The sequence below is a fragment of the Lactuca serriola genome, chromosome 6 (genome assembly GCF_051521515.1).
Source record: "Lactuca serriola cultivar US96UC23 chromosome 6, Lser_US96UC23_V15, whole genome shotgun sequence".
NCBI lineage: Eukaryota > Viridiplantae > Streptophyta > Magnoliopsida > Asterales > Asteraceae > Lactuca > Lactuca serriola.
The window spans coordinates 9,470,845-9,542,550 of NC_136413.1; the positions used below are offsets into that span (position 1 = coordinate 9,470,845).

Sequence of the window (71,706 nt, forward strand, 5' to 3'; positions counted from 1 at the left end):
AAAAAAAAAAAAAACCTTGAAATTTAAAGAACAAAATCTTCTTACGTATACGATAATAAAGTATTTATGTATAATCATTAATAACTTTTCAGAAATTAAAAAATATATATATACAAAAGGGTAATTAAGGAAATTCATACTGAAAAGGTCGATAGAAGAAAAGAAAATCATACCCCCATATTAGAATATATTCAGCTTTAAAATTTGGAGTTTTCCTCTTTGTTTCTTCCTCTTCTCTCTCTCTCTCTCTCTCTCTCTCTCTCTCTCTCTCCTGAGTCATAAATTTCTTCCATCTTCTATGGCTCAGCCTCAGCAACAGGGTCATTGAACAAGAGCGCCTCTCTATCTTCATCATTAGCACCACCCCAATTACTCTTAAAAGGTAACCATCGACTCTTCCACTTCCATGAACCGATTCTTACAGGGGTAATTAAGATTTTTCTATCATTTTGCGCACAGTTGAAACTTTTCGATTCTCATTCAATCCAATTCAAGTTTCCGAAGCATGCGTTTGGCTGTAATTAGCTCTAGCGCTTTTACTTATTTAATCAGAATTTCCATTTAACTTTGCTGAAGCAACTGGGTTCATACAGTTATGGTGAAAGAAGTGTGTTTTCCCCATCTTTTATTACAAGTCAACCCCAATTACAGTTTCTTATCATGTGTTCTTTTAGTATCAACGAAATTCTTCACTCTAATTAGTTCTGAAGTTAATTTTGTTTAATCAATTGGACTCTTACAAATCCTGAAGTTGATTTTGTTTAATCTGTTTTTAATCGACACCTCAATAAAACAGGAGCAGTCTCTCAGGTTATATGTTTCTTTAGAATCGACAAAAATCAAAAAATTTCACTCTAATTAACTTGTTCTGTAAGATTTTCGAATTAAATATGCAAATCAAGTCAGTTTTTTCTTCCTAATATTTTATTATTTTTGTGAGAAAATGTGTGTTCTTCCCTCTTTCCTTTATCATCACTCAATCCCAATTACAATTTATCAGATCATGGATTTTTTTAATCAACTAAAAATCAAGATCTTATTACTCCAATTGGTTCTAAATACTGTTGAACTTCAATTTCCTGGAATCTTTATTCATACAATGATATGGGTTTGATTACAACTTACAAAATCAAGATCTTTTAACTCAAATTGGTATGAATTCTACTCAAAACTTATAGTTTCTTAACTGGTTTAAAACTCAATGTTGCAGGGTGAATGTATCTAGTTTCCATTTCAATCAAGTGAGTATCTCATATATAATTTGAGTTTCTTGATTGATATCATAAATCCATTTTCATCATCAATGGCACGAAAATCTCCAAAATGCCCTCCAACAGTTGAACCAAATCAATCCGGTTGTATCTGGAGTTTTAATGGTATGTTTGACCACCACCACCACCACCATGGCCGCCCCCACCGGAAACTGCTCAGCTTTGATGAACAACTCAGAAGCATCAATGTGAGTACACATCTTCTTACCTTTATTCTTGATATCAAACAACTTATCGATATTTGATTCCGAAAACAAATTTTTTTTATCTTCAGATTGAATCAAAGAAGAAACAATCTCTAAAAGAAGAAACAAGTTCCTCAAATCACACAACAACCATAGAGAAATCTTTTTGGAAAAAGATAAAATCCCGATATGAAAACCCAAACAAGAAGAAAGAAAACCCCATTTACAACAGCATTGTGGTTTTAAAGCCGCCTAGTCAGCGTGTCATAGAATCTCCAGTTGATGTAGGATGCGTGTGCTCATATCTACACTCTCATCACAAGTCAACAAGCAACCAACAAATAGTCAAACACAAACGTGTCTCCTTCAATGATGTTAGAAAAAAGCTAAAGGACACAAAGAAGGTGAAGAAGAAGAAGAAGAACATCCGAAAAGGTAGTGAACCTGGTCAAAATGACGAAAATGCCCCTAGACCCGAGAAATTACAATTGGTACCCTTTTTGAAGCAAGGAGAACCGGATGTGTTTGTGGAGGCAAGAAGACATCTTGCTGAGAGGTTAAGGCAAGTTGTAAAGGGTGAATGTGAGGGTGAGGCTTCTTCAAGTAAAAGAGTATCAAGAACATTGGAAAGGGTACTTTTGTCATCTCCTATACACATGTCAATTGCTAATTTTTATCGTCGAATTGACGACATTTGTGTTGAAAAAAGTTTATTGACAATGGATTCGGATCCTAACAGCATTGGTGCAATGGAAGTATCACAAATGGTAAATTTAACATCTTTTTTCCTTGAATATGAACCAAAATTGTGTAATAAACACTTTAATTTTTTTTTCCTCTACATCCGATTTGCATCAACTTACATATGCATATTTTGTTACAGGAGATGACATTGGATGTTTCTTCACCAAAAGTTAATTTCAAATTGGAAAACATGGAAAATGATCAATTCAGAGAGAATCCAAGTCCAGTATCTGTTCTTGAATCGATTTTTGCAGACAATAGCAGCAGTCCTACAAGCACCATTGAATCATCAGTCGAACATCATATTCAACCACGTTGTCTGGATTTTGAAGAACATTCACAAACTTCATCTCCATCGCATCAGAAAACAAGTTTAAGTTCATTCATGGAGGATCGAGGGTTGATTTCTGCATATGTTAATGAAATCTATGAAGCTTCTGAGTCAAACTGGGAGGATTTTTTAGCGACGGATTACCCTTCAGAATTGTCGTGTGATCATAAACTAGTCCATGATTGTGTGAAGGAAGTGTTGATTGGTTTAAATATGCGGATAATGTTTGTTAGCTCAAAGATTCGTGCTTTTTCATTGGAAGAAGATGTGGTTAATGAGGTTATGGAGCAAGTTGAGTGGCATAATGGTCGATTCATGATTCCACGTACTCTAGATAATCTTGTGAGGAGAGATATAGCGAAAGGTGGAGAATGGGTACACGTGGCAGATGGAAATGATGTTGTGTTTGAAGTCGTGGATGAAACTCTACAAGTATTGATCATGGAAGCCATATCCGACATTTCTGTTTGAAGTATTTTGTTACTAGATATTAATTAATAATTATCGTATAGAAGAAATTTCTAGTTATTATATAGTAGTTTTTTTTTTGGCAGATTTTTTGTGGGATATCATATGACTTATGAGACTTAATTGTATGTGTAAAAAGATGATAGGGTTGCGATATTCATTGAATAAATGCATTCAAAGGTTGTACGTTATTATTTGATTTGGTGTCCATTTTTGTCAAGATTGTATCTTGTCTTCTTGATCGATTGATTCTGTTTAAAAAGATAAAAGACAAATGGAAATGATTGCTTGCAAGAAATATTTCTATGGTCGTATCCAAAGAGTTGAAAGAAAAGGATTTGATTTAAATTGAAATAAAATTTTATCCTAAAATAAAATATAAAGGTATTGTCATTTATTTTTTAATTTAAGAAATGTTTAAGAAATTAGAACATATTTTATTGACAAAAATAACAATCAAGAATTAAGTAATTATTCAAAATGTCCAATTATTCATAGATTTGGGAAAATCATCACATTCCCGACTGGCAATTAAGATGTACATTATGGACTCAAGAAAGAGTCGGGTATGTAATAAACATGTACACTTTCTCTCATTAGAGATGAAATAAAAGCTAAAACGAGTAACATATACTAATAAAAAAAATTAAAGTGGCAAAAAAGTGGATTAGTAGTTTGGATAGAAAGATTTACATGTTTATGTCTGAACAGAACACATGGGACATTCTTGAGCATGTTATTCAAATTAGACGATATTTATTAATCCCAAAAAAAAATGTGTTTGTTGCATTTTTTGACGTGTGTACAAAATTTTAGTAATTTTATTTTAAAAGTTTTTATTGTATCCTATAAATTTCTTACATTGTAAAATAAAAGGAGCACATTTTGGACCGACCATATGTCAATTAACAAGACATTATGGATTTTGGAATGTCTATTCTAGTTGCACATTCTCTTGAAGTGACAAAAACCCATATAGTTGTTAGTTGTTATTTCGGTTGCCCGTATTTTTTCAATAAGTATGAAGAATTGAAGATTATAGGTATTTTAAGTGATATGATAAGAACTGCCTAACAATTAGTACATAGAAAATATCATTGAAATGCAAACAGTTAATCAAGGTGACCGAGTAGCATCCGCATTAATCCAATGTGTAAATGTCATTTGAAGCACACAATAACAATATGATGTTTATAACCAAGATTTTGATTTTTGGTTATTATGACACTATTTAAGATTAATCATGTCATGATGTTACCATATGTAAGTTTAATGTTATCGTAGTAGGTTTTTAAGGTTTTTATATTATTTAGGTATAAAATGAAAACTATTGACGTTCGTGAAAATCATAAAAAGTATATATTAGCAAGGTTGTAAAACTCGTTACTCGGTACCTGTTCGGCCAACTACCGAGTAGCGAGTACTCGGGAGTACTCTGATTCGGTAATTCATATAGAAATATTTTTAGAGAAATTATATATGTCAAAATCATAAGTTAAAATCATAAATTGATTGAAATATATAACAAAATTAAATACATGTGAATACACGAAAGCTAAAAAACATATAATGGTCTCACTTCATTAATATTTACTGAAAATCTAAGATATATATGTAGTAATAATTACATGTGTGTGTTAAATAATAAATCATTAAGTATATTATATATATTATTCACCGAGTTGACCATGTTTTACAACACTATTCAGTTCAATAAAGGGGCGAATCAGGGAGTACTCGGGATTTTGTAACTCGCCTCGGTAAGGGGCCGAATAGCGAGTACTCGGAGATGTAATCGGTCAACTCGACGAGTTTTACAACACTAAATATTAGTGATCAAAATACTACATATCAATGAGTATAACATAAAATTTTGTGTTTGGGACTACTGTAACTTCCAACTGAACGCTTTCTATGTGAACTTTAAACAGTTTTATCCAACCTTCAGTTAACTATATGACAATAACAATCACTACAATTATGTGTGTTGTTATTTTCTCATATGTAAAACCCTTTTTTTAGCAACAATCGTGTAAATTAACTGGATACACCTTTCAGACTGATTTGAAATATTACTTTTTATTTTGGATTGGTTCTGCAAAAATGGTTTTTTGAAAATCACTCATACTTATATAAAAATAATAGAACACTTAATGTAAAATAAACAACAATCAATAAAACCTAACTATACATACTGAATAGTTAATTACATAGTATTGTTTGGATTCCAAACTAAGGATTTTGTTTCATGAATGATTTTTTGGTTACGTTTAGTTATTTAAGTTATTTACAGGTTGTCATAAGACCTGCTAATGAACATAACAATATAAATAAAGGAAAATATTCGAGCCTTTAAATATGAAACATCCTAGAAGTTTTCATCATATTTCGAGATCATTTTATCATATCTAGACAGTCGTTTTTAACATATTAAGATTATAGCGTACAAAAAACATGAAACTAATATGGGTCACCAAATCCTACGCTTCTTCTATTCAAAAACAAATTGAAACCTTGTCTTTCATATTTTTTTAGGGTTTTCGGAAAGAAATAACATTTCGATTGATGGTAGACCGCCCTTTATACAAAGGATCACATAAATGAGTAGGGATCTAATTTTCTTCGTATTTGCAACGGAAAGGTGGGTCAATTAGAGCATTGGGTGTGGGCAACAAGGTGCAACACCAAGTTGTGCCACCTCACATGCCACCTAAGTTAATGGTGTTATGACACTAAGTGGAGAAATGGGCAACAAGATGCAACACCAACTTTTTGAAAATAAATATTTTTTTTTCTTTTTTTTTTTACTATTTCGTTTTTTTTTGTTACTTTTTTTTCTATTTTATAATTTATTTTTTATTTATTTCGATTTTTTTTTAAATTGATACAAATATTTTTTAAATATAAATAATAAATAAAACATAATGTTTAAAAATTATAAAAAAAAATTAAAAAATTTTAAAGATTAAAATTAACATAAAGGCTAAATTACACATAATATCCAAAAACAAAAAAAGAAATAACATCCAAATTCAAAAAAAAAAAAAAAAAAAAAAAACAACAACGCTATTCGTTATCGTTATTTGCGTCCTGAATGTCAACAACGCGATGCAAATAATCTGTTGTTCCTGGTTGAAACTGAACGTGTCTAGACTCTGTTGGGATATACTGTGTAATATTTATCCCTTTATCTTCTACTACCATGTTATGCAATATGATACATGCATACATGATATATCGTAAAGTTTCTAAATCCAATGGTCGTGTTGCATGTTCGACTATATGCCACTTCGCCTTCAGCACTCCAAAAGCACGTTCCACATCATTACGTGCTCCTTCTTGTCTTCTCTTAAAAAATTTGTCTCGTTCTTCAACCGGGTGGCGGAATGCCTTCACGAATGTGGAATATCGAGGATATATTTCATCTGTAAGGTAATACTCATATTTGTATTCGTTTCCATTCACCGTGAAAGGAGCATCCGGGGCTTTTCCATTCAAAAGATCGTCGAATATTGGCAACTGATCAAGAACGTTGACGTCATTGTTGGAACCCGCAACCCCAAAAAATGCATGTCGAATCCATAAATCTTGAGAAGCGACAGCCTCTAACACCAATGAAGGTGATCCGTGATGATCACTTGCGTATTGCCCTTTCCATGCTACCGGACAATTTTTCCATTTCCAGTGTGTGCAATCAATGCTTCCGATCATTCCGGGAAACCCATGACGTTCTTCATGCGCCGCATACAATTCTTGCAAATCATGCAACGAAGGTTTCCACAAATACACGTCTCCAAAAGTTTCAACAACACCCCTTGACAATCTATAAAACCCTCTATTGCGGTTCTTTCGGACATTCTCATATAGTCGTCCATGGTGTCGGGTGACTCCCCCATAGCCATCAAACGAATGGCCGCAGCACATTTCGGCAACGTTGTAAACCCCTGTCTACCTCTAGCATCATATCTTAATTGAAAAAAATTCGTACCTAAACATAAATTAACTACAGTTTAAAAATATATTGCAAATGTTGTAAAATTAAAGAAACATGTAGTGCATTTTTATTTATTTGGTATAAAAATATAGTAAACAAATGATACCGGCTTTCCAAGGCGTTGACGATTCGTAAGAACACATCCCTACTCAAACGAAATCTTCTTTTGAAGTCTTTCGTCCCGTATACACAATTATCCGCAAAGTAATCGCGATATAGATGTTCGTGTCCTTCCTCGCGATTTCTGTTTAACATCGCACGTCTTGTTAGTAGCGGGGCTGAGTCTGGTTGTAGCAGGTCGGTAGTGTAATAATGATACATCATCCTAAAGAAAATATCGTCATCTGAATCATCGGACGAGTCGAAAGGATCCATATTTTTTTTGAAGATAATTGAAAGTATGTAGAGAGGATAAGAGAAAGTGTGTGAAAATTTTAATAAAATGAGAGTGTTTATAGGATAAAATGTTTTTTTTTAATAATTAACTTTTTTTTTAAACCGTTGCAAAGTGTAACGGTCATTTTCTTCCGTTTCTTTCCGTCGCCACGCCAACGAGAATCACCTCGACGAGAAGCAACGAGCAGGGGGGCGGTGTTCCCCGTGTCATAACGCCGTCGAGGGGTGCCACCTCACCCCCCGTTGCTTCTCGTTGGACCAGTACCGTGTGTCGTCTTATAGAGCCTAGGGTAGTACAAGTTATTCCTTCAATTTTCTAGGACAATGTAATTCTTTTTTTTTTTTTAAATTCGGCATAGTGTAAATTTTGTTCAATGCAACCTCTAAAAAATTGTGTATAACCCTTAAATCCGCATTTGATTAAGTGATTATTTTTTAAACACCTAAAACGCTTGGTCTTTTTTGTTGATATAAAGAAGAAAATTGTCATTTTTATAAGCAAGAGTTTTTAGCCACATATTGCGGTGTGGATTTGAGTAATATTTTTTGTTAAAAGTACATTGCTATAAACATAATATTTTCTCCTTTTACTGATATCTTTGACACCGGTTGGTAGAACGATGATAAAGAAAGAAAGGGTAAACCTTGGATCGAAAACCAAAGAGCCCAAATAATAATATTTATCAAGACAGTCAAGAAAAATAAGAGTCGATAACATAGCAACTCGTATGACAATTAAGTATTTAAGTAGAAATATCATGTATGGAGAGATAGAGAAGAAGGGATGAAGCATGCCTTTTTCAACCCCATTTCATCTCCATAGGAGAGAAGGGATGAAGCTTGCCTTTTCAACCCCATACAAATGTGCTTTGTGAAGTAACCTGATCAACATTGATAATGTTATAGTTTATCTAATCTCCAGAAAAATACATGAATTATTTATAATTATTTCAAATAAATAAATGGCAAAAAAGGTTGAAGGGTGTAAAGTGCAATTTTCGCTAATATGGAAACGCCACTACATCTGTTATTAGGGCATTCGCTTCCCGCCAACTATCAAAAACCCTAGCCTACTTCCTTTAAACCCTCGTCCCCCTTTTCTCAATTGCCTCTATCTTATCAAAGAAATTTCCCATCAATGGAGGCCCAAGCTGTGAAATCAAACCTGGTTCTTATCCTAGATTATGGTTCTCAGTACACCCACCTAATCACTCGTCGAATCCGAAGCCTATCCGTGTTCTCCCTCTGTATTTCCGGCACTTCCTCACTCAAATCCATCACTGATTTAAACCCATCTGTAATCATCCTCTCCGGCGGCCCCCATTCCGTCCATGCACAGGACGCCCCTTGTTTCCCCGATGGCTTTGTAGAGTATGTTGAAAAAACGGGCATCTTTGTGTTGGGGATTTGTTACGGGTTACAGTTGATTGTGCAGAAATTGGGTGGGCAAGTAGCTATTGGGGAAAAGCAGGAGTATGGGAGGATGATGATTGAGGTCGTGAAAGATTATGGTGGATTGTTCAAGGGTAAAAACATCGGTGATAAGCAGGTGGTTTGGATGAGCCATGGCGATGAGGCTGTGAAGCTTCCTGCTGGATTCGAAGTGGTCGCCAGGAGCGAACAAGGCGGTGTAGCGGCGGTCGCGAATCCCGGCAGGCGGTTTTATGGGCTGCAGTACCACCCCGAGGTAGATTAAATCACTCGTTAATCCTTCCGAACGTTCTTTTTTTTTGTCTAAAACTGTTCATTCTCATATCGATTTAGGTGACACATTCACCGGAGGGAATGGAGTTGTTGCGCCATTTCCTTTTCGATATCTGTGATGTCTCCGCCGGATGGAAAATGGAAGATGTAATGGAGGAAGAAATAAAAGTAATCAAAGGCATGGTCGGACCTGATGACCATGTAATCTGTGCATTATCCGGTGGTGTCGACTCTACAGTTGCAGCTACTCTTGTTCACAAAGCCATCGGCGATAGACTCCACTGTATCTTCGTTGACAATGGTCTATTAAGGTAAGATTTTTGATTTTTTGACCAAAATTTCATGATCCATGTCATCATGATATTCTGTGGCTTTTTTATATAGATACAAGGAGCAAGAGAGAGTGATGGGAACCTTCCAAAGAGATCTTCATCTTCCTGTCACTTGCGTTGATGCTTCAGTGCAGTTTTTAAGCGAATTGAAAGGCGTTACAGATCCTGAAAAGAAAAGAAAGATCATCGGGAAAGAGTTCATCTCAATCTTCGATGCTTTTGCTCATGATTTAGAGAAAAAACTAGGAACAAAACCTAGTTATTTGGTTCAAGGAACTTTATATCCAGATGTAATCGAATCATGTCCACCACCCGGAAGTGGAAGAACTCATTCTCACACAATCAAGAGCCATCATAACGTGGGTGGGCTTCCAAAAGACATGAAGCTAAAGCTCATTGAACCCCTTAAGCTTCTCTTCAAGGACGAGGTTTGTAATTTACTGATTGTATATCTTCTACAATTTCGAAGGACCTGTTATGTAATTTTGCTTGATTCTTTTTTTTTTTTTTATTGTTGTGAAAATGTGAAAAGGTTCGGGAGTTGGGTCGGATCTTGGATGTTCCAGTTGCGTTCTTGAAGAGACACCCGTTTCCTGGACCGGGTCTTGCTGTACGGATACCGGGTGATGTGACCCAAGGAAATGCACTGGAGATTCTTCGACAGGTGGATGAGATATTTATCCAAGCGATTAAAGATGGTGGGATTTACGATGAAATATGGCAGGCTTTTGCTGTGTTTTTACCCATTAAAACGACAGGTGTTCAAGGAGATCAGAGGACTCATTCTAATGCTGTTGCACTTCGAGCTGTTACAAGTCAAGATGGCATGACTGCTGATTGGTGAGACATATCACTTTATCTCTATATAATCTTTTGCCACGTGTCTTGTTAAAACATGGAGTATATAATAAGCTTTATTATTATGAAAATTTTGTTTCAGGTATTATTTTGAGCATAAGTTTTTGGATGATGTGGCGAGAAAGATATGTAATAGTGTTCGTGGGGTCAACCGGGTTTGTTTGGATATTACATCGAAGCCTCCATCCACAATTGAATGGGAATGAATTTGTGGGGGTTGACTTTGTTTGGGTCAACGTGTTGGGGATTTAATTTAATTATGTGAAATTGGTAAAGGTTTTTGGAGGGGAGGGTGGCAACTATGTAAGTGGTGAATTTTAAATATGACAATTTGTTTGACATTTTGTGGTTGTCTTTGTGTTTTATAAGTTATAATCCTTTTTTTTAAATGTTCTTTCTTTTGAGATATGCTTACTTTTATGTGAGATGATTAGCAATGACTCTTTTATAATATCACATCAAAAAACATATTCTTGATATTTTAAAACCAAATTAGTATGATATTTTAACAGAGTATATAACAATTAATATTAATTGGCAAAATGTATTCAAATCAATTAAAACCTCAGTTAAATAATAATAATACATCAAGGAAAACGAACAAGGGTGTTCACAGCAGTATCCAAAGCATCAACGTTTCTACGCAACACCTTTCTTTTCAATTGTTAAGAAAACCTTCTTAATTGTTATACCTTCATAATCACATTTGAGCAAATCATGAAACTTAAAAACACAAAAATCATGAGAATAAAGGATACAGTTGCATTGCTAGGGTGTCAATGCCTCTCATTTCCTCATTCAATCTGCAAAATATAAAAGTTAAGTGGTTTCATCAACCATATAAAGTTATAAACATCCTTTATTTGTGAATAATAACAAAACCATGAAAATGGATTTATATACCTGAGACATGAGTTTATGTACAGATTCCCCTTTGTTGCAGTATCCAATGCTGCAATGTATACAATTTTGAACAAAATTCTTGTTAAACTTTACTGGAGACTGAAGAAAAAGTAAAACTTGTGTTTATCTGTCAAAAGACTGGATATAGCTATGCAAGAATCATTAAGGGTCTTTTGAGGTTATTTAAGAGCTCTGTGAAAAATATGTATTCTACCATTAAGATTGCTAGATTGCTTTATCAAATAGCACATTGTGCATACGAAGAACAATGGAAGATTTTGGTATGTACCAGATTCTTGAAGACGCCCAGCAGCATCACTGAAGCATTGTACATGATCAACAGAACGGCTGCTAACCTACAATATACACAAACAATTTCGATGGATGAACTTATATCATCTATATCTACAATGCAATGAAGAGCACATATCAAAGTTTGTGATCTTTTTAAAATCTGCTGGAGTGAGTTTATCATTGCAATTTCCCATGGAAAAACTACACATCCCCTCCAGACTCGCATTGATAGATGCAATGTAAACAGATTTGTGACTTTTTCCATCGTTGTTGTCATAAGCTTTGAAAATTTGCTAGATACGAATAACAATCCATAAAAGTATGTATAGGAAATCGATTCCGGTTACACTAAATTGATTGAACTTTAGGGTTTATATGCTGATATGTAGCTTCAGCTCAATTTGATTACTATGGTTAAGCTTCAAAATATGAAATTCGATTACCTCGGAGAGAGCAATTCGGAGAGATGCGAATAGAGATGAAAAGCTATCAGCTATGGCGAGGGAATCCCTCTCTACCACTTCTACTGCTCTTACAATCTCCTTTTGACTGATCGGCGAAGAAGTCGATGAGAAAAACGTATCCTCCGTTTCTCTTGTACTTGTATCGATGTTACCATCAAGGTCGTGGTGAGGGTCTTCGTTGTGTTCTTGAGAAATCTGATGATTGTGATCTAGGGTTTCTGAAGTCGTTGCTTCTTTTGGTTCCATTGTCTATGTGTCTTCGGTTGCTGCCTTCGCTGGTGAATGTGCCAACAAGAGCATCAAAAAAATTATAAAAATACATCAAATAAAAAAGTAAATTTTCAAAGAGAAATTAAATTATTCCTACTTTTTTTTATATTGACAAATGTTTCTACCTAATAAAATTATGATAAGTGCCATATTTCCATATTTTTTTAACTAAATCATTAAGGCTATATTAAGAATATATCAAATAAAATTAAATTGAATGGTGATTTGTCATAATTTTAATGGGTAAGAATAAAAAGTAGGAGGTAATTTAATTTCTCAATTTTCAAAAATCAAAAGAAACGATCCAAAAAAATTAAATTTTCAAAAATCGCTATCTATTTAAAACCTCTTATATTATCGATTTTTTTGTCGGAAAAATAGTAAGCAGATGTTACTTCGAAGCTATCTAATTTACAACCAAAAGACTTATATCCTATCAAAAGTTGGAAAAACTCAGAAAAAGAAAAGTATATCTCTCTCATCCAAGGGATTAGAGGTTCAAGTCTTGCTTAAAAATTAAAATATTGACTTAGTTTAGGTTTAGACCACGAGTCCGTTAGATTGCTTAAACTTTTTATATTATTCGACATAGTAATCAATTGTAGTGGCATACATCCGATCACTGATTATTGAATGTTATCGACTTCTGGTGTCGATAAAAGGATATTTAAGTTGTGCAATAGGTATCGCAATTCTTTAAACCATGAAATAGAGTACAACAGAGCGTTGTGATCAATATTGTGTTGCCTGACCTTTATACATACTTACCACTTTAGATTTTATCGCCGATAGAGACAAAGTTAACAGAGTAGCCTAATGTGACTATGAAAAAACAAATACAATTTAATAAATATAGAAGTAAAAGATCTTTGATAGATCATGCATAGCTCACAGAGTTCTAAAAATAATAAAATATTAGAGATCAAACAAATCATTAATCTAAAATAATAATCATCTTAGGCTTGACTAGACCCATATTTAGGAGTTATGTCTGAGTTTTAGCATATTTTCTAACCAACTTAATTTTACAAGTAAATTACACGAATGGTCCCTATGGTTAGGGGTAATTTGCGCGTTTGATCAATAACTTATTTTTTTCACTCGGAAGGTCCTTATTATTTGTTTATGTTATGCGATTGTTCCTTATTATTTGTTTTTGTTACGCGCTTGGTCTCTGTGTTATCTAAAAAGAATATTATTTAAATAGCAAAAAATGGTATGTAAGATAAGGTGAAGGGGGTAGCGTTGGGGGTGTGTTTATTTAAATAAATTAAAAAATCAATGGCAGAATAGTCTTTTTAGGTAAGACAGGGACCAAGCGTGTAACAAAAACAAATAGTAGGGACCTTCCGAGTTAAAAAAAATTAAGTTAGGGACGAAACGCGCAAATTACTCTAAACCATATGGACCATTCGCGTAATTTACTCTAATTTTATTTTGGTGGTTAGGAATTTTATTGTATTTCATCAACACTTTCATATAAAGATTTTTCGACACGATTTCCAAATTGTGAACTCCATCAAACGTGAAACATGGTGTAGAGTTTCTTTGCACATGTGGGTTTTTACCACCGTTTTAATAAAGATTTTTCGAAAATTACGTCATTTGACTCAATTATTTTTAAAAAGTCTAACTTTGGTTTTTCAAATGATTGTTTAAATACTTTTAAATTGTTAAAAGAAAAGTTAATCACCGCCCTAGCATGATTGTCCAAAATTGGATCTTGTCATTTGAGTTGATGTTTAACACGAGTGACTATGATTTAGGAGTCGTCTTAGGATAAAAGGTTGAAAACCGTTTTCAACCAATCTTTTAAACTAGCGAAACATTCAATCATGTTCAAGAGAATTACACAACGACAAAAATAAAATAAAAATATAAATTATTAGCCACCGTATATGCTTTTGATAAGTTCTACCGTTATCTAATATTGTCCAAAACTATCGTTTTCACCGACCATTCTACTTTGAAATATTTGTTTAGTAAAACAGATACGAAGCCGAGTTAGTTCGATGGATGCTACTACTGAAAGATCATATATGCCCAATAGTCATTATAGAATGATATTGTAAATGACATATGATCATATTGGGTTACACCATATACCAAGATACTACTAATTGATTATTTATTAGTATAATTTAATTATTAATAAATATTATCAACACTTGTATTTATTTGGAAAAACATTATTTTATGAAAATAGTATTTTACCAACATATTGGAAATTATTGTTTCTAGAACATAATAATAAAAAAGAACAAAACTAGTTATAATTCATATAGTATGAATTTAGAAGTTTTGTATAAATGTTTGGCCACTTTGAATAATCATGTACTTGAAATATAACTAACTAGTTAAATATAAAGTAATGAACACTTCAACCTTGTCTCCTCGCCACAAAGAACCACAGTGTAACATCCCAAAATTTACGACCAAAAATTTTATTTTTAATTTAATAATTCATAAAACAAATTATTGAAAACATCATGAGGTTATTTCATATCATAAAAAATCATAAGTCATATGTCTCAAAACATGTCATAATATAATAATGTCAGAGTACAAATCCCAAGAACATCATAGTGTGGGAAATCGTGGTGTGATGCGTTGCTATCGTGTCGGCTCCTTTCCCTTCGAAGAAGAAGGACTTGAAACAAAAACTGAAAATCGTAAGCATAAAGCTTAGTGAGTTCCCCCATCATACCACATGTCATACAATAAACATATTGTCTAACATGTCCAGATACTTGCCTACCCTTTCGGTCTCTTTCAACCGGTAACTTTCCAAGCATATCAGGGTGCTGGCTTATCCCTTCGGTCTCTTTCAACCGGTAACTTGCCTAGCATATCAGGGTGTTGGCCTACCCCTTCAGTCCTTTCGACCGGTATCGGGGACTATTTCACCCCCTACTCCTACCATGTAATCGCCTAGTACATAAACATATAAGTCACATACTCCCTAGCATATCAGGGTCCTGGCCTACCCCTTCAGTCCTTTCGACCGATATTGGGGCCTATCTTACCCTTCCTACTACTTTAACATAATATCATAGCATAGTAGCACATAAAGCGTAACAGATAGTGGCATACCAAATAATTATCACAAAGACATCATATTTACTATAACACTTACTAGTGGGTCGACATTGGTGCCTTCGACCCACTTCTACTAGAAGGTAACTCACTTCCTAAAGTTGAGTGTCGAATATCACGGAAAGGAATCTCTAACAACTGCTCTGATGACTCCTCGGCTATCATTATCATAACAACACTTAGTCAAAATCCATAATACTTCTTAGGGTAAAATGACCATTTTACCCCTTGGTCTAATTTGGACCATACCCAAGGCTTAATTCCATCTTATCTTTCCCAGTCCACTAGTGGCCCACTAAAGGCCCAATTTTCTAAAATAGGCCCAACTCCTCAAATGGGCCTTATCACAAGCCCAATAAACCCTTAGCCCAAAATAAATAATTTCGAGTGGCCAAAAGGCCCAATACTCTAAGTCCCAGTTCTAGGCCCAAAAACTCTACTCCACAGTGGGCCATGGGGGCCATGTGTAACATCCCAAAATTCAAGGTCAAAAATTTCATTTTTAATTAAGTTATTACATAAAACCAAAGTGTGAATAATCAAAATATAATATTATGAAACCATATTAGAGAATAATCCCAAGGATCTCGTGTGCGGAAAACATAGTGTGATGCGCTGCGACCAAGCCGACTCCTTTCCTTTGAAACAAAGTACCTGAAACCAAAATTGTAAACCGTAAGCACGAAGCTTGGTGAGTTCCCCTATCATACCACATACCACATAACATCATCGGTATCTCTCAACCGGTAACTGCCATCGGTATCTTTCAACCGGTAACCGGAGCCTATTTCACCCCTACCACTATCACATAATAATATGTCATAAATATACTGATCACATACTAACATCATAAACATGCCGATCACATACTCACATATCATAAACATACTGATCACATACTAACATATCATAAACATACAGATAAGCATGGCATGGGTTATGTATACCCCTTCGGTATCTTTCAACCGGTATCTGCCATCGGTATCTTTCAACCGGTATCCGCCATCAGTATCTTTCAACCGGTAACTGTCATCGGTATCTTTCAACCGGTAACCGGTGACTATTTCACCCCCTGCCACTATCATATAATATCATGATATAATCATACAGTCAAGCATTTGTGGGGTACTGACCTACCCTTCGATCCTAACGACCGAGTCAGTCAAAAACTATTCCCTGCTACTACCACTAACACACATAGCATGTCACATAAGCATATCACATAAACATACCAAGATAATTATCACAAAGACAGTTATCTACCAACTACCCCTGTTGGTGGGCCGGTATTGTGGCCTTATACCCACCCCTACTGGAAGGTAACTCAGCTCATACTGTTGAAGTCCCGAAGACTCAATCCCACATTGCCGAAGTCACGCAGACTAAACCCCAGCTGTTGGATGATAGATTCCCGATCTGTCAATATCAAAACATCACCCAATTAGTGATTGGGTTCCACTACATAACCAAATACATACTTTGGGTAATTACTATATTACCCCCAGCTTCGCTTATTTAAGCCCAAGGCCCAATTCATAGGCCCAAAGTCGAATACGACTCAAAGTCCAACATATGGCCCAATTTTCCAAATTGGGCCCAAACCCCTTACGTGACTTTATTCTAAGGCCCAACATCACATATAATCATTAAGGCCCAAACTATAGCCCACATATGGCCCAATTTTCCAAAGTGGGCCTAACTCCTCAAAGCCCATTAATTATTCTTGTCCAATTGCTTGACTTTGGATGGTCCAATAATCCAATCATCAAGGCCCGAAAGAAAGGCCCAACAATAAACCCAAGTGAAATTAGGGTTTCACGTAAAATGATGAAACACTTAACCCATTAGGGACTTAGTCCACTAAGGACTTAATCCATTAAGTCCGATATTGCTTATATTAATTTTTGCCAATGATTATTATATAATATTCCAAATTATTAAAAAAATTCCCGAATGTTCCGATTAGTTCCCCCAAATTAGGGTTTCATTGCATTAGGGTTTTCCAAACCCTAATTAGGGTTTCCAACCCAAAGATTAGCCCATTTATTAACTTGTTGGGCTTATATGCCATTTAGGGCTTTATTAGGCCTATCAAGCCCATTAGGGTTTTATTGGGTCCAATAGAGTCCATTAAGCTTCATTAGGCCCATATGAGCTTCTTTGGGCCCATTAGGGTTTCAAGCACCCTAAAGAAATCAACTCAACAAGACAAACACATTGTCACCCGACCCGACGGCAGGAGGCGGCAGCCACCACCTCACGGTGGTGTTTTGATTTTTCCTTTCATTATTCCAATTGTAAATTACACATTACAATGATAATACTCAAAATAAACACACACACACATACTAAACAAATATCACACACCACCACCTTATGGTAGCTGGCAGCGGCAGATGGTGGCAGCCACCATGGCGGGCGACCATGGTGGGTATCTCTTCCATTTTCCGACCATCAACAACCCCACACGACACCCACTCCATTGCAACAATAAACAATACACACACAAGGACCCGAAACAGATACACCACCACCCACCTAGAGGTTCACGGTGGTAGCAGGAGCACGAGCGAATCAACACCAAACTGGTCGCCAGCATAGGCAGCGACTTCGCCTTCAACAATTGGGAACAACGGCGGCAACCCTTCAATCTCTTGGGGCGGCGGTGGTTGACACGAAAAGGTGGCAGTAGCACACCCGGCTTGCTAGAAGTGAACCCAACCACCCCATATGATGGCATCCGAAGGCTGGAGAGTAACCGGAGTGCTGAATCGCTTGGAGCTACGGCGACAGAAGAAGGAGGCGTCGTACGAGCCCCCGACGGCGACTGAAGAAGCAACAACTCCGGACAGCAGCATGGACGTCGGTTGTCGTCCAAAACCTCACCATATCGGAGAAAGATAGGGGAGGGGTCAAGTGGCAATGGCGCCGGAGACGAAGAACGAGGATGGTGGCGGTTGGAGAACTCCAGCGATGGCGGCTGTCTTCATATATACTCGACTTAAGCAAAAGTGACGGGAGTTGTCCCGTGTTCATATTTAACTTTTCCCTTTAAACCATTCTAGTCCCTCCCCATAAGATCTTATCAAATGTAATCTAAATTTTACCCTTTCTACCCTGACTTTGGAAATCATCTTCAAATTAAATCTAATAATTACCATTTAAACCCTTCGCATTAAATCCTTTACATCTTAGGTACAAAATTTACCAGACAGCACCCAATATCTTAGTTATGACATATTCAGCCCTTCCACATCATTTCGTTTTAAATTAATTCCAAATAATTACCACGGAGTCCATGCCTTCATAAATATTTATAAACGGGGTCCAGAGCTTACACTTTTAACCCCTCAACTTCCAAATTATGACAAATAACTCCTCGTAACCAACACCCTGCTACAAAATTATTGATTTTAGGGCTACTATATCTTCATAAATTTATTTATTTATTTAATAAATAAACAGGGTGTTACACCACCTATCCAAGCCCAAACTTTTAATGTAACGACGTAAATTTTCAAACCAAATTTTCCAATTTAAAAACACATTTATCACAATAATAAAATCCCATAATGTCACAAAGTCAAATCATCAATTCTCATTAGGGATGAAAGTGGGTCCAAACCCAGACCGGATGGACCCAGACCTGGAAAACCCCAAACAGATTAACGGAATTTTATAGAACCAGAAATCAGACCGGTATATAGGAACCGGTTCCGGTTCGGTTCTGGGTACGGTACCGGATAAAATGGGTCTAGAACCGGAAAACCCGAAAACATTAAAGTGAGAAAGGTAGAACCGGATAAAATGAGTTTATAACTGAAAAACCCAGAACAGAATTCTTTTATAATTACCTCTATCACGAGGTTTCCAAAAAACTCATTGACACATCAAAGATGCAATCATATCCAACTTATATTATTTTAAATTTAATTATAGTAATTTGTTTAATTGAGTTTTAGCATTCCAGTTTTCAAATATTTAGTTATTTATGTGATTGAGATAAACAGGTGGCCCCATGCGATACATACAAGGATTTCACTTTTGGAAGTCATGGTGAGTTTGGTGGTATTTCCTTTAGGATTGTCCATTTCAGATATGTTAAGCCTATGATGGTATTTCTAGATTTGTCCTTTAATCTTGAAACTGGAAATCCATGCAAGAACACATTTGCCACGATCTAATTTACACATTTGTCACGCTTTAGTTTTTTGTTTGTTGTAAAAACTAAAATGTTACCACATAATCTAATTTACACATTTGACACTAAAACGATTCCTTAGCCCACTAAAATCGGTTCCGATTTTTTAAACATATCCAGTTCAAAAACTCGGATTACCCGGACCCGTTGGACCCGTACCCGAAATACCCGGAACCTGGATAAGAGTACTTTTGGAACCCATTACCTAGACCGTTTAAGCATTTTCCGGTTATACCAGTTCCAGTTTCGGTCCGATTCCGGTTCCGGTTCCGGTTTTCCGGTTTTATAACTCATTTCTAATTCTCATGATAAAAAACAGCACGCATCAACTCCAATATCCTCTAAAATATAACTCAATCTCTGAGGTGTGTACAACCAAGTCAGCGCCCTCCCGCGATCCAAATAAGAACCTGAAACACATAACACATAACACGGTAAGCACGAAGCTTAGTAAGTTCCCCAAAATACCACATCCCATTAGCCACCCGAGGCCATAACACTGTAAGACTCTCCGGTCTGTGTGTCTCAGTGGGACCCTCCGGTCCTATAGCTCGTTGGACCCTTTGGTCCGGTCTAGCTCGTTGGACCCTTCGGTCCGGTCTGTAAAGCTCTGCATGGCATAAATCACAAAGAAATAATGCACAACATAACACATAAGGCAGGATAACATAATACTCAATATAAGCACATAAGACCTTCTGGTCACACATAACTACCACTCAAGGTAAAGTATAGTGAGAGGACTCACATCGGATGATGAACAACCCTTATAAACGTTGTTGCTACGCACCGACCACTAACTCTGTGCCAAACCCACAATTATCTCAATTAGAAATTAAGTCCAAACTCTCATTTATTGGGTCTAGAGGTTAATCTATAACCAGCTCATCAATGACTTAAAACCCATTGGGCCCACCAAGGCTCATTAATAAACGGACTCTCACAAGGCTCAATTCTCAATCTCAATGACAAGCCCAACACAAGGGCCCAATGCATACTTATAATATTTCTCTGCTCATAGTCTCTAATACACAAGCCCAAAGATTTAGTCCCAACCCTTAAGGCCCATTAATAAATTCTAGCCCAAAAGCCCACAGTGAGATTACGCGGGGGGTACCTCCTCTAGTACGCTCAGCGTACTCAAGCATGCACGAGTCTGATCAGGGGCCTTAAATCGGTACGCGGGGCGTACGGGAATTACGTTGGGCGTACGCTCAGCTTTGTTTAGTCTGTTTTCCTGGTCTTAACCCGTTAAGACCTTAGCTCATTTCTCATATCTGGACTTCCTAATAGCTCTTACTCCATAAAGTCAGGGACTTTAAGCCTTTGCATGGCTGATGTGGTCACAAACACACAAAACACACATTCTCTTTTCTCATTAAGCTCATATCTCATGCACGAATTGATTCTAACATCCAAGATCCCATTTTTATGAAACTACTCCATCAAATACACTCAAAAGGGAAAATAATGGGCTTTGGAGTTTAACAACTCATAAAGCTTCAAGCTTTGGGACCAAAAACCCTAAATGAGCCATACTAAGCACAACTCAAAAAGGGATATGAAAGATTTGAGCTTTATACCTTCAAATGATGCTCCATCCCCATGAAAGCTCAGATCCAAAGCCTGGACTCCAACTCCTTTTCCCCTTCAATGCTCCTTCTTCACTTCCAAGGACTCACAAGGTCACTCCAAGGGCTCTCACGCACTTACAAGCTCTTATGGACGAAGGTTAGGGTTTTGGGGGGTTTGTTCTCTGAGAAAGGTGGCCAGGAATGAGGCCATCTCATTCCTTATATAGGGTCACTTAAAATATTAGGGTTTCCACGCTGTGCCTAGTACACCCAGCGTATCATACGGTACGCCCAGTGTACTAGGTGGCTCTTGCTTAAGGATCACGTGCATTCGTACGCTAAGCGTACACATATGTACGCCTAGCGTACTCCGCTGCCACATTTCTCAACTTAGGGGCTTATCTTTCCATATCTCCAAACTTCCATAGCTTCTTTGATACAACTTTGATTCCAAAGGTCCTCATGTCTATGGAAAGGTGACGAGATGCCCTATGCTTCTAGCAACTCGTCGCACCCCCGAGGCTCCCTCTTGCCCGGTTTGCAGCCCATGAACTCTGATCACAGACGATCTAAAACAGGATGTTACATTTATGGCCCAAAAGCCCAAGTTCGCCACTCTGCATGCGTACGCGCGATGTACCTGACACGTACGCTGGCCTTGACTAAAAGCGGGAAGTTGACCTAGTACGCGCAGCGTGCCAGGGTGTACGCCCAACGTACCGGCCAACTTCCTTGGGGATCCATTTGTAACTTAATCCATTAAGTCCTCACGTACAGAATGTAGATCCAGGTCCTTTAGGACTTCCTAGTCCATAAAGTCACAAACTTTATGTGCTTGCATGCATGGTTGGGGTCAAAACATGATTTTGGTCCTTAACCAAACTTTATGACCATCAAACACTTGCATGGTTGTGGCTTAACCATCAAGGTCTGATTTTTATGACTCTAAGTGCTTCTAAGAGCTCAAAAGGACAGCTCGTATGGTCTAAAACTATCAAGATTCAAGTAACCTCAACAATAGAGTCCAAAAGTGACATAAAACACCCCAAAATCAAATCTAAGCATGCAATGATCAAGTTTGAAGCTTGATACCTTAAATGAGTCAGAAATGGTGCTAATCTCTTGGATCTACAAGCTCCTTTTGAATCCTTGTTCCTTCTTCAAACTTCTTTATCTTCCAAAACACTAAAACAACACTAAAATGCTCTCAAGTGGCTACCAAATCACAAGAACATACAAATATGGGTTAGGGTTTTCGTGGTGGTTGTCTAAGGGTGAGAGGGAGGTTGGACCAAAGGCATAAGGTCCTTTATATAGGGATCAAAGCCTAAAATTAAGGGTTTTATAATCAACATATGTATATTGCGCGTATCTTTTAATACGTTGGGCGTACGTGCATGGCATGTGCGTCTTCGTCTCATGAGTATGTTTAGCGTACTTGACATAGTACGCCCCGCGTACGACACTTCTCATCCCAATCATAAGGATCCAATGGTCTAAGCTCAACCCAATTCTATTCATTAAGTTATTAATAATATAATTAGTACCTTATTAATCCTGGATGTTACACATGGGTTCTTACATGACGAAGAACACTTGCTTTTGATTTGTTTATTGCCTTAATCCATGCACGTAAGAAAGCCTCATGCTTTCATTCCTTTATGTCTTGCTTTTGTATTGGGATAAAAAGTAAGGTATAAGGGATGAGAGAAGTAACTTTTTCACTCACTGTTTTCTCTCATTTTGGGCTGCCAATTTCATGGTTCTCCATCCTCTCATCTTCTCCTTTGTTCTTACAAAAAGTGTTAGAATAAAGGGTTCATATGTTGCTTCTATTTAAGCATATTTTGGTATATGTCTTAAAGCTTAAGAACAACATTTATATAAGTGAAATACTAACATCAAATGATGGTTTACTCTTGCTTGGTGGACACATTATAGAGAGTTTCTATGATAAGGTTTCATGTCACACTTCATCAACTTTCTATCTCACATGAGAATCAAAGTCTTCAAAGGTTGTAACACTTAACTTTTTTATGGTTGTTTTATCTTTCTAAGTCTTGTTTTTTCTCATAGTTTTGACTATTTATTTTAGACTTTTTTGAATAAAAACCCAACAACTACTTCAAGAATTCTAGATCGAGATCAAGGAAAATATGGGATTGTAAAATCTAGAACTTGAAGAATTGAAAGAGACCGAGATTGACAATAATTTTCCCGAGGAATACTTGATGGTGATTACGAGTGAAGCATCATGGTTTATGAATATTGTCAACTATATGGCAAGCGGGTATCTAGTCAAGAATCAAACCAACCAACAAAAGAAGAAGTTTTTCGCCAACATTAAGTACTAGTTTTGGGACGAGCCATACATATTATGGAGTTGTGCTGACAACATCATAATAAGATGTGTGTTTGGGAAGGAAGCAAGGGACATGATATGTCATTGTCATAATGTACCGACCGATGGACATCATGGAGCACATTACACAGAGAAGACAGTATTTGATGCAGGGTTCTGTTAGTCTACAATTTTCAAGGAAATGATATTATTGATCGTTAGATCCTGCTCCCAGGGCACAGTCCCTGGGGCGGTTCTAACGACCTTGCTCTGTATTCTGAGATCTCCGATTTTCAAGGGAGGAGCCAGTATTTTTAAATAATGGGCACTTACATTGTAATCAAAGGTGAAACACAAGGACAAGAACTAGGAGACCAAAACTAAAGCATCAAAACAATCCCAAAGAAAATACCCGATGTTTTCTTTTCTAGGATTGGTTCTTGGTAACCAGAACACTATATGTAGGGGCATTTTCATCGAAAACAATCTAGCAGGCTAGTAGCTCATCATGATCTTGAAAGAACTTGCATGTTTAACAAACTAAAATAACAAAGGACAAATATGTTTTTTCAAACAACTTATTATTTTGAGATGTTATTATCTAAAAAACAAAATAAAAATAACAACATAAGATAGAAAATTAACAATCAAGTGTATTTTTATCTAATTCTAATAGACACGGTGATAATTATCTCTTGCTTTAATTATTTTACAGCTTGAAATTGTTTCTTGCTTATCTCAACCAATTAAATTTTAAGATTTACTTTACAAATGATAAAAAAAACAATAAAAAAAACAAATTGCAAGTAAAAACAATTAAAACTAGATGGTAACCCCCGCTCCGCAGGGGGGGGGGGGCGTTACTGTTGTTTATTTGCCACATAGAATCTTTTAGAAGCTGGTAAACATATTACAATCTCCTGGATTAATTGCTCCCATGTGTAAATAAAATTTATTTGCAAAATGCCCATGAAATTGTAACAAATGTCTATATTACCATTGATAGTGATAAGCGATTCTTTTTTCTTGCTACAGTTTCAATTATTTCCTCAAAGTTCTACTCTCTTGGGTTGGCCCACTTATAAATGAGAAGAAAATGTGGTACATACTTTCATCCATTCCAGTTTTGATGAACAATAATCTAAATAGTAAAACTATATATAATATACACACAAACAGGGGGGGGTCATCTTCTACCTCATTCTTTTTGCAGTGTTCCACTGTTACTTCTTCCATTGCAGCTGACAGCATGTCATTAACCTTCCAATTCCCTTTATTACTGCATGCAGATTCATCAAAGAGAACTTAGATAAACTCACCAATTTCTACATCAATCCCCAAAAAACAGATGATCATTAAGTAAAGGCGCACCCTCAGCTCCATCTGCAGTATGCTAATAAAATTAACAAAAAGAAAACCAATATGTAATCTACTTTTGACAAGTGAATAAAGGTAGAAAACAAATACACATTTTATCAAATAGTTGGCATGCATTTTAAGTTTCTTCAAATTTTTGTGATAAAAATCCTACAAATTGAAACTCATTTCGACTTATAATGAAGACCATTTAAAATCAAGCAACTGAAAAAACAAAACAAACTTAGTCTAACAAAAAAAAAATACACAAATTACCCACCCTGTCTCCGAGAAAGAAAAATCCTTCAGTTTTTTTGCTAATTCAATTTTAGTGGTTGCAGCTCCAGGCACAATTCTACTGTCCTTGCATAACGGCTAAAATAAAATATGAGAGAACTTTTTTTTTTTTGTAAAAAGTTGGCATTTTATCTTGGAATAAAGAAGGTGGTGTTTCTTTTTAACATGTTCAGACTTCTGTTAAGCTGTCTGCTTCTTTTTTATTTAACAACTTAAAAGAGAAAACAATCCTCACATAGGTCCTAAAATTTTACCAAATAAGTTTTAATCATCATTTATCCAAACGGACAACACTTAATTTGTTTTTGAGTTAATGAACTCTATATATACTATACTTGTTCTATTTGTTAATGAAAAAAGAAAAAAGATGGAAGATTACTTTATAAGTATTTACAGTTTTACACCATCATCAACAACCCTTTCAAGATCATCCATTATACTATACATCTAGATCATATTGTTCCTAAACAATACAACAAACAACATACTTACCTTTTAAATTATAAATATTATAAAAGGATGTTTAAAAGAAAAAAAATGCCTTCGTTGTGTATATCCTAAATTGCAGCAGGTTGTTATTTTAGTTTATAAATATATAACTATGTTGGATTTGATGGTTAATACAAGTTTTATTGTTAAAAAAAATATAGGCTAAGCTCCAATTAGAAAAACAAAATAAAGCTACAGTGCATGCTTAGTTCTAGGAATTCTTTGTGGTTTCAAGTGATTCAAGCCAACTAATTGAAATAATTCATGATAAATTCTCCAAATTATCCATAGCCTCCCAACCCCTAACCCTAATTTACCAGTGTTGGTTGTGCCAGAGGGGCGCAAGTTACGTGAAGCAGAAAAACGAAATCAATTAACCTTAATAATTTCAACACAAATTCAATAACGGTTAAAAAAATCCCAAAATCGAATTAGTTTTTCCAAAGAAAATGAATTGAAAGCCTAGAACATAAATCATACTTAAATTCCAAGGAGCAATAGTGGGAAAATAATAAAATGCAAGAAACAAATTTTAAGGACTATACCTTTCCAACAGCTTCAACAGAGTAAGTTTCAGCTTCATCTTAAATGAATAATAAAAAATATGAGAAGCGGGATTTGTTAACCTTAGAAACCATGAGTTGAAAAGTGATATCTTCATCATCTATTATATCTTTTCCCCTTTCCCAATTTCTGAACATTTTATCTGCGATTTGGGACTCCATTTTTGTTAGAAAAAAAACATCACCATTAAACTAAAACACAGATAAATTGAAGGTGCAGGGGAAGTATTATCGTACCTGAAACAACCACGATCGAACTATATCGAACCGACGAACGCCTGTTTGTTTCAATCGAAATAGAATATCGTCAGATTGAAATTGAATAGAAGAAGGTAGAGGAGAGGGATGATCGAGATAAAGCAGTGATTCTTGGAAGAGGCGATCACACCAATCGTATTGTAATTGGCTTACCTAGTCGGGGAAACGGTGGGAGAGGCGACGGCTCCGGTTAGAATACCTTCAAACGAACGAAGGTAAAGCGTTGGTGGATCCGCCATGCCGACCGGTTCCCAAAGAATGAGATTTTTTGGATTGAAGACCGAATAAACCGCATGAGTAGATAGAAAGAGGGGGGTTGTAGAAGGAGAGTGAAACCGTCGGTGATCTGAAGCAGTGGAAGCGGTAACAAATCGATGAAGTGAATGGATGAACGGACCGATTTAAAGTAACCCCGGTGGGTACACCGAAATTGGGCGCAGGCGGAAGTAAAAGGAAGCAAAAAGAGAGAAGTCGATTGAGAAATGTATGGAGGTGATCGGTGGACCTGTGTAAATCTGTTATTGGAGAAGAAAACGGTGGAGAATCTGAAAGTGACATGTATATGTACGCGTACTCAAGCAAACGGTGATGAAGCAAAAAAAAACCCACCAACAATATAAACAATGAAATAAAATGACCCACTGCACAACTATAAACAAAGGATCAGTTTTGTTATTTCCTAGCACATATCCCAAACTGCAAAAAAAAATACTTAAAGGACCATTTTTGCCATCCTTTAGCCACTTTACTGTAGCTAAGGATGATAACAATTTTAATATATAGTATAATGATAACAAAAAAAATGAAAGTAGTACCAGGAGTTTACCTTTTGTTTCTAGTGAGTATCATAAACAACTTCTTGGCTTTTTTTTTCTTCTTAACCATATGCCAACAAAACCAATATTATTACCATAATAGAAAAGGTTGAAATAACCTAGAATGACAGATATTGATCTCTTTTTCTTTGTCGTAAGAAGAAAACCTTATTTCCTCCTTTTCTCTTATATGCAAAAATAAGCAAAAATACCAAACATTTATAACAAACTTGAAAAGAATTGATTTATTGATAAACACGGCAGACAGTGTGTAGCGGCTGCAACATGTCTGGTAATTTTTTAGGGTTTTAATTTTTATAGAATTGAGTTATGACAAAACTTTAGGGTTTTAATTTTTATAGAATTGAGTTATGACAAAACTATAAGAATGGTCCTTATGGTTAGGTGAAAATTGTTGCTTTGGGCCAAAAATGGTTGGACTAGCACTCATTGTCCAAAGATTTTTATTTTCTTGCTACTTTTGTCCAATTTACTTTGAAATTTTTGGTAATGACGATTTTGCTCTTGGTTTTTTTTTTCTTTTTCAGTTGTTTTATTTATTTAAATACATTTATAATTAAAAGAAAAAAAATATTCTCTCTCTCTCTCATATTGCGAATAACGGAGGTTGTTAATCCTCCGATTCGTTTTCAACCCATATTTCTTTCATATTTTAGATTTAACCTTCTTCTTAATTGTTAAAAAAGCATTTCGATTTACGGTTCCAGGCTACCATCATCACCTACTAGAGAATGGTGAATCAAGTTTCGATTTTGAAACAACTGGCAATGGGATTCTCACTACAGGTCATGGGTTCGAGCCATGTATCGATTGTCTCACTCCTCCTCATACTTGAGGGTTTCGAGCTCTACCGATGCGATTGTAACCTCTTAATGCGGAATGAATATCAGTAACATGGAAAAAATGCTCAAATGCACCGACAATGACTACATTGTCAGCATTAAGGCTGACGACGACAACGATTGTGTTACCTTCATGTTCGGAATCCCTGGTAATACATATGTTCTCTATTCTCTACCTTTCATTAATGCAGTCTTAGGGTTTTTGTAAGGCGATATTAGGGTTTTTATAAGGCAATTTGTAACGACCAAAAAATCAAGGGTAAAAATTTCAATTTTAATATAATCAAACATTGATACCATTTATTTCAAACATTTCAAATCATCATTAAGTATAACATTTATCAGAGTTCATCCCAAAATCATTCATTGCGGAAATCATAGGTGTGTGCACTGCAATCAATCCGAGCTCTTCTTTTCCAAACCGAACCTGAAACCAAAACTGTGAACCGTAAGCAAAAAGCTTAGTGAGTCCTCCAGAGCATACCCCACACACAATCCACAATCCACATATTATATCAGCTATAGAAGTTATATATACTATATAACATTAGCTATAGAAGTTATCTCTACCACATATCCCTGCATAAGGACGTCATGGGCTCCCCCACATGGTCTTACACCTAAGTGTCATGGGGTCCCCCTATGGTCTTTCCCTCCCGGACAGCCATGGGGTTCCCCACATGGTCTTACATCCAAGTGTCATGGGCTCCCCCCATGGTCTTTCCCTGCTAATATCATATATAATCAAATAGCATATCATGTATCACAAAAGTATCTACATATAACACGTACATAAACATGTAAGGATGTTGTGAGCCCCTCAGGGTCTTATACAAGTGTGCCATGGGCTACCCCACATGGTCTTCCATGCAAGTATCACAAAGACAACTAGCATATCACATATCATATAATCACTAACATACCACTTAACATAAAGCTAACTATCATAGCACATATCTCTACTACAGGTAGTGTACCACACAACATAAAATGGGCCGACCTTGGTGCCTTAGACCCATTGGTATGGTGAGAAGACTCACCGTGCACTGCAGAAGCTTCACGTATAAATTCCTTAGTTGCTGCCCCGACAACTTCTTGAGTTGTCACTTCTAATCAATATACCCAATTAGCAATTGGGTCCCATACCATAATCCTTAATCCATGCATGGGGTAAAATTACCATGCTATCCCTGGTCCAGTATGATCCAAAACTAAGGCTCAAACCCAAAACAATAGCCCAACACTATAATGTCCATAAAACCATCAATGGCCCAATTTTCCAAATTGGGGTCAGACCTTTCTAATAGACCTTATACAAAAGCCCAATAATATCCTTAGTCAATAATCATGTTTCCAATTGGCCCACGAAGGCCCACATCAACCTAGTCCAGGAATTAGCCCAAACCGAGTCCCATAACGCTAAGTCCATTTCTATATTGGGCCATAAGGCCCAATAGGCCAAACTATTCCATTATTGGCCCAAATATACATTCAGGCCCAACTATCAGCAAACACAGTCCTACAACCATTAGGGCCCAAAGGTCCAAAGTCCACAAAGGCCCAAGTCTTCCTGAGAGTGTACGCCCAACGTACCTCTTCTGTACGCTTAGCGTACTGGGCAAAAGGGTTGTACGCGCAACGTACTACATTGTACGCCCAACGTACAAACGGTTGATGCACAAAATCTAATAAGTGCTTAATGCTTCAAACCAAGGGACCAAATTGCAGATCCAAGCTCTACCTAACGTCTTAATCCGTAAAGTCACTGACTTTGTGACTTTGCATGCTCCAAACAAACCCAAAACTCCGAAAATGGCATTCTACTATCATAAAAGAGACCCTAACTCATGAAACAACCCATTAAGACCTTCGAGATGGCAATTTTCTGCCGTAGGGACTCATTTAACACTGAGAGTGGCAACTCTAAGCCTAGGAATCAGATTTGAACCATAAAGCTCCATCCTTGGGACCAAAAAGGTCCAAAAACCCATCATAATAGATCTAAGCATTTAAGGGGAAAGTTTAAGACTTTATACCTCAATATGATATGAAATGAAGCAACAATCTCGGATCTACAACTTCTCTTTTGAACCACCACCTTGTTTTGCTCTTCTCTTGCTTGGAAAATGGATTTACAACACCATAATGCTCTCTAATGTCCACCAAAGCTCCAAGAACACTCATGTGAGGATTAGGGTTTCATGGTGGTTGTCTAAAGATGAAATGGAGCTTGACCAGTGAGGCATATTATTCCTTTTATAGTGGCATAGTCCTAAAATTAGGGTTTAGAAACTTTGAGCGTACGTTGGGGCTGGACGTACGCCTCCAACACCCGCGTCCACTTTGCACCCCTACGTTGGGCGTACTTCTCGTATGCTGGGCGTACTTCCGCGCCTACCACCTTTCATTCATGGTTCCTTCTTGCCACTTTTCTCCATTAAGGACCAATATTGCCAATAACTTCAAAGTGCTATAACGTCTTCGTCCCAAGTCCGTTTCCGACGAACTTTATATCCACGAAAAGGTGGCGAGAAGCCCTACGCTCCCAGTTACATCCTCAATCCTAAAAACCTTCTGAATAGTACCTGAGATCCATCAAAGACTGACTCATCAGATTATGCTTATGCCCTTGTCCTCCGAAGACACAATCGAACACTTTCAAAACCGGGTGTTACACAATATGGTTAACTTACAGTAGAAAATTAGTTATATTTGCAAATCAAAGTTAAATATAGGAGTGTCTTTTGGCATTCTGTTCATTACATCTAGTTGAATCACTATTATATGCTACAATTTAGTGAAGATTCGTCGCTCATCTTCTGCTCCTTTAAATTTGGTACTTGGATATGCTTATAATACTGAATGAATCGACTGAAATGTCTCAGATCATGATAAGATTGTTGATTTTGAGATGAAGCTGACAGACATTGATAGTAAACATCTTGGAATACCAAAAGCAGAATATAAAGCCATTATTGGAATGTCATCATTAGAGTTTGCAAGAACATGGAAGGGAGATGGCGACGATGGGTAGTATATGATGTAGTGATGGTCAATCTTGGTTGTGAAAGCGGGTAATGAAGGTAGAGGGCAAAACAAGGGAAGGAGACTAGTCGTCGACGATGATGTTGTTGGCATAGATTGGTGGATGACAGTGGTGGTGGCAGAGTCTGGTGGTCGACGGGTGGTGGTGGCGGCGGATAATAGAGGCAGCAAGTGTTCTTTATGTTCTTAAGTGTCTATATGAATGCATATGTGTTTTGAATTTATGAGAGAGGGACAGGGAGAGAGAGAGAGAGAGAGAGAGAGAGAGAGAGAGTATTTTTATTTTTTTTAATTATAAAAAATATTTAAATAAGTAAATAAAATTGAAAAAGCCGAGGGCAAAATCGTCATTATCAAAAAAATTAAAGTAAATTGGACCAAAGTGTTAAGAAAATGAAAACATTTGGACCATGAGTGCTAATCTCTATCTTTTTTTTATCCAAAGTGATAATTTCCAACTAAACACACAGACTATTCTTGCAATTTTGTCTTGAGTTATTAAGATATAAATTGATATACATTTATTTTTTTGATTTGTTTAAAAAATTAATTGGTTTGCAAATGAAGTCTATAGTCTTTTCAAAATTTTAGAGATTACATTGGTGTTATATTACTATTTATTATAAGGAATAAAAAAATGGGTGACAATTAAAACTCAAAAGAAAATAGAAAGGCTTTGTAGTCTACATTTTTAGGGTTTTTACATCCTGGTCATGTTTCCAATTTGTGTGCTCATTCATAGGATTTAAGCTCTTGTGTGGTAAGGATTTGATTCGCTTTAGTTTTCTTAGATTTGTAAAAAGGCTGGAAGTTCCAGAAAGAACATGTGGTCCTTTGGCGTTATTGCTCTTAAGACATTTTCTGACGACTCCATTTTGCCTTCGTTATCTGTACATAACTAAGATCCGATAATGATTTAATTGGTTCTTTCGAGTTCCATGGTTCCAATGAGGGTGTTGGAGTTGAATTCCATTGAGTCGGTGAAACTTCATATTCAAAGCTATAAGGGGTTTGTTGTGAAGAACTAGAAGTTGGTTTGTGGAGGTAAGGTATTATCCATGAGTAATTGTTTGTTAGGGACCGAGTCAAGTACCTAGTCAAAAAGCATGGATTTATCTAATCAATTTGATTGGTGCGTTCATGTAGCACCTAGTTTCTGGTATGTAAAATTTATCTAAGTATTTTGCATTTTTAGCCTTGGACTCGGCGAGTTGTAGGCCCGACTCGCCGAGTAGAGACGGGATATGGAACACGTTTAAGTTGGCGACTCGGCGAGTCCATATTTTGGACTCGGCGAGTCCCCGCTGTCTGATGAAACCCTAAATTTCAAGGGCTTGCACCCTATTTAAACCCTCTTATTCGCCCCCAAGCTCGCCCCCTTCACCCTTAGAGCTCTCTACTTCGTCCAAGCCTTGTTCCTTGTGAGATTGAAGCATTTTGGTGTGTTTTCTTGAAGATTTTGAGAGGAAAGGAGAGTAGATCAAGAAGAGAAGAAGGAGGTCAGGCATCTTGGTGTTACTTCAGTGATTTCCTTGAGGTATAACTCGGTTTCCCTCTATTTTCATGCTTATAGTCCCTTATAACTCCATGAAAGTCCTTCTTGAGCCTTTCCCCAAGCTTGATTGTGTATTAGGGTTTGTAATAAGTTGTTTAGCCTCTAGATCTAGGCATGATTGAGCTCCAGGAGCTTGGATCTACTGCCTTTATGGAGCCATATTGCATGAAAGCCCTAGATCTACTCTTTTAGTGCATTTTGAGCCCTAAAACCTTCATTGGTGTTTATTTACACGTAAAGTTGGAAACTTTACGTGTTAATCAAACCCTAGAAACCCAGATCTATGTTTGGCATGAGCTGGATTCAAGCAAAATCGAGTATATAGTATTTGCATATGAAAGACTCGGCTAGTCGTTCATCGGACTCGGCGAGTCGAGTCGCGAGTCCCCGAGTTTTCCCCCTTTTCGTATTTGCTGAGTGGAGCAGTGAGTCACGGGGTGTGACTCAGTGGGTCGGAAGCCATACTCACTCATGAAGGAACTCGGCGAGTCAATGCCCTGACTCGGTGAGTTCAAGGCAATCTTCTTGTCCCAAGAACAGACTCGACGAGTTGTTCATACAACTCGGCGAGTCTCAGCATAGCATGTTCTTCAGATGAAGATGAACTCGACGAGTTGTTCATACAACTCGGCGAGTAGGATGAAGGACTATTGGACCTTAGTTTAGAAGGAAAACTCGTCGAGTCAATGCCTAACTCGACGAGTAGAGACGGGATAATGGTCAAGCGAATGGATAGGGACTCGGCGAGTTGGCAAGCCAACTCGGCGAGTCGGGTCAACTGGAAGTTGACTTTGACTTTGACTCTTGGTTTGGTTAAGGGTAAATGGTCATTTTACCCTGAGGTCGTTTAGCAATATTTGACTGAGTGTTTTGTGGGATTTATAGCTGGAGGATTTTCGGGGCAGCAGCAGCAGAAGACAGTCAGTTCCCACACAGATCAACAACTACTTTGAGGTGAGTTACCTTCTAGTAGCGGTGGGTCTACAGCCACAATGTCGGCCCACCAGTAGGAGTTGTATGTTAGATGATTGTCTTTATGATATCATCTAGGTTTGATACTACCTGATATGTTATATGTGATAGTAGTAGTAGGAGGGGAATAGTCCCCAAGTTCGGTCGTTAGGACCGAAGGGTAGATCAGACACCCCAGATATGTCTGATAATATGTTATGTTATGATATGTGTGACAGTAGCAGTAGGGGGTGGAATAGTCCTCGAGGATCGGTTGTTAGGACCGATGGGTAGTCAGCACCCCATAATGGCTTGACATGGGTAGTCGGCACCCCAAAATGGCCGTACCAGGTAGGTCGGGCATCCCATAATTGCCCGACAGTATGCATAATATGTGATTGTATGGTATGTGGTATGTTGGGTGAACTCACTAAGCTTCGTGCTTACAGTTTTCAGTTTTGGTTTCAGGTACCTCTTCTTCGAAGGGGAAGGAGCCGGCGCGGTAGCGGCACATCACATACACGCTTTGTATTCCGCACTATGAAATCTTCCTGGGGATTTGTACCCTGACACTATTATGTTTTATAAATGTTTTTCCAGACACGCAATATCTTTTATGAAACAATGTGATCGGTGAATGTTTAATTCCAATATTTTACTAAGTATATGTTTTAAAAATGAAAATTTTGGCTCGTATTTTTGGGATGTTACAGTTCATCATTTGTGGTTTATGAACATATGTAATGTTTTGGGGCTGCAATCAGGTTCTTTGGTTGGAGAAGATGAATCGGGGAATGGCTTCGTACAAGAGAAAGAGAGAGACCCTTTGTATATTTAATAATTATGAAATATTCAAGAAAATGAAAGAAAATTAGAAAATAAATACCCCAAGGGTATTAAAGTCATTTCACTTTACTGATGGACCAAATCCACAACAAAACTAATTCAAAATGACCTAGAAGCCAAAAAAGTCGAGGTTTGGACTAAATTTCAGAAAAAATGCATACCATAGGGACCATTTTTTGCAGTTTTGTCTTTTAATTAATAAATATGTTTTAATTTTGTGAACTATTTTATATAACCTCTTATATTTTTTTTCTTTTATTTTTAAACATATACAACATTTTTTAAGTAAATAATAACGCGAACAAGACAAAAATATAATTACTCTTTCAAGTTATTTTTCCACTATAAAACTTATGTCTAACAATTTAATAAAAAAATGTTGAAAGGAAGTTTTTGTAGGGACTTGAAAGACTAATTAATCTATAGTTTTAAACTTTTCGTTTTAATAATCTTTGTTTTGGATTATATTATGTTTGACAAAATTAATTTTTATTTGTTTAAAAATATTTGATAGAAAAATATAGATATTTGAAATATATAAAATATAAAAGGTAAAAGTTAGAATTATATCAAAATTTATTGGAAGCACTTTTTGGGTTAATGTTCGTACTTAAAAAAAAAAATTATCTCATTTTTTTAAACTAAAAGTTAAAATTCTTAAAACTATAAATTTCTTCTTTCAAAAACCCGTTTGCAAACACTACATTAAAAAAGGTAAGACAGCTAAATGGTTTTTATCCGAAATCATTGATATGTAACATCAAATATGCAATTACTTGCAAGTCATTAATTTTGTAACCTATAAATCACACACTCACTCCAACATATACATAAATGAGAGACTTCAATAACTACAATGGTTAAAAATACTAATTCATCATTTTAAATTTAAAAATATTATCTTAAATCTTTGATGATATAATATCAATAAAATCTACATACATTTAAATCTTCATAAAGTTTTAAAGCTTTACCAAAATATTAAAAGATTATACCATCTTTCTTGAAATTATAATTATAATTATAATCGGTCTATATTTAAAGCTTCCAACAAGATGGGTACAAGTATACAAGGCGGGAATGGAATGCAAATGGAATCCTGATGAATTAATTCATAATAAAACATTTTTTTTTTATTTTTTAATTTTGAAAAAAGTAAAAGGAACAAAGCCAAAGAAGAAGCAGCAGGCCAGCAAGAGTCGTCTATCTCCTTTTTCATCTCTTCCAATCTCTCATCTCCAAAACTCAGAAAAAAACCAGCTTCAATCAGTATACGCATTTCGTGGATCCACCTTCAAAGTTTGAAATTACAGTAGAATTAGAACGTAAACCCTATCCCTTAATGTTAATTTTAACAAAAATCTACTATTTCTGTTCAACAGTTTAGTCGGTGATCTTCTTAAGGTATGTTATCTCTTCCATGTCGCTTTATTAATTTTATTTGTTTTTGTATATGACTTCAAGTAGATCTGCGATGGAATGCTTTCGTATGGATTTATTTCATCAATTAGCTCAATTTATAAATTGGATTTGACTAGATTTTGGGTAATGCTGCTAGCATTTGATAAATGCGTTAGGGTTTTTGTGGGGTTGTAATTCTTTTTCGTACGTTTTATACATGAAATCGAGTTACTTTTCCTGAAATTTGAAATTGGGGGTCGAGAATAATGGAATTTAGAATTGCTTAACAATGTTGCCCAAACCCTTTTATGAAATTTGGGAAAAGTCTCATTTGATTGTTATCTTCTTCTGGGTTTTACATATAATTTTAACAATTATTCGTACTTTCAGCACTATCTCCTAATATTCAAGGAAGCAAAAGTTGAGCTAGTTTGTAATGGATCTTCACCAAGATTCAAATGGAAGTGCAGACAGCCAATCAGATGGTTTAATCAATGGAAATGACACATGTCTTCCTGCTGCTAAAGTGCCAGAATTGACAAAACTTAACAGTTTAGAGGTTAACAATCTACTGCTTTTCTTTTCATTAAACTGTAAAATCTACATTTTGCTCTAATTTATCTTCACCTTAATCCAAATTCAACTTCTATACACAGAATGCATCTTCTCGATCACTTTTTAAAATTGTTCACAAGATTCTTGATGACACCATTGACAACAAGAAAGAAGATGTACCAGATGTAAGTCAATTATTGGGTTCTAAATTCTGATAAATTACCATTTCTGTAAAACATTTCAATAAGTTCATCTTCTATCATGTAGAGAGTTGCCAGTGTATTAAAAAAGCTCATTCAAATGACCGAGCAACAAATTTCAAAGCAAGCAGAATATTTCAAGAAGGTAAAGCTTAAAGATTTTTTAGTAATATTCATATTTCACTTTAAACTTATATAATATTGTTTTTGTTTTTTTTTTGTGTGTTTATAGCAAAAGAATATATACAAGACACGTGAGGAGAAATACCAATTAAAATTTAAAGTGCTTGGATCTCTTGTTATTGGAGCTGCAGAAGAAAATGAGCTCATTAAGAACCAACTCCAGCTTATTAAGTCTGAGAAAAAGAAGATAGAAGACATAAAAAAACTTGAAGATGTAGAATTAATTAGGCTTAGACAAGAGAAAAATGAGTGTAATTTAGAGATTTCTAAATTAAAACAGGAAATAGAAATCACAAGGGATACATATGAGACTCGATATGTACAACTTGAAAAACATGGGATTGAAGTTGAATCTGAGCTGAAGAACAAGATAACAGACCTTGAAAATCTTCTTATTGGATCAAGAAAGAAGGTGAAAGAACTTGAAAAGTTCACAGAATCCAAGTTCTTAAGATGGAAAAAGAAAGAACGTGGCTACAAAAACTTCATGGATTTCCAATCTGGATCTTTAAAGGAATTAAGAATTGGTTCTGAATCCATTAAGCAAGAAGTTCTGAAGACACAACAGATTTACACTGAAGAAATTAATCAATTTGGTAAATTTTCATCTTTTACATCTATCTTTTCTCATAAATTAAACAACATTTGTTTTTACATCTTGTGTTTTTTAACATTTTGTGACTTTGAATAGGAATGAAGATTCAAGGGCTTGTAGATGCTGCGCAAAATTACCATACAGTCCTTACAGAAAACCGGAAGTTGTACAATGAAGTACAGGATTTGAAAGGTATTTAAAATGCATATAGAGATATAAACACAATGTGTCATTAACCATTATACAATTTTTACTAATTTCTTTTATTGTTTTTACAGGAAATATTAGGGTTTATTGTCGTATAAGACCATTTCTCAAGGGTCAAAGTCAAAAACAAACAACCATAGAGTATATTGGCGAAAATGGTGAATTAATTGTGACAAATCCTTCAAAACAAATCAAAGAAAGCCACCGACTCTTCAAATTCAATAAAGTTTTTAGCCCTTCAGCAACACAAGGTTTTTTTTTTTCCTTCTACCATTATCATTTTGTATTATATTATATACACAATAACACATTCTTATGACTTTTTTATAATTTTTTTTTTACAGAGGATGTATTTGTTGACACTCAACCACTCATTCGGTCGGTGTTAGATGGATACAATGTATGCATATTTGCATATGGTCAAACAGGGTCTGGGAAGACATATACTATGGTAATTATTAAATCTTTATGTTAATAAATTTAAATTTTATCATACAATATTCGACTTATTTTATAATTTTTTTTTCTAGACGGGGCCTAATGTGTCATCTCCAGAAGATTGGGGAGTAAATTATCGAGCTTTAAATGATTTATTTCATCTCTCTCAAACAAGAAGAAGCTCATTTGAATACGAAATCGGTGTTCAAATGGTGGAAATATATAATGAACAAGTTCGTGATCTGTTAACGAGTGACACTACTCAGAGAAGATATCCTTGACTTTGAATTTGACTTTGACTTTGTAGTTTGACTTTTATTTAAAAGTTTTGACCTTGACTTTTCACACACTCGGGATATGGAACTCTACTCAACCGAATGGGTTAGCAGTACCTGATGCCAGCATGCACCCAGTGACATCAACTGCAGATGTTTTGGAATTGATGAATTTAGGGTTAACAAATCGGGCTGTGGGGGCCACCGCTTTGAACGAAAGAAGCAGCCGGTCCCACAGGTGAGAATGGTTAATGATAATTTTTTATTTTTTTTTTGAAGGGCAAATTGGAGTGAAGTACAGTGGTATTCCTTTCTTTTAACGGGTGTGTAAAACTTTTATGAGTCAGTGTGTTGACTGTTCATGTTCGTGGAGTTGACTTGGAGACAAATGGTGTCCTACGTGGCAACTTACATCTGGTTGACCTTGCGGGAAGTGAAAGGGTTGACCGGTCAGAAGCAACAGGAGACAGACTCCGTGAAGCTCAACACATCAACAAATCTTTATCCGCTTTAGGAGATGTCATTTTTGCCCTTGCCCAAAAAAGTCAACACGTCCCATACAGGAACAGCAAGTTGACTCAAGTCCTACAGAGCTCGTTAGGTGGACAAGCAAAAACTCTCATGTTTGTACAGCTGAATCCCGATGTGGAATCCTTTTCAGAAACTATCAGTACTCTCAAATTTGCCGAGAGAGTGTCGGGTGTCGAGTTGGGTGCAGCCCGTAGTAATAAAGACGCCAGGGGCGTTCGTGAGCTCATGGAACAGGTACCCAAAACCCCAAGGGTATTTTCGTCATTTCACATCACGTTAAGTGGTTTAACATGACACGACACGGCACGACACTTTTTTTATTATTATATGCAGGTGAGTAATTTGAAAGACGCGTTGAGCAAGAAAGATGAGGAGATGGGGAGGTTACGGGGTGGGAAGACGACGAATGGGACGCCGCCACGTGGCGAGTGTTTGAGTGAAAGTAGTTCGCATAAAGATCTGAATGATGATGATGATGATATTGAGATATTGGGATTAGGGGAAGATGATTCAGAAGAGAGATTAAGTGATATTTCTGATGGTGGACTTTCAATGGGGACAGAGACTGATGGCTCACTCAGTAGTATTGTTGAGCTGACTCTTTTTCCCGGAGCTTCAAAACCGCCTGTTGAGAAGTGAGTCTGTCTCTTACCCAAATGTCTTTTTTACCCTTTAGGGCCAAATTCGTCTTTTTTGTAAATTCTTTTGTCTTGTTGTTTTTTTTTTTCAGGCCGAATGTACCGGCTAAACTTCCGAGGCCCCCGCAAAAGGTGGCGGCTTCTTCCAGAAAACCGGTGCAGACAGGTTCTTCTTCATCTTCACAACGGCTTGCAGCAGCACCTTCTAGAACATCATTGACCAAGGGTTTGCCACGTGTCTCATTAAGTATGTACATCATCTTACTTAATTGATCATTCTTTTTTTTTTTTTTTGTGAAAATTGTTGCTAAATTGAATGATGTTTTCAGGTTCTAGTGGTAAAAAGTCAACTCCCGGAAGCTCTTCGGTCAAACCTGGTGTGAGAAGGTGAAGATTGATCTTCAATGGCATGACTGTTACGTAAGATAGATTAGCATTGACTGTATGTTATTCATGAACTTTGTGTTCATGGGAAAACAATTGTGGTTGTGAAAATTTAATATATGAAAACAGTGTTAGAGTGTTAGATCTAGGGGTAAAGAGGTCAAGATTTTCTTGATCGATTGTGGAAAGTGGATTATGTTATTCAAGATTTAGGGTTGATGATTATTGCTATGTGTTGTTTGATACTTTATTTTGTAGGTGTCCTATAAGAGAAAATGAGAGATAAGGATCATGGGGTGTCTTTTTATTTATTTGATATGAGTAGAAATAAAGATGGAAGTTACATAACAAAAATGAAGGAGAGATGAGGGAGGAAAGTACTATAAACGTTTATGACATCTTTTTCATTTTGATTATAGACAAAATTGCTTTAGAATTTTAGCAAATGGACCTACAAACTACAAAGGTATTGTCTTTGTACCGAAAGTATGCATGTTCTATTGGCTTTGTAAAAGTGGGTTGATTTTATTAAGATATTGATTTTTGTCGGTGGTGGTGATTAATGGACAATTGTGACGATCTTTTATGGTGGTGATCATGGTCACTTCTCATGTCTTCATGTTGTTATGGTAATAAAAGGATTATTGAAGATTTGAATACATAGTTCACCAAATATCTCCATAGGTGGTGGTTAGATAGATTTGAATACATGTCCAAACATGAGTATGATCATAACATACTCATGTCTCAGACATGTGTACATGTGGTTTTTTGATGAGGTTGTTTACTTTACATACACATGTTTATGTCCATAATTGCACTCATATTCACATATTTGACATTAACATTAATATATATGCTTTTGTAGTTTGGTCATATAATTTGATTTGATTACATGACCCGATGTGTGATCAAACCCAATTCTATGAAAATTGTTATTGGTTTTTCTGGCTAAAAATATGACATTTGAACACGACCATTCCTAACATATTTCGAAAAAAGTTCTTTCGAAAAATACACTAATTTTTAAATATATTTTTTCTACACTTTCAGATATAAAATTACAAACAAGTATTATCAAAATCAACATTGGAAAACAAATAGGTTAAACTATCTATATGCTCATGTAAATTTTGTACTAAACATCAACTCTAGAGTAACTTCTTCTACGTCATCTAAGATGTTTCTCTTTTACTAAATGCCCTCATCATATTTTTTTGATTGATATTTATAGTCACATGTCTTACCAATAGTACCTTATACATGCTTCTTGTCAACCTCTACTATTTGACTTTAAATAATTTTTTTTTGGAACGGTGAATTTTATAAAACTAACAAGAAGCTAGAAAAAAACAATTACATCAAAGTTGTACAAGAAATATGATTATGAAGCCAAGAATTTCAGCTAATCTTGACTTTAATGTACCTATTATAAATCCAAAAAAATGACCTATAAACAACATCATCAAAAAGTAAAGATTTCCTAGGAGTAGCCGCTCCAAAAATCGAAGAATTTCTGAAATTCTAAATACACCAAAAACAAACCAAAACCACTCCATTAAAGGCCTTTTGCTGACTTGGTCTCAAGGAGATAGAATTTGACCGCAAGATAAGAGACTCGACAGAAAGCTAGGTCGGAACTTGAAGATCCCACCAAACAGCAATACGTGACTATAAAACAATCAACTCGGCACAACCTGCGAAAATATGGTCAATTGTCTCCACACTGCAGGAACAAATGGGACAGGTAATCGTAGGGGTGACAATTGATGACACAACACGACAAAAATACACGACACGAAATTGGGACGAAACTGAATTTGAATTCATGTTCGTGTCGTGTTCGTATCAAGTATAAAAAACATGACGTCGTGTCGTGTTCAAAATTCGACACGAAATTGACACGATTTAGCATTTGTCAGTCGTGTTTTTCGTGTTTGTCGTGTTATGTATGATTAAGTATTAATTAAATTAATTAATTATTATATTATGTAATCTTTGTCGTGTCGTGTCGTGTTTGTTGTTTTTTAATCGGTTCATTTTCGTGTTAGTTGAATAAAACACGACATCGTATCGTGTCGTGTTCGTGTTATAAAAAACATTGTCGTATCGTATCGTGTTGTTTCAGACAAAAACACGACACGATGACCCGATTTGCCATCCCTAGGTAATCGAGTCCACTATAATATCCTTATGAGATAGACGCTCTACTATCTAGTAGGGATGCTGAGAAGCATGATTCCAATCTTGTAATTTTATAAACCACTTCATAATATGGTTTTGATAAACATGATCATTATTTTTTTGAATCATGATAAAAGCATGTTGCAATCGAAAGAACACATGCTTATTGATAAATTTAGAGGTAAAAAAAGATAGAAAATATATATAAAAAAACATATTGTAAGTGTGTTATATGCCATATTTTTTAATATAAAGCATTCATAAATTACAAACTTGGTCTTTAAGCTTAAAACTAAAATAAGTTAGAATATTGTAAGTCACTTCCTACTTATAATAATTAAAAACATGTAAAAAAGTTGTCGGTTCTTACTGTCACAAAGACAATCTTTCTCACTTGCTTATAAAGTGAATCCAAAAAATTGGCACAAAATGAATTAACTACCGTAAGTTCATATTACTATAGTCTTATCCAAATCTTAATGAAATTTGAAACTATTTAGAAAAACTCCACCACATAACAATGTCATATTATGATAACAATGACATGCATAAATATAAAGAGGAAAGAAGGAAAATTAAATGCCTAGAAACATTAAACAATCTAAATGATTTCCTTCTTTGTTCACAATCTAATCGAATATATTCATGACAAATTTTTGGGCTTGGAAAATATTAAAAAAAAGATTTTTATTTAGTTGTTGTCGTATGTTTGTATTGCCATTTAGTTATAATAAAATTATTTTCAAAGTGAAACCTTTAGGATCTTTGAAACAGTCCAAAAAAGATAATAAAATAATATGAATTATGTTTTTCTTCCATGAAAATTGTATTATCTGATTCATTTAACACACGAATTAAAAATAAATTTGGTACATGTTTGTCTAAGTTTGTAATTGCCGGTACTTGTTTATATTACTTTTGTATGCGATGGCTTATTGGTTTGATAAATAGGTTTGCTTAAAAGTACACTAGAACAATATAAAGAAAATCATAATTCAGAATTTGCAATGCTATAAAATAGTGACTATTACTTTTACTTTTAGGCTAACTTTATTATGTATTTTCAAATCAACAATTAAAAGTGTTAGACTGATGAGAGTGGACGCGGTAGGACCGCACCTCCGGTGCCACCTAGGCCGGAACCCCCCTCCCCTTTTATTCCTTATGGGCAAAGCCTTATTTATCTAAAGAGTCGGTTACATTATTGCAATCACATGATTACAAGACGACAAACTATATTTACATTTTAGAGCCTTAGACTATTATGGGTCATACACATTTTATGTCACATTACATTATTACTAACCGACAAACACTTTATAATTATTATCCTACCGATACTTTTTTTATATAATTACAAATAATAATTACATTTCCTTCCACACGGAAATGATACGTGTCTTCAATAATGTCTTTGTTCGTCATGACTTGCATCCCAAAGCAGTCTTCCTAGCCGATCTATCAGATCCTATGACTTTATGGGATTATTTTATTCATGGATTTATCGATACCATCTATTTAGAATAATACGGCGATCCAAAATAATGGAATAAAAGACCTAGGAACGAGCAAGGAAGATTTTTAGCCCCAACGACAAATGAACCTAGGGGCGGGGTATTTTCGGGGAGTAGCCCGCTTCCCATTACTCAATAGGGCAATTCCTCGCACATAATTAAAGGCACCAATCTACATTGCATCAACGAACAATATTATGATACGTGTTGGTAGGATAATAATTATAAAGTGTTTGTCGTTTAGTAATAATGTAAGTACTGCTTTATTCCTTATGGGCAAAGCCTTATTTATAGCCTCTAAAAAGCCGGTTACATTTTAGACTATTACATTATTACAATCACATGATTGTAAGACGACAAACTATATTTACATTTTAGACCCTTAGACTATTATGGGTCTTACACACTTTATGTCACATTACATTATTACTAACCGACAAACACTTTATAATTATTATTCCCCCACCCACCCACCCACCGGTTTGGGTGCGGCTAGGGTCGCACTATGGCAGCAGACGGGAGCACTCATTAGGTGATTGTGATTGAATGACTTTCTTACCCTTTGGAACACAAACAATGGATTTTTTTTTATTTATAAAAAAAAACTCAAATGTGCTCCTTGGGTGTGATATGAAACCTCATTTTTGTGGTAAAGAATGAGATAGTGTCTACGTGGTGCTGCGGTTTCATGAGGGAACATGACACCATTCCCTCCAGCCTTATAATTGAATTTTAATCCAAAAAAACTCTATGTTATAAACTTATAATTAATATAATAATCCAATTACATAAAATAAAGATTAACTTTTGATAAGCAAATTTTTATTTGATCATAAAATAATAAGTTTATAATAATATTTTTTATACGTAAGTTTTATTGATTCTTTAAAGGGATAATGACTTGAAAGGGTGACGAACTTTCGATTTTTATCACATTTAGTCACTAAACTTTTTTTCGTTATCTATTTGCCATTGAACTATTGAAATTGTTCACATTTTATCCTTATGACCGACTGTTACCGGTCATAAGGGTAAAATGTGAACAGTTTCAATAGTTCAATGACAAATAGATAACGAAAAAAAGTTTAGTGACTAAATATGAACAAAATCGAAAGTTTGTTTCCCTCTAAAAAGTTCAATGACTAAATGTGAACAAACTTTCTCTTGTATTATGTTTTAGCAAATTATTTGTTTTTGTTAAATTGTAGCAACATTTGTTGATGAAGAAATCTATGAAATAAAAAAAAAAATAAAAAAAAAAAACAGAACCCTGAAAATATATTTAAAAAAAACAAAAAACCAAAACCGAAATAAAAAACCAATGGTTTGACATTTTCCAAAATAAAAAATCAAAATTTCCAATCTGATTTTGGTTTTACAAAAAAATGAATCATTCTCACTGATGTGAATTATGACCATTAGTTTGGCATGCGTAATTTGTGACATCCCATGAATATGTAGTTACAACATCGTCTGAACTCGTAATTCATAGTAAGGGGTTAGAGTATCATCGCATGAATACGTAGTTACAACATCTCCTGAACTCGTAATTCATCACCTACAGGTTATAGGCCTGCTGGTGTTTCCACTGAGTTGTCTAGAATAGTCCGTGGTCGCCATCTATACTCTGATAGATGACTACATCGCCACATTGTCAGTTAAGGTTATGGTATCTCCTTTCATCCTACATCACATATTCATCATCATCGATTTACCTAATTATCATCACCTATCTCTCATCATTTTATTTCATCACACACCAACTATTTCATCTACCCATGTTTCATCCGCAACATATTTGTAGATATAAAATAAATATACCGTTTAAATCTTTTAAAACATGTATAAAATCGTTCATCCAACATAGACAACAAGTATTCAAATAATATGCATACATAGCACGTAATTTATATAAAATACTTCATATCTATGTGTAAGATGAAAATAACTATATATACCATAAAAATCCCATAAATGTTTCCTAACTTCGAACCCCAAGGTTTACTCTACTGAAGCTTCATATTCTCGGCTCTCTGGACCTAGAAGTGTCCAGATCTATCACACCAAAAAGCTCAAGATAGCTCTTCCTTTCACTCTACACACTCAAGCTCGCTAGGGTTCTCACTTATGGGAAAGGTAGTCACAATTGAAGGTCATAAGTGCCTTTAAATATGGCTCGGGCCCAAAGATTTAGGGTTTCTGCCAACAACGCGGACTCGTCGAGTCCATTCATTAATCCGAGTCATCAGTCGCGACCTTACTCGACGAGTTGAGGCGTCAACTCATCGAGTCTTTCTTCTTAACTCAAAAGAAAAATACTTAAATTATGATACCTGAAAATCCGGATGTTACATTTTGTTTTTTTATTTCATAGATTTCTTCATCAACAAATGTTGCTACAATTAAACAAAAATAAATAATTTGCTAAAACATAATACAATAGGAAGTTTGTTCACATTTAGTCATTGAACTTTTTAGAGGGAAACGAACTTTCGATTTTGTTCACATTTAGTCACTAAACTTTTTTTCGTTATCTATTTGCCACTAAACTATTGAAACTGTTCACATTTTACCCTTATGACCGGTAACAGCCGGTCATAAGGGTAAAATATGAACAATTTCAATAGTTCAATGACAAATAGATAATGAAAAAAAGTTTAGTGACTAAATGTGACAAAAGTCGAAAGTTCGTTACCCTTTCAAGTCATTATCCCTTCTTTAAACCCTTAATTTTGGACTTAAATTGTTAGCCTCGATGGTATGGTCTAAAAAAACATATTAATATATTCTTTTAAATTGAAAAACATATTAATATATTCTTTTAAATTGAAGTATATATATGTTCATTCATCCAGAAAATATTAATTTAAATGTATTTATATAATGCTAAACATAAAATACTTTTAAGTAAATACTTTTAATCAACTTAGAAGTAGAATAGAATATTATATATTTCCAACTGTAATATAAGCAAACTGTATATAACATATTTTTTTAATAATGTTCATTTTAGAGTACGTATTTTGAAATTGTATATGCAAAAATTGTATAGAAAATATTTTTTTAATAATAAGCTCAATCTCATTACTAAATAAAGGACCTATTTATCTAAAAAACAGTTGCCAGAAAAAATAGGCAAAAATGTTTTTTTTTTCTTTTTCTTTTAAGTTGGATGGAAAGATACTTGTAACTTGTGTGATCTGATAGATTCGTTACCCCTATTATAGATTTCATTGCATATAAAACCTCCACTAAACCCTCACTCCTTTGAAATTAGCTTTACAGAAAATGAATCCAACAACGTTAAGCCCTATGCTTCTTTCTTTATCGCAATCCAACAATCCATCCAGGTTTCTAATTTTTTCTTACGCTTGTTCGAATTATTCGTAAATTTTTATTGTGTGGGATTATTGCACAAATCTAGTAGAACTGTAGAAATAGCGCACAAGACCTGGATATTATATAACCATTGATAGGAACTTGTATACGCTTTCTTGTTGTTTAGAAATTGAGAACCGTTTGCTTCGATAAATTCATGTCAGTAGTACCTGGATTTGGTTTATCTATTAATTTGATGTGATTTCAATCTGCATTTTCCTTTTTGTGGTTTTGGTGATTTCGGTATTGCCTAGGGTTGACTTGCTTTGGTTGATCAAGTACTACATATTATGAACTCGAATATGATTCTGTTCTTAGACTCATTGATGTTTTTTTAGCTTGTCGTGACTCAAAATCAGTGATTTCAATGGGCAATACACAAAAGGATTCAAATTTAAGACCCATAGGTTATATTCTGAGCAAGTTTTTTAATAAGGTTACCATGATGTGATTGATTTTGCAGTTGTATTGCTACTTCTCCACCTGCAATCTTTCTTCTCAAAGGGAATTCTTGAATTGTATGAATCACATCAATGACTGGGGGTTCTCAATCTCGTACAAGTGACAAACCTTCAATCAACTATAGATATAATCCTCATGGAGGACCTTTTTTTGACCTTGTGGATGTTACTCGTGAAGATTATGCTCCCAGTTCCCATGATAGCAGGAAACAACCTTCTCAAAAAGCTGAATCCAGGTCATCATCCATAGTCAGCACTACTGATCTCATATCAGGAGCTGGCCAATTATGGAATTTTGCCACCTCATCTCTTCCTGTTTTACGCCATAGAACATCAACACAGAACAATGATAACCTTCAAAAAGCAAACACATTTTATTATCCAGCAGAAGAAGGGAATGTGATTGCATCTATTCCCTCTGAAACTCAGAATGTCTCTATCAATCTTAAAGCTAAAACTCATGTTTCACCTACAGTAGATGTGCAAAAAGACCTGGATTCTTTACATGTAGCCAAAAAACTCTCTTCTTTTGATTGTTTCAGTGATTCTCACAATTTCTACCACCTTTTGAGATCCTGCAAAGAAAAAAGGGTTTCTAGTGTAATGATCTCATATGAATTCCAAAATGTATATGGATGGATGACTGACATACAGCTTTCAGGAGCAACCTATAAGAAAAGAACCGATTACTGCTCTAATGCTGGAGAAATAAATGGTGTTGAAACAATCAATCCAGATGATGCTACTAGACTTAATGATGTGACTACATCACATGAAAATACAAACAATATGATCAAAAGTAGTGCAAGTGTTATTTCTCTGTGCTCAGATTATCTTCTTCATCCTATAGAAGAGAAAGAGAATGAGTCAAGTGAGATGAGAGAGGGACAAGATAGTAAATTTATCAACCAGGAAGTTTGTACATCAACATCATATAAACCACAACATGGAGTTGCAAAACAAGAGCATGCTTTTGCTGGAGCATTTGCTGGAATATTTGTTAGCCTGTGTCTGCACCCCATGGATACAGTGAAGACTGTCATTCAGTCATGTCCTAGAGATCAAAGATCCATTCCATATATTAGCAAGTCAATTATATCTGAAAGAGGTATTATGCACTCTTACTCTGTTGTTATTGAAGGAATTTCATTAAAACTGATTCTAATCTTGTTTTTTTGCAGGTTTATCAGGACTTTATCGCGGAATCACAAGCAATATTGCTTCTTCAGCACCTATTTCTGCAATTTACACTTTCAGTTATGAATCAGTAAAGGGGGCTTTGCTTCCCCTTTTTGCCAAGGTGAAAAGGGTTTTCTTGTGTTTTCTTCCATATATTTTAGAATTAGTTTTCTTGATGCTTTGTTTTACAAATTTCAGGAGCATCAATCATTGGCTCATTGCATAGCCGGAGGCTGTGCAAGTGTTGCCACATCATTTGTTTTTACTCCAAGTGAGCGAATAAAGCAGCAGATGCAAGTTGGCTCACATTATCACAGCTGTTGGTATGAATATGAATATGATCCTATTTGTTTTTTTTAATAACTTTTGACTTTTCTGGTCAACTAACTGATTTTGTAATTTTATAATCACAGGAATGCTTTTTCGGGGATTGTTGGGAAGGGTGGCTTTTCATCATTATACAATGGGTGGGGAGCTGTACTTTGTAGGAATGTTCCTCATTCTATTATCAAGGTTAGATTAGATTAGATATAATAATCCAACTTAAATTTTTGTGTGTAAAATCTAACAAAGTTTTCATATTTATTATTTTAGTTCTATACATACGAGAGTTTGAAAAAGATGATGTCTTTGCATCAAGCACATGCTCAACCAACCACAACATCAACGGTTTGTTTTTTGATCTTCAAGTTTTTTAGGTAATAGAATGTGATTAGTAATTAGTTATTAATACTCTTTTTTTTTTTTATAGCTATTATGTGGAGGAATAGCTGGATCTACTGCTGCTTTATTTACAACTCCTTTTGATGTGGTGAAGACAAGATTGCAGACACAGGTTTGTTTGTGTTTACTTTTTAACATTTTTCACTTGTGAATAAACAAAAGATTTGAATAAATAAAAGATACTCATATGAATAAATTTTGTGTAGATACCTGGATCTGTAAACCGTTATCATGGTGTTTTTGACACTCTTAAAGACATAGCCCAACATGAAGGACCCAAGGGTCTATATAGGTAATAAATTCACTTTCAAGAAATAAATTTATTATTGTTTTTTTTTTTTTTTTTCTGAAAATGGATGGATGGATGGAATCAGGGGGTTGACTCCAAGATTGGCCATGTACATGACTCAGGGAGCACTATTTTTTGCATCTTATGAGTCCTTTAAAAGGTTATTTTCTTTGGAAGCTGAACCTAGACCTATTCGGCTCAAATCTTCATCATAAAAAGTAAAAACCAAATAGCTTGTTTTTGTTGATTATTGAAGCATTTTTGAGGGGAAACAAATCAATTGATTCTTGTGAAGATGGATGGATATGATTGTTTTGATTCTTTTTAGTTTAGGTGTCATATGATATGATATGATATTAGAGTGCAAAATTCATGTAAAGAGAAGGATACTATCATATACTACTAGAGAAGATAAGATGTGTGAGGATCGAGGGAGGAAAGGAAAGGAAACTATTCTTTTTGTAGAATGTCGCTGAAATTAGTTGCCTATTTTTTCAAGTGCATATTATTTATTATTACACACATATATAATGAGATATGATTCAAATGTTTTCCCACTTGCTACTTCATACATATTCACCAACACACACACACACACAAAAAAAAAGATGATCTAATAGTTCCTAAATGACCCCATCAATTATACGTCAGCTACATTCATAAATCCAAAGAACACCCAAGTTTGATATTCTAAAAAGATAAAACAGATAAGGTAAGAATATATAAAAATCATAAAATTAGAAATAACTTGTACTTGCTTCCACACTTAACTCACTCAAATAGTCAAGTAATAGTCAAGTAAGGGTATCAAATCTTGTATTTTCTATCTGACATAACACAATATTTTTTTATATGACACGAAATGATATTATATTATTTTTAACTTAAACGAAAACGACTCAATTAAAACACGGTCAACACAATAAAAATAACATAAAATAACTACAATTTTATTTAATTCATACTTAATCATACAAGACAAACACTAAAAGAACATGTTAATACTGTGTTGAATTTTAAACACCAACACGATGTCTTGTTTTTTGTACATGATACGAACAAAAATTCGAATTTCAATTTCTTTTCATGTTGTGTCTTTATAGTTAAATGAGCTTCATGCAAATAGAAATCTCATAATTGTGAAGCTTATGCTAAAGAGATTTTCATCGGTATAAATGGTCCTCAAGTATTCTCGTAAAATCTTCAATGTGATTCTACATTGGTTTATAATCTAAGTTTTTCTAATAGAACCATTCAAACACGCATCCAACTAGATTTGAACCACCAACCTTTGGCTTTGACTGATGGACACATATCCGTCAACTCTCCTGATACTGCTAAGCCAAAGGTCATTTGGTGGTTCATAATCTAAGTTATTTTAGACGTTATAATTAACATTTTGCCCTTGGCAAAAATATAGTCTTAGTCGTAATTAGTGCAACATTAAACACCGTTTAATGCCAGAAAGGCTTGACTCTTTCTTTTTGCAAACAAGTATCTAGTATTTCGGCCTCAGCCTTGAAATGGAGTTACTGACTTCAGTTGGCATATCATAAAGTTAACAAGTTTTTATGCCATGATATCTATCTATCAAGAGCGGAAAATACCTTGGAGGATTCGTAAACAATAACTTAAGATGTATGAAGATCAAAATTCAAAAGTTGCTATCTTTTATTGCTATGCTTGTTTTGAAGTTAAGTTTCTTGAAATAAAGAAGCCACCCGCATTTGCAAACTTCCAATAACTTTCTGTTCAACAAGAAAGGAATGCACATTCTTTTGTATAACAGACCAACTTATTATTTATCATTCCAGAGATACAAATATTCCTCCATATCTTACTACACCACCTTCATATAACTTACAAAACTAAAACTAAATTTTTTTTTTTTATAAAAAATCCTCTTTCCCCGTGCCTTCTTAAAAGAACCAACAATATAAACAATTTTGTTTTCCCCCTCAAATTGTTCCTAACAAACTAAACCTATCTAAAGATTATGTAGGCTTCATCCATCATTCATGCACGAGACATTGGAGAAAACGGTGGATTAACTACAAAAGTAGGTGGAATTTCATCAACATTCTTACTTGATTTCCCTTTTTGCCCTTCTGCCACAGCCTCCATCAAGTGTTTGACTTCCTCCTCAATAAAAACCCTCAAAGAATCACATTTCAAAATCTTCCTCTTCACATCTCCTCCACATGCAACAATGGAAGCTTCTGTTCCATGCAACATACCAACACATATGGAGAACGCTTGTAGTGAACTTAACTGTGCATGAAAGTCAACCACATATTGTCCCTCTTCGGTCAACTTCATGGTCAAACCTGGCATCTTCTCTTTACTCCCCTGTATAAATAATAACATCATTATAAGTTTTTATACTCTATAACTTCTAATAATAATAAAGTAAAAAGCTTTACCTTGAAGAAAATCTCCACATCTGTTTTCACGTGATGATTGCCAAAAACAACAAGGGGACACCCCATGTCCCACCCTCCACAATCACAACCTCCACCCATTCGCCACCTGTCAAGTAATCGGGAGGCCCCACCACGAGCTTCACCTTCGCCACCTGGCAATGGCAAACCATGGTTACCTGAAGGGATCACCACATTAACTCTTGTTGGGGTTGAAGTTTCAACAACATCATGATTTCTCATATCCCCTTCTTTGTGTTTCAATGGAAACTGTAAAACAATGGCTGCAGTTTCAAGATCCGGATGTAAATCTTTCACAGGCCATGGATTTGAATTTGAAGAATTAATGTTGTTGACTCTTTCTTGGTCAATTTGGGTTTCTTTTGGGCGTGTAAGATCATATAACACAAATTCTGTGAGCATGGAGTTATTGAAAGCTCCTGGATTTATCAATTCTGTACATAAATAACAAGAAACTTGCATCTGAGCCATCATTAAAAACTCTTTACTTCCATTTCTATGATGATCCTTAGATGATCCATGTCCACTGACATTACTCGATCTTCTGTTTTGAGCCATGTGAAAAGTATACACCCAATTAAATCCATCTCCCATATTCCATGTTTTTGCAACCCAAACATCATGTGGATTCTTTACAGAAAACTCAAAATATGGCATCCCATTCTTGTTTCTCACCTTAAGAATCCCACTCAAGTGAGCAGCTGAAGAAGAAAAAGAAGAAGATGATGATAGGATTGAGCTACAAGAATCTTTTTTCTTACCCTCATCAGTGTTTGAGAAATCATTTAGCAATGATTTTCTCAAAGTAGTCTTTCTTGATGATGTTGCTTCATTCGGTTCTTCGATCTTGTGAGACTTTGACTTTGTGAAGGGGTCAAACATCTTTCTGAAAGGACTGAAACGAGTCTTTGATGAGGAAGAAGAATCGGTTTCTGATTTGGTGGGAGATTGGGGGATTGATAATCTTGAAGATAGAGATTTGTGTAAAGGGATTGAAATGGAAAGATTCTCCTTGTTGACTGAATTGACTGAATTATTATTAGTAGCCTCATCTGAACCACATAAGGAATCAACTATTATCTCAGATGAAAATGGAATATCACTTTTTCTTGAAACTTCAATCTTCTTTCTCCCTTCACTGAGTCTATTCATTTTGCTTGATTCTATGGAGCTTTGATACACAGAACCTCTTCTTGGCGCTTCTTCATCAACTTGTAACCTAATTGAAGGAGCAGTTCTACAGGATGCACTTCGGTATCGATTGAAGGTTATTTCTGTAAATTCCTTGTTTTGACTCAAGGATGATGATACTTCATTTCTGAACTTGGGTTTAGGTTTCTTTCTAACCTTTCTCTTTTCAAGATTTGAATGATGATGATGAGGAGAAGGAAGAACAGTCTTGGGACTTGCATCCACTACACAGTACTTTTCAAAATCCAGCTCTAAATCTTGACCCATTTATAATAAGATCTGCAGCCTTTAATCAGTAGAACACAACGGTTAAGTTTATTCAGAAAAACATAAAGAATTAAAAGCAAGAAACAGTAAAGAGTTTTGAATATAATAGTGTCATGAAAAGGATTCACGTTTACCCCATCTTTCACGAATCTCATTATACAGTTAGTTACAGTGATTAATCTTTGATCTCACCAAAAGCAAAAGCAGGAGTTAATTTCTAACTTGAGAGACAAGTTCAGTTGACAGAATATTTGAGCCCTAATTAATTGTACAAACGCTATACAAAAATCAAAACAAGCACTCAAGATATCTCTTTGAAGCAAAGTATCAAACAGGTGGAGGACATAGTGATAATGATAAAGAAACAAGATGATTAAAAAGTAATATAATTGCAATTATATACATACGCTTGCATTGCAGGCCAAACAAAGCACCAATGATTGTTGGGAGATCTGGCACTACTACCCCACCACCACCCACCAGATCTTGATAAAGTGAACCCTAAGTATCCGAAAACACAACACAAGTTATAAAATCATAGCTTCCATCAGCTTCAACCTCTTGTGTAAATGCTAATTTGCTTATATTCACTAATTCAGGTAAGGTCTTGAAAGAGAAAACCCAACAGATCTTTAGACCCTATTTTCCATTATTCTCCCGATCCTTAAGTTCTTAACACTACACATTTTCACCAACTCAAGAAAGATCTCGAAGAGCAAATCACAATGTAGATAAATTAGGAGCGGGGTGTGATGAGAAAGGGAGCAAACAATATGAATACTAATCAAACAAACAACACAAAAGCAAAAGGTGAACTGTGGAGAGTGAGAGAGGGAGAGAGAGAGTGAGAGAGGAGAGAGAAAGCATGCCTTGGAGTGAGAGAGCTGCTATTGCTACTAATGATAGGGTTTTCTCTCTCTATGAATAATCTGTATACGTGTAACTGTACGTATATGTATGTATGTATATGATCTACCAGTCTCTCTCATGGTTCCACAATAAGACACAGAGAAGGAGAGACATAGAGCTGCCATGGTTTGTGGTGATGTCTGCTAAAAGCATCTTCTTTCCTTTGACCCATTTTGCAATTCCTTTTTAATTTCGACTAAAAAATCACTTTACTTCCCTTTAAATTGATGGTGTTACAGTTTAACCCCTGTGATTTTACGGAACACTTGAACAATGTTAGATAAAATTTGATTTGAACTATATAAGTTTTTTTTTTCTTACTTATTCTACTTTTATTTATATAATCAAATTAATATTTCTTTCTATTACTTTACATTTCTAAAGTACAAATGTAATAAAAATATTATATTGTTATGTAGGAAATATATATTTTGTTTGATTCTTTTCTTTCGAGCTATTCCAATTTTATTATGTCTATAATTATCAATTGTCATACATGTCTAGTTATTGTTTTTTTTTTTTTTTATAAATTTATGTAAATAGTCTCTGTTTTATATAAAGTTATAGGTTTAGTATTTAATTTATTTCTTGATAAAGATGGTATATATATTTTTAATTTCTTGTGTGGTTGGTCCATGACCCATGTAAAATATATATTCGATTATTTTTATTATCTTTTATCTTTTATTTTTAAAGTTTAATCTATATTAGTCTTAAGTTATATGAATAAACTAACATAAACCTTAACCCCCTAATTTCCACTCGAACCCTCCATCGCTAAACATACCACCATTCCCACTTTGGTCGTTGTTCTTCCCTTTCTCACTCATGTGTGGATCGTCACCCTTCGTCTTTGTTGACGCTTTTGCTCTCCCGATGAAGATTGAGGTATGGAAACTATGATTTTTGTTTGTAGAGAGAAGATGATAGCGATGTTGGAGGTTTTTCCCCTTCTGCCTCATTTAATTTATCAGGCAACGTGCACATATGTGATGTTATTTTCCTTCTGGCAACGTGCACATATGTGATGTTATTTTCCTTCTTTAATGTTATCGATGATGCACAATTCAATCTCAAACCTACAAAAAGAATATGGATACAAAACACATACACACAAAGAGGTGTGTTTCTTGGCATTCTCAATCTTTTTTTTTTTTTTTTTTTTTAGTTTTGATTGATGTTTTATGTGTTATGTTTTCTTTATATCTCTAACCTTTATATGGGCGAATTATTTGTTTGTTGTGCATATCTATACGCATTTTGACATTGATTGGTTGTGCATATTATTTTAAGTTTTTTGCGTGCACATTGTGTTATGTGTTCTTTGATTTCTATGGAATTAGTCCATTAAATTGGTTAATATATTATGAGTGTGAGTATCCTAGATTGGTATTGTATGGTGTCTTTTGGTTATGGGAATGGGAGGTGCGGGGTGGTGGTGGTGACAGGTGGACAATAGAAGAATGAAAGAGAGAAAAAAAAAATATGGTGTGAGTGTTTGGGTATAGTAAGGCTCTTTCTAATTTATGAATAATATAAAGACTAGTTAAATAAATAAAAGATACACAATAATAAAAGGGGTAGAAAAAATATTTTAGATAGGTCGGTGACCAACCATGCAAATAACTGAAATTATAAAGACCGTCTTCGTCGAGAAAAAATTGTACTGTTTAGATTTATGACTTTTTATAAATAATAAGGATCATTTATGTAATTTTGTGTTGATTTATATAATGAGAGAAAATTTCCTATTGATTTGTTAAAGTAACTTACAATATAAAGTATAAACGCACTACTTTGGTAATTATCATGTTTCTTGGACGAAAATAAAAAATAATGAAATGTTCTTAAAAGGGAACATGCATAACATGAGTATAAGATGACCAACTTAACGATTTCGATAGACAAAACTGTTTATGTAGATTTTGTGCATGAAAAAATTAATTGGGACTATGTATTTAAACAAACAATTTACTAATTTAGATAAATAAACAAAAGAAACTGATGATGCTTTAATTTAAAATTTTAGAAATTAAAAGAAAAGTCAATTAATAAAATTGAGATTTATTATTACATTTAAATATTATATAGAATTTAATAAAATAGAAAAAACCATAAAATAACATGTGGAAAAAAACTAATTTAAAATAATCATAAAATGATATGTAACAAAATAAATGAGAGTGTAACATGTGGCAAAAAAATACTTATCTATTAAGATCGAGAAGATAGACTTATCCAATTAATAGACAATTATTTTGACCGGAGATCAATTGATCATCTTCAAGAGAAATTTGTAAAATTTTCTTTATGCATAATCTAAAAATCAGTCTCACTTAAAAGTTATTTTTTAATGAATATCTAAACAATATATATATATATATATATATATATATATATATATATATATATATATATATATATATATATATATATATATATATATATGGAAAAATAAATATATGTGGTTGTTATGTACCTAAGGTTAGGTATAGAACATTTTAAACGATGTAATTTTAAACAAAACAAATTCAATTTCATTTTCTTTTAGTTTTGTTTTAATAGAATATCATTGAATTAAGTTCAATTATGGGATGAAAAAGATCAATTGTATATATTTTTATTGCAAATAATTATTGAAGTTTATAAAGAAAATAAAAAACCAATATTTTTTAAATAATATAACTCTAGAGTTTTGTCTTTCAATTGAAAACTATATCAAATGATTTTGTGAAAAGCTTGATTGGTTTATGACGTGTTCTTCTTTTATTTTTTTATTCTATTAGTTTTCATTTATAATTTAGTAGGGTTGATTAAATGATCGCGACTTTTAATGTTTTAAGTTCTTAGACATAATGAAGAAAAAGAACATAAATTTGATCGATTTAGTAAATCACGTGATTAAGGAAGAATAGTAAAAGAGATATCATAATTAGTTTAGATATAAATTGATCACAACTACATTGTCTGGAGGGTTCTATATTAAGCTTAGATATATGACAGTCATATATTCCCTAAGCCTATATATATATATATATATATATATATATATATATATATATATATATATATATATATATATATATATTAGTTTATAACCCGTGGGAACCACGGTTACAAAATAAATTAATTTTTCATAGTAAAAATTCAAAAATTATTTATCAATTATTTTAAATAAATAATTAATTATAAGATATACCAAAATTTTTAAAATTATTATAACTTCAAATATAACATATAATTAAAATATATAAATTTGAATTTTGAAGTGTTGCCTAATATATCTTTTTGACATGTGGCATAATATTAATGAGAAGTTGTATTAGAATGACACATGTCAAATGGAAATTAAAACTATTCTTTTATTAGAATAAGAATATATATATATATATATATATATATATATATATATATATATATATATATATATATATATATATAATGAGTAAGAACTCCAACATACATATATTTTATAGACACTATCATACTAATATGAGATATACTAACAAATAAAATATATACATAAGAAACTTTTATTTTAACAAATATATTATTAACATTAAAACTATATATTATGAATATATTAATTAAATAAACGCTAAACATTTACAATGAAATTGTAAATGTATTCTTTTAATTTGTTAGCAACGTACGATATAAAATATTAAATGTCAATCTATTAAAAATGCATTCTTTCGTATGTATAATCTATTTAAAATAAAACAAAACAAACTTTTGAATCTATATAAATATTTTACAATCAACAATAACGTAATGAAAGAAAAAATTTGGATCGAAACTTGATATGCTTTGTTTTAAACAAATGGTCTATAAGATAATGTGTAACCACACTACCACAGTACACGTCTCAATAACTAATATAGAATATACTCATTACCAATATCTATTATTATATTTTGTTGGGAAATGCGTGTAATTAAAAGCACAGTTATTTTTAATTAAATATTGGACAAGATTTGAGCATTAATTGTGGCGCCAAAAATTATAGATTCTATATATGAATTTAAACATGGTGCATGCAATTTGAACGAGTTATGATTAACTTATAAAAGTTATAATTTGATCTGTTTCTTAAAAGAAATTTTATATGTATTCTTAAATCGTTTTGTGTTTTGTATACCTCATGTGAATGTAATAATATCTATGTATTTCCTATTTAACAATTTATTTAAGTGAATGAATATGAATAGTAACACCTTTCTTTTAATCATTTCCGTTAATAATTCATTGATTTTTTATTTATAACAATTAAAATCTATAATTTGAGATATTTTTTACAAAATTGAGTACTTTGACCTCCCATCATAGGTTTACTAGTTATCTTGTTTATGTGGGGTAATCTATGGACCAAAGCAAGCTGGACAATCGTTATGGGCCCTTCAAATACTAAAGGACCTTGGTTTTATATGGTTATATGGTGTGACCCATTATATTTAAGTCTAATTGAATAATTTTTCAAAAGCCTATTAATTTTAAGCCTAATAGACTAATTTTTTAAAGGCCCGATACTGTCTTCTTTAAGACCCCTGGGTGTGTGCGGAAACAGAGGTGAAGCCAAAATTTTAGTATAAGGGGGGCTTCCATCTATCGAAAGTTTTTAATACAAGTTTGTAGAAAATTACATAATGACCGTTTGAATCACTAAGAGTGGAGCCATACTTCGATTTTTGAAGTTGGTATGGTCAAAGTTTAATATATAATCTTCTAATATCATTATCACATTGGTGATTTGAATATCTTAAAACTAAAAGTCGTTCTCGGATCACGAATCAAATAAGCTAATGTTACTTGTCTAAAATTTGGCACAACATTCTTTTCAGGTTCCATATTGATCGACTCTTCGATATTATCATTGTTTTTGGCATGTGGGTGCATATTATGAACACCGTCTTTAGTTTTATCACCAACCGGGTGCAATAGGTCACACACTTCTTTTATTTTTGAAAAAAAATCGATGATTTTTATGCTATGATTATAATAAGCTAAATTATCATTCATAATTAACTTTTAATTACAAGTTGTAGAAAATAAAATATGTAATACAAAATTAAAATTCACCAACTTATTGATTAGATAATAAAAATTGTAAGGGTTTACCAATATAGTAGTCGACTAATAATAATTGTAATGGACTATCTTTGCCATCGTGAATTTAAATAACTATGAACAAGATTTGATGAATTATATAAATGAGATATAAATCAGCACTTAAAATAAAAATAAATTGGATGGAGGCAGTGTGATGATGTGGGCTCAACTTTGGTTACAACTCTTATATCCTATTACTCTTATTGTTTTTTCATTAGAATAATTGTTTTTTAAAGAAACTGGAGGGGGCTGCATATCAGTAATAAACAATGTGGGCTAAATATTTAATTGTTGGATTCATTTTATAAAAGATTGGAGGGGGCAGAGCATCCGGCAGCCCCCTCACTGTCTCCGCCACTGTTCGGAAAGAATCCTTCACTTTTTGTCTGTCATATCAGTTTTTCTTTTTTTTCTCTCACCATAACTTAGGGTGTGTATGTATATACTATTTTTTTAAATATATTTCATACAAATATTATACTTATTTGGTAGAGAATTAGAAACCATGAATTTTGATATATATTTTTATAATTTTTTAGTACATATATAATTTAATATATATTAAAAAACTGAAAAAGAAAAAAGTCTAGCTAATCAAAACAGGAAAGAGAATGGGGGGTCTCTATACTCCCTTCCCGCGCCTCCTTTCCCGCAGGAATGGTGCAGTGTTTCCATGTGCGGGAACGCCTCCCGCACCCTCTTCCCGCGATGCTCCGTTCGGCCTAAGACTGGAGGGTGTACTCACTACTCACCACTTATTTTTTCTGTATCATGTCAGTTTTCCACTCACTAATATTTCATTCACCAAAAGTCAACAAATTGTCAACCTTTCACTTTCCCTCATTTTATTTTATTTTCTTGAAAAAATATTTTATACCAATATTAAATATTTTATACAAATATTATATTCTATTTGTAGGAATTAAAAATCATAAATTTTAATATAAATTTTTTAGTTTTTAATAAAAACTAAAAAAAAATAAAAAATACAATTAAAGTCAGCAGCCAATGAAGTGAAAAGAGAGAGCGGGAAAAATACACTCACCTCTAAACCGCACACTCTAAACCGTGGTTTGCTATATCTTTCACCTCTTTCATGTTCCATACCTTTCAGCCTAATAAATAAGACGCCAAGTCTAAAACAAGAGCAGGAGCGATAATTATATCCAGTTACCTACCATTATGGATGTGCATAGATGAATACACACCTAATTTGAGAGAAATCAAAACTCGAACCAACGGTTCTTGGATTGATGGAACCGGAACTGTAACCGGTCATGTCGATTAAACATATGGAACCGGTCCTAGTTTTGGTACTAGGTATCCGGTTTGGTTATTTCTTTATATGTATCGCTATAAAAAATTACAATTCATAAAAATACTATTATTTGGTTGCAATACAATTTACAGATAAACATAATAATCAATTTAGTTAAGTTACGAGTCATTTAACGCACGAATTAATGTACCAAGTTATAGCTAATTGCTACAACTCACACTTCTACATACACTTAACTTTTAAGCGTTTGAATTTTATAGTACTTTTATGCCAATATCATTTAGTATGAGATTGGATTGAGTTGAGTTATTTATAATTTTAATTTTTAAAACAAAGTACACATTAATATATAACTTTTTACAGGGGATGTGTTGCAATGATAATTTAACCATTATTTTTATAAAGTATAAGGAGAAACTTAACGTTGGAACACCTAAACCATAGACCAAAATCCAAATCCAATTAATTAAAAATTAACTTTATTTTAGTATATCAAAAATTAAAAGTATATTTTTGTTAATAAAACCGTGGATACCTGGCGGGCAACGGCTCAAAAAAAAAATCTGAACGGAAACCACTTAAGGTAGTTCCAGCTTTGGAACCGATGATTTCAATGCAATTTTGGTTCCGAAAGTGGGTATCATGTTCTGCTGCTCACCACTACCTACCATGCATTTCCACTTTCCAAAGAATTATCATCTATCGATTTTTATTGAAAATCCAAACGTCGTCTAATTATCCAAAAAACAAACTCTCAACGGTTAATCATAAATTCTCTTTCTTCTGTTTCATAGTTCTTACTCGTATTAATCGATTTCTTCTATTTTCTTTTCTATTTTTCGAATTTGTCCACAACGCTAGGCAACACTAGACGATTTCAAAAAACTGGAATAATTGATTCTTTCTCCTTATTTTTTATTCTTTTTTTTTCTAAAATAACCAATAGAAAGTTATTCACTTATTTGATTAAATTCGAATCAAACCTGTTATTGTTAATGTTGTAGACTATAATACTTTTTTTTTGTTAATTTGTTATCGGTGGTTGTTAATCCGTGATTGTTATTTGGTAAAAGATTGGTAAAAATGATACCTATAAATTATATGTGTGGAAGTGAATTATAAAAAAAAGAACAAAAACAAAAACCTAAACATTTTAATGAAAATAACATACATTTATGAAATCATTAAAAAATACTTGTATATAAGCAATATAAATTGGTTTAAAGTTAGATTGAGAGGTAAGAATTGTTAATTTAAAAAATGTCTCAATTTTATATGATTTATTTGATTTTGTTGTTTTGATAACAATGTACATCTAATATGAATTGGTGTTTATTTATATGATTTTCATTTGATATCTAACTCAAAAATTGTAATAATTAGACTCCCTGTATCATAGTATAGCCCATTGCAACGATACATTTTTACAATTTTACAACAATTTTACAAGATAAGTATTAGGTTGTTGTTAGAAGTGAATAATGAAAATATTAAAGACTTTTTGAAGGTTTTATTTAATTTAATGATGTCCTTGTTTTTTGCTGAACTATTGTTTTTTATTTATTTTTTTAGAACCGTCAGATTTTATTAAAAAAACTAGCAATGAGCTAGAAAAACACCAATACATTTACATATTAGAACTAAAAACATAGTTACGTAACCAACCAATCCAAGAAAAACTAGCATTTCTATACCTATTGGAGATTAAAAAAAGGATCTATCAACAATCTTATAAGAAATAAGCGAATTTCTAGAACCACCCGCCCCAAAAACAATGAAATTTTAGAAATTCCACATAACGCATAAACAAATAACAACAACATCATCAAACGCCTTTCATTGTCCGGCATCAGACCGTAATCCAGAAACATACAATACAGTCACATGCAAGAATCACGAAAACATCAAGCATACAACATTCCTCAGGCATTGCCCGACATCGAATCGAAATCCGGAAACATATTGACGTGTACGGAAGTACCCACTAATTTTATAATTTATAACCTAACAAACTTAGACTAACTATGCACTTGTAGGCAGTGCACCTAGTCAGATTACAGTATAGTTTAGGTAAGTCGGGTTTCGGTCACAGGGAACGGTGTTATTAATTAATCTATTCACTACTAAATTAATCTAACTATTAATAAGCTAAAAAGGGGGTTTTATCTGATTTTGCAAGATCAGACTAACTTAATTCTTTAACAAAAACTTAATAAATAAACAAAACACTTATGTTAGTTCGAATCCGTTTTCGCTCAATGGTTATACATTAGTTAGGACTATTACTGTTGGTTACCAATTAAAGGAGTATTAACAATTTAGTTCTAAATATACTAATTATTAATCAATTCATGTAAATCTATGTATGGTCACACAATAGTTAACACAAAATCAATTATTAAATAAGATTGGAGCCATGAAAGATTGATTAATCAAAACACAATTACAGTCATAATATGAGTTCTCTAACATAGTTTAATTCAATGATTCAATTACTTATCTGAGATGGGTTTGATCTTAGCTCTAATAAACTAGTGTTCACTATGTTATTAGGTAATCAAATTCATGCAAATTTGTGTTCACTAACTACACAGAACAAGAATTTAAAGCAATCAAATCATTAACTAAAGCATGCTAGGTAAAATCAATCAACACAAGCATATCACCAACAAGTAAAGTCAAATCTAATGTATTAAAACCATGAGTTCCAGCTTCATCTATCTAACAGAAGCAACTAGATTTAGCTGGACATACTATCAGCTAAACAAACAAAAACTATAATCAAAGACATGTTTAAGTGTACCAATCTATAAACCAAATTATGAACTTCTTCTTCCTTGGTGTTAAAACCAGCTTCGAGGTCTTCTTCTCCTCTGAATTTCGTCTCCAGGAACCCTTCTAAACAGCAAAAAGTCTCCCCAATCGTAATGGAGAATGGTATATATATTTTCTGGAAAATCACCGTTCACGTCGAGAGAATTTAAAACTCACGTCGTGAACTCGAGGTAATCGTGATCGTCAAGGATTCCTTCACCCGGATGCTTATCTTCTAACTATTTCCACTCACGTCGTGAACCATCAACTGTTCACGTCGTGAGTATGTCCTTTTTGGGTGTTTTTCTTGTCTTTCAAGCCTTCAACCTCCAAAGTTCCATCCTTTAACGCTTTTAGTCCCTTTTCTTCAAAATGTATTCTTTTTTGCTGCAAAATATAATTTAACCTCATAAGTACCATTATTCTATGCAAATGACCAAAATATATATAAAAGTGTACTTAAATATTGCCTAAAAATATGTATAAATATGGCAATATCACATATAAACCTTCATTGGGCACTGCCCGACATCGGTCCTTAGTCCGGTATATACTAACATACATATACGGGCCGACATTAGTGCCTTTGACTCGTTCATACAGGAGGAAACTCACCTCGCAAAGCTGAATGAAAAATCTCACGGTAATAAATCCTTAATGGCTGCTCTGACGACTACCCAAACTATCATTACTAAATAACACTTAGTCAAAATCCAATAATCCTTTTTAGGGTAAAATGACCATTTTACCCTTGATCCAATTTGGCCCATGGCCTAGGCCAAAATCCATAACATGGAAAGCTCAATCCTAGATAGCTTTTCCAAGCCTATTAATGGCCCACCAATGGCCCAATTTTCTAAATTGGGCCCAACTTCTCAAATGGGGCTTCTCTTTAGCCTAACATAAGATATAGTCCAATATCAACCCAAAAGGATGATCCACAAAGGCCCATAGTAGTAAAGTCCAAGGAAATGCCCCAAAGAAGCCCACTGATGTAACGAACGTTGGGCGTTCCCTTGTGGAATGTGGGGGGTTCCTTATCAATTCAGATCGTAAGTCCCAATGGGAATATAACGCGTTGTCGAGCCTTGCACAGCGTGTTCGCGTCCAGACTCCAAAACCAGCCATTAAGCAATTAATGCTTAAGCCATGTTATCCAAACATAGATCCAAGCTATCTAGGACCACTATAATCATAAAGTCTCGAACTTGGTGACTTTGCAAGCCCCCAAAAGTCCTAATCTCAAGAAATAACAATCAACATCCATAAAGATGGCCATAACTCTTGCATGAACCCATTAAGACCTTCAAGATGGCAACTTTTCTGTCTTAGGGACTCAGATAGCACCAAGGGTGGCAACCCCAAGTCTAGAAATGGATTTGGACAATAAAACTCCATTCTTGGGACCAAAAAGGTCCAACACACCATTACCATAGATCTAAGCATACATGAGGCAAGTTTTGAGCTTTTTAACTCAAATGAGTACTAGATGATGATGATATCTCAGATCTTTAAGCTCAAGCTACACAAGTTCTTCTTCACTAGCTTCTTTTTTCTCCTTCCAAGCTTCAAACCACCAAAATGGGCTTCACAAGATCAAAATCACACAAAGACGAGGAATGTTAGGCTTTTTAGGGTTTCTCAGTCAAGAAGGCTGGTAAGGAGGCTGAGGTATGGGACATAATGTTCTTTATATAGGTCCCAAACCCTAAAAGTTAGTGTTTGCATTCAGCACATGAACACAACACGTTCATCAGGGAAACGCCCCGCGTTCGGGCTCCGCCTCCTAAATCCCAAGTTGGCATAAACAGTCTCTCCTTCCTCAAAACTTACTAATTACAAGGTCCAAAAGCCTTTTTTGGTCTTAATCCATTAAGACAACCACTCCATCCATATATCTGACTAATTTAAGGCCTCTTAATCCATAAGGTCGTGGGCTTTAAGCCTTTGCATGACTAGGAAAGGCTAAAACGTCATTTCATCCATTCTAAGGCATGCATGGGACCAAATCCAAGATCAAGCAAAAATTTTTATCAACCTAAAAGCCCAAAGATGCATGAAAGGACAACTTAAACTCTCTCGAGACTCTCAAATTCAAAAAGGTCCAAACTTTGTGGACTTAAGCTCAAAATTTATACTTGAAAATGATGCACAAAGGTGGGAGGTTTCTGGATCTCTAAGCTTGATGGCACCTTTTTCTTCTTCTCTAACCTTCTTCTTCAACTACAAGAGCCAAGAATCACTCAAAACTTGCAAATTCACACTCACAAGCCACACGCACGAGATTAAGGTTTTAGAGAGGGTTGGAGGCTGAGAAGGGTGGATAGAAATCAGACCATCATGTTGTATTTAAAGGGGAAAAGTGAATATTAGGGTTTGCATCTGAGCCTAGTACGCCTAACATACTAGGTGGTCTCCGCGATCCTGCATGGTGAAACATCCCCAAAATACGGTCCAAAATTTTCGTTTTTAAATCATTATTAAATCCATAAATATCTTCACCATAGTATAAAATCATAAACCATGTATTTCAAATATCATACTATCTGACAACATATCAAATCTCACATCAAATATCAGAGTAAATCTCCCAGGCTAGAAAACTGTGATGTGTGTCATGCGATCACCCCGAGCCCCTCTCTTTGCTAGCTGAAGTACCTGAAACAAAAACTGAAACTGTAAGCACGAAGCTTAGTGAGCTCCCCCAAACTACCACATACCATACACATAACATATAACAATCACATAACTCTGGGACTACTCCCAACTGCATCGAGACGAATCCCGACATTGGCTTACCCAACATCGAACTCCTGCTCGACATCCGACCGCATTAGGCATCAGACTCACCCCAACATCGGGATTACCCCGGAACATGCACATCATAACATATATCATAAACACAAAACATAATTACATGGTCTGCATCGGGTTGCCTCGGCATCAGGCCGAAGCTCGGAATACATAGCACATATCATATAACATGCATGAATCACAAAGACATCACACATACTTCACTACTTCTCGGGACCGCCCCGACATCGGACCGAAGTCCGGAAACATATAAACTGCATCGAGTTGAAATTCAGAACTACTATTATCTAAACGGGCCGACATTTTTGTCACACCCCCAAACCAGAACGGCGGAATCGTTCGAGAGCGGATGACTTCATGTAGTATCGAAACAGTTGAATACGTAGTAAAGAAAGTAAACACAACCAACATATATATAATTGAAAAAGTTACATCGTTTGTGGGTATTACAGGTTCCAAAATATCAATTACAATATGTTGTCAAAATGAAATTAAACTAACGCCGCAACGTCCCTTCTTCAAAAGCAGTAGTTTACCTGTATTACTGAATCCCTGAGAAATACAAATAGTTTTGAAAAAGTAGGTCAGCATTTAAGCTGGTGAGTTCATAAGTATTTAGTGACAATGTTTGAATAAAATCAAATGATATTTTGATAGTTAGTTTTGTTTACTTCTTTTTATAGTTTATTTTAGCATATTTCATTCATAATTTAGATAATTTCCATGCATATTTTCCATTTTGTTATTTTATGACTATTTCGGGTACTTTCGAATCTTGTGAGCATAATTCCAGGTTTTCGGGTCTAGCGGAGCGGGAGTGTTCGGGAGTATGGGAAGCGATGAGATTTGATAGGCAAAAAGGATGTTAGGCTTGGTGATTGTGGAGATGGTGCATGGAGCGAGCTTGATGGTTATTTGAAGGTTTGGAGAGAAATAAACTTTAAATTTGCAAGATGCGGGCATACGTAGATTTTTAATCGGGAGAGTGCACGAGCTTTGGAGGATGTGGAGAGGTCAAATTGGGCTTAAAATGAAGAAAAACTTGAAGAAAATGGGCTAGGAGGTGATTGGATTCGATCTGGGCTAGTGGGATATGCTTTGGAGGCCCAAAATCTCAAAGAAGCCCATGTCAGGCACCACCCGCGCAACCCACCAGCGCAGCAGCACGCGGGTCGCGCAAGGCTCTGCAGGGGCATTTTCGGAAATCCATTTGGAAGGCTATTTGAGGAAGGTTGGTGCCCATCTTTTGGAGACTCTTAGACATCCGATTTTTGGAGATTCTCTCTGGAGTTTTGAAGACTTTTGAAGGCCAAGAACACTTGAAGAACATCATATTTTTACCTCTTGATTCTTGCTTAATGTTTGGTACAATTTTCTCTAACTTTGTTTCTTTGGGTTTAGCCATGCTTGGCTAAACTAATCTTGGTTGACTTTTGGTTAATCCTTTGAACTTTTGTTGAATGTTGAAGAATCCATGAACATGTTCTTAAATCTTTATGAGAATGTTTTGTGTTTTAACATCTTATCACTACTTGTATGTTTTAGTTCATGAGTTTAAATGTGTTTGTGGTGATTAGTTGGCTAATTTCTTGATTAAGTAAAGGATCCTCAAATTAGCAAGCAACAAATGATTTTTGTGTTGTTTTTGCTTCACACAATCATAAAAACATTTCCTCCAACATGGTGGTGAAAGCATTTGACCCCTCTTGGATTTGGTGACTTTTTGGTTCTTAATGCTAGTTGACTTTCACTAATTACATGCTATTTGGAATTAGTGACTTTGACTAAGGAAATTGTTATGAGCTTCTCTAGCCATTTCAACAATTAAGAAAAGTCTAGGTAATTTCAAGCTCCTTGGATTACTATAGCCAAATTAAGGATTTAAATCAAAGTATTGCACCATTGGATTCTAATGATATGTTCATCAAAAGTCAAAGTGAGGAAACTTTAAGTCAACCATCTCTCCCTTATTGATTTTACATCAAACTCTTATTTTTGTTGCATTTGTCTATTTAAATCATAGTTAATTCTAGTTTGTTTCAAGTATTTCAAAACACCAAAACCCCCCATTTTATTTTTATTGTCATTTTACAAGTATTTTTACAAAGAGATTTTTCATAGAGTTATAAATTGAACCAATCTCCGTGGATTCGATCCCTTTACCACTATACACTATTTTAGTGTGTAATATTTAGGGTTATTATTTGTGTTGGCCTCGACAACCACCATATTTGTTTGCAGATGTTTCAAAGACTCCTAGGAAATCCAATATTTCCTAACTGTATAAAAGTAGTCTTCTACAAAGACTCGACTGTTTTGAAGGTTTTCTTTTATAAATCCAATATCCGTTCATAAGTGTGTGGTAGTTTAAAAGTTCCAACACTGAAATGCAATCGTGTTTTTCATGCCTAGAGTAGTAAATTTGTGTAAGTATAAAAGCACTAAGGCATTTGATAACCCGGTAAATCAATAAGTTCTTAATACTCCATGTGAGTTTTATAACCATACTAATGACCCAGACTGCCTGTAACAATGTTCTTCAGGCGTTGAAATGTTATGACGTTTGTCACCCCAGATCTGCGGGCCTAGCTGTAGCTAACATCTTAGGTGCGGGATTGTCAATCCCGTATAGACCTATACACAAGTATCACGCTCCCCCTACAAGGGATTATGGTATATAATACAAGACTTAAAATGCATACTCGAAGGTACGTGAAATGTCTCACAAAACTTAGTATAAAACAGTTTTACGTATGAATATGTCCATTTGTTATTGAATATGAAAGTATCTCTTTGATATAGTATTTCTAGTATGTAAATGTTCATGATTTCCTCGTAAACTATACCTATTATAGTTATTCAAAGTGTGTTTTTCGTTCGTATAGTAAATCCTAGTGTAATGCTCACTTGTTATGTAAAGTATAACATCTAAAGTGACATAAATGATCACATATACTTAAAGTATAAATAAAGGGTTTGATTCGCATATATATATATATATATATATATATATATATATATATATATATATATATAAACATGTTTTATTTCCAAAAGACAAGATGTTATCGTGAATATATATTGCATACAAAAGTTCCCATGTAGTAGTTATGAATCACATATGATTCGCTTGATAGAAAAAGAGTATATAGTGAAACTTTATGTTACACACGATAATAACCGTGTGTTTACTTGTATTCCCCCCCCCCTTAAAGTGTATAAAAAGCATTGATAAACATTTGAAAGTGTAGTTTATAGGGGTATGAACTCACTTGATTGATTGGGGAAAGCGAGATGAAAATCGAGCAGAACTTCGGCTTGTGAAAGTCGATTTTCTCGGGATTCTCGGGAATCTTGGGAATCTTGGGAGTGTAGAACCTTACTTCGGAAATTGAGTGTGAAAACCGGGGCTTCGGGAGGGCTTCAGGAGCTTAACCGCAGAGTTTCAGCACGAGAGAGGGAAGAATGGAGCACCTAAACCCGACACCCCAAGAGTTCTATTTATAGGGGGTATTTTTGAGTGCCACGTTGTGGCTAGGGTTGGCCACGTTGTGGGGAGCAAGTCTATCCTATTCCATTGATTGGACGCCCTCAGTCATTTGCCGGTTCGCGGCAAAACTGTGCCACGTCGTGGGGAGGCCTAACAGTCTCGGATTTTGGACCCCGAACTTGTAAAATCCATAACTTTCGCGTACGAGCTCCGTTTTCGACGTTCTTTATATGCACGCGTAGCTGAAAATATGATCTACAACTCTCGTTTAGACTTCATCGGCAAATTTTGACTTTATTTTTAATTATTTATTTTTAACGATCCGGGACACGAAAAGTCCGTTAAAAATCCATAACTTCTTCATCCGATGTCCGTTTTCGTCAGACTTTTCGCCGTTGCGCTACTAATGTTGAGACCTTCGATTCTCATTTAGTTTGTTTTGGTCAAAAGTCTCTCGAGCTCTATTTCGAGTTTTTAGTTGTCTACTATTATCCCCGAATCTTGGAAAAATCATAACTTCTCCATACGAAGTCAGATTTGGACGTTCTTTTTATGTATGCTCACGGGTTAATGTTATCTAGAAATTTCATTTAGATACTTAAGGCTAAAAACTATTTTATTGAATCTTCGCGTTTTTCGTTTAATCGGTGTTGTCGGTTTTGTCGGAAATCTTAGAATGGTCATAACTTCTTCGTTATAACTCGGATTTTAGTGTTCTTAGTATTTCTGTAACCCTTGACACAATATCTAACATAATAGATATTCTTATAAAGACTTTTTACATATTTCATTTTCGAAGTAAATTTCATTATTTCAAAGGTAGCTACAATACTTGACTTTTTAGGTCATTACATAAAGTCGAAATATCGGGTTGTCACATCATCCCCCCGTTAGAAGGAATTTCATCCTGAAATTTAGTGTAACAAAAACACTTGTGGATTAGGGAAAAAGATGTGGGTATTTGTGTTTCATCTGATCTTCACGTTCCCAGGTGTATTCAGGTCCTCGCTTTGCATTCCAGCGGACCTTCACGATGGGGATGCGACTTTGTTTTGTTCTCTTTATTTCCCTATCCATGATTTCAATTGGTTCTTCTATAAAGTGGAGACTCTCGTTGATTTCGATCTCGTCTAAAGGGACGACGAGGGTCTCATCGGACAAACACTTCTTCAAGTTTGACACATGAAAGGTAGGGTGTACGTTACTGAGTTCCTGCGGTAGACGAAGTTTGTAGGCTACCGGGCCGATCCTTGCGAGGATCTCGAATGGTCCGATATACCTTGGGTTTAGTTTCCCCCGTTTTCCGAAATGTATTAACCCTTTCTAGGGCGAGACCTTTAATAGTACTCGGTCCCCGACCTGAAATTCCAAGGGCTTCTGTCTTTTGTCCGCATAACTCTTTTGTCTGTCTCTTGAAGCCTTTAGTCATTCTCAAATTTGTACAATCTTCTCGTTTGTCTCTCTTATGATTTCTGAGCCAGTGAGAGTGTTGTCGAGTACTTGTCCCTTGGCTAGTTGTGTGTCACCTACTTCAGTCCAACATAGTGGTGATCTGCACTTCCGGCCGTAGAGGGCTTCGAATGGAGCAACTTTAATGCTGGAGTGTTAGCTATTGTTGTACGAAAATTCAATTAGTGGTAAATGGGTATCCCATGCTTTGCCAAAATCGATTACACAAGCTCTTAGCATATCTTCTAGGGTTTGTATGGTCCTCTCACTTTGACCGTTGGTTTGTGGATGATAAGCAGTACTCATGTCTAGCCTCGTTCCTAGGGATTTTAGTAACGATTGCC

At 34.7% G+C, this 71,706-nt stretch overlaps 6 protein-coding genes and 1 long non-coding RNA gene across 16 annotated transcripts; 4 read left to right on the top strand and 3 right to left on the bottom strand.

Annotated features, from left to right (window-relative positions):
• The first annotated feature begins 215 nt into the window (after positions 1–215).
• On the top strand, positions 216–3,195 carry LOC145057994 (uncharacterized). 2 transcript variants are annotated; one of them, XM_079005917.1, is made up of 5 exons: positions 216–382; positions 460–607; positions 1,211–1,459; positions 1,546–2,223; positions 2,340–3,195. In XM_079005917.1, the coding sequence occupies exons 3-5, from the start codon at positions 1,304–1,306 to the stop codon at positions 3,000–3,002; spliced, it is 1,497 nt and encodes a 498-aa protein (XP_078862043.1). In that variant the 5' UTR covers positions 216–382; positions 460–607; positions 1,211–1,303; the 3' UTR covers positions 3,003–3,195. The 2 variants fall into 2 exon arrangements, with proteins under 2 accessions (XP_078862043.1, XP_078862042.1); XM_079005916.1 differs by lacking the exon at positions 460–607.
• A 5,230-nt stretch (positions 3,196–8,425) lies between these two features.
• LOC145057284 (uncharacterized) lies at positions 8,426–10,672 on the top strand. Its single transcript, XM_079005074.1, has 5 exons — positions 8,426–9,076; positions 9,154–9,404; positions 9,478–9,853; positions 9,958–10,265; positions 10,366–10,672. Exons 1-5 carry the CDS (start codon positions 8,528–8,530, stop codon positions 10,487–10,489), a joined length of 1,608 nt encoding a protein of 535 aa, XP_078861200.1. The 5' UTR covers positions 8,426–8,527; the 3' UTR covers positions 10,490–10,672.
• Positions 10,673–10,781: 109 nt separating this feature from the next.
• LOC145057285 (uncharacterized) lies at positions 10,782–12,244 on the bottom strand. The gene is made up of 5 exons (XM_079005075.1): positions 11,924–12,244; positions 11,476–11,542; positions 11,187–11,235; positions 11,042–11,086; positions 10,782–10,937 (listed from the first exon to the last, which is right to left on the bottom strand). The coding sequence occupies exons 1-5, from the start codon at positions 12,188–12,190 to the stop codon at positions 10,871–10,873; spliced, it is 495 nt and encodes a 164-aa protein (XP_078861201.1). The 5' UTR covers positions 12,191–12,244; the 3' UTR covers positions 10,782–10,870.
• A 12,152-nt stretch (positions 12,245–24,396) lies between these two features.
• Positions 24,397–27,006, bottom strand: LOC145058554 (uncharacterized). Of its 6 annotated transcripts, none has more exons than XR_013686419.1 (4): positions 26,543–27,006; positions 26,369–26,409; positions 26,195–26,274; positions 24,397–24,819 (listed from the first exon to the last, which is right to left on the bottom strand). It is a non-coding gene; the product is annotated as an uncharacterized LOC145058554 (long non-coding RNA). The 6 variants fall into 6 exon arrangements; XR_013686422.1 differs by having other exon boundaries at positions 24,397–24,705; positions 26,114–26,274; XR_013686420.1 differs by having other exon boundaries at positions 24,397–24,809; positions 26,114–26,274.
• Positions 27,007–35,585: 8,579 nt separating this feature from the next.
• LOC145057327 (P-loop nucleoside triphosphate hydrolases superfamily protein with CH (Calponin Homology) domain-containing protein) lies at positions 35,586–40,096 on the top strand. Its single transcript, XM_079005140.1, has 14 exons — positions 35,586–35,868; positions 36,256–36,424; positions 36,522–36,605; positions 36,688–36,765; positions 36,853–37,399; positions 37,495–37,590; positions 37,677–37,856; positions 37,950–38,056; positions 38,136–38,314; positions 38,392–38,556; positions 38,666–39,083; positions 39,183–39,484; positions 39,580–39,734; positions 39,817–40,096. The coding sequence occupies exons 2-14, from the start codon at positions 36,302–36,304 to the stop codon at positions 39,876–39,878; spliced, it is 2,496 nt and encodes an 831-aa protein (XP_078861266.1). The 5' UTR covers positions 35,586–35,868; positions 36,256–36,301; the 3' UTR covers positions 39,879–40,096.
• A 6,664-nt stretch (positions 40,097–46,760) lies between these two features.
• On the top strand, positions 46,761–50,097 carry LOC145058696 (Mitochondrial substrate carrier family protein). Its single transcript, XM_079006600.1, has 9 exons — positions 46,761–46,919; positions 47,411–48,516; positions 48,590–48,708; positions 48,786–48,910; positions 49,001–49,100; positions 49,182–49,256; positions 49,339–49,422; positions 49,517–49,602; positions 49,685–50,097. The coding sequence occupies exons 2-9, from the start codon at positions 47,481–47,483 to the stop codon at positions 49,812–49,814; spliced, it is 1,755 nt and encodes a 584-aa protein (XP_078862726.1). The 5' UTR covers positions 46,761–46,919; positions 47,411–47,480; the 3' UTR covers positions 49,815–50,097.
• Positions 50,098–51,372: 1,275 nt separating this feature from the next.
• Positions 51,373–54,554, bottom strand: LOC145057830 (bromo-adjacent domain protein, putative (DUF3527)). 4 transcript variants are annotated; one of them, XM_079005738.1, is made up of 3 exons: positions 54,368–54,554; positions 52,023–53,517; positions 51,373–51,948 (listed from the first exon to the last, which is right to left on the bottom strand). In XM_079005738.1, the coding sequence occupies exons 2-3, from the start codon at positions 53,496–53,498 to the stop codon at positions 51,616–51,618; spliced, it is 1,809 nt and encodes a 602-aa protein (XP_078861864.1). In that variant the 5' UTR covers positions 53,499–53,517; positions 54,368–54,554; the 3' UTR covers positions 51,373–51,615. The 4 variants fall into 4 exon arrangements, with proteins under 4 accessions (XP_078861864.1, XP_078861865.1, XP_078861862.1 ...); XM_079005739.1 differs by having other exon boundaries at positions 52,023–53,510; positions 53,906–54,554; XM_079005736.1 differs by having other exon boundaries at positions 53,906–54,553.
• Between the last annotated feature and the right edge of the window lie 17,152 nt (positions 54,555–71,706).

Bases quoted from the DNA above. Each gene is read 5' to 3' on its own strand.
- LOC145057994 (XM_079005917.1), top strand. From the start codon at position 1,304: ATGGCACGAAAATCTCCAAAATGCCCTCCAACAGTTGAACCAAATCAA. The intron at 1,460-1,545 runs GTGAGTACACAT...TTTTATCTTCAG, and splicing joins AACAACTCAGAAGCATCAAT to ATTGAATCAAAGAAGAAACA. The intron at 2,224-2,339 runs GTAAATTTAACA...ATTTTGTTACAG, and splicing joins CAATGGAAGTATCACAAATG to GAGATGACATTGGATGTTTC.
- LOC145057284 (XM_079005074.1), top strand. From the start codon at position 8,528: ATGGAGGCCCAAGCTGTGAAATCAAACCTGGTTCTTATCCTAGATTAT. The intron at 9,077-9,153 runs GTAGATTAAATC...ATATCGATTTAG, and splicing joins GGCTGCAGTACCACCCCGAG to GTGACACATTCACCGGAGGG. The intron at 10,266-10,365 runs GTGAGACATATC...ATTTTGTTTCAG, and splicing joins GATGGCATGACTGCTGATTG to GTATTATTTTGAGCATAAGT.
- LOC145057285 (XM_079005075.1), bottom strand. From the start codon at position 12,190: ATGGAACCAAAAGAAGCAACGACTTCAGAAACCCTAGATCACAATCAT. The intron at 11,087-11,186 runs GTATATAAATCC...TATATTTTGCAG, and splicing joins TACATAAACTCATGTCTCAG to ATTGAATGAGGAAATGAGAG. The intron at 10,938-11,041 runs GTATCCTTTATT...ACAATTGAAAAG, and splicing joins GACACCCTAGCAATGCAACT to AAAGGTGTTGCGTAGAAACG.
- LOC145057327 (XM_079005140.1), top strand. From the start codon at position 36,302: ATGGATCTTCACCAAGATTCAAATGGAAGTGCAGACAGCCAATCAGAT. The intron at 37,857-37,949 runs GTTTTTTTTTTT...TTTTTTTTACAG, and splicing joins TAGCCCTTCAGCAACACAAG to AGGATGTATTTGTTGACACT. The intron at 39,084-39,182 runs GTACCCAAAACC...TATTATATGCAG, and splicing joins TTCGTGAGCTCATGGAACAG to GTGAGTAATTTGAAAGACGC.
- LOC145058696 (XM_079006600.1), top strand. From the start codon at position 47,481: ATGACTGGGGGTTCTCAATCTCGTACAAGTGACAAACCTTCAATCAAC. The intron at 48,911-49,000 runs GTATGAATATGA...TTATAATCACAG, and splicing joins TCACATTATCACAGCTGTTG to GAATGCTTTTTCGGGGATTG. The intron at 49,423-49,516 runs GTTTGTTTGTGT...AATTTTGTGTAG, and splicing joins AGACAAGATTGCAGACACAG to ATACCTGGATCTGTAAACCG.
- LOC145057830 (XM_079005738.1), bottom strand. From the start codon at position 53,498: ATGGGTCAAGATTTAGAGCTGGATTTTGAAAAGTACTGTGTAGTGGAT. The intron at 51,949-52,022 runs GTAAAGCTTTTT...TTATTTATACAG, and splicing joins ATGTGGAGATTTTCTTCAAG to GGGAGTAAAGAGAAGATGCC.